The sequence below is a fragment of the Prionailurus bengalensis genome, chromosome A2 (assembly GCF_016509475.1).
Source record: "Prionailurus bengalensis isolate Pbe53 chromosome A2, Fcat_Pben_1.1_paternal_pri, whole genome shotgun sequence".
NCBI lineage: Eukaryota > Metazoa > Chordata > Mammalia > Carnivora > Felidae > Prionailurus > Prionailurus bengalensis.
In genome coordinates, this window is record NC_057348.1 from 10632935 (window position 1) to 10705023 (window position 72089).

Here is a 72089-nt window from a genome sequence, read left to right on the forward strand (position 1 = left end):
AAAAATTTTTAATGATTAGTTATTTTTTGAGACAGAGAGAGAGTGGGGGGTGGGGAGAATAGGGGCAGAGAGAGAGAAGGAGACACAGAATCCGAAGCAGGCTCCAGGCTCTGAGCTGTCAGTCCAGAGCACAATGCAGGGCTTGAACCCATGAATTGCAAGACTACGACCTGAGCCAAAGTCGGATGTTCAACCAATTGAGCCATCCCAGTGCCCCCATTGTATGGATTTTTAAGAACATATATATAACATAGCATGTTATATCATGTGATAGGAGGATATAGTGGAGTAAATGTGAAATGCTTTTTTCTCTGGTTTGAAAGCAGTATCTTTATACTACATACTTATATATATACAGATATATTAGAGTATCTGCTTTTGGAGGAAAATCATTGAACATACAAGAGTTTATAGATGAGTTTCCAGGGTTTTATGCCAATTCACCTCAGCAGGTGATCATATCTATAAGAGCAGAGCCACCGGGAACCCTGTGTGATTAGTTTACAATAATCCACATTCAGTATGCAATCTGTAGTTTCCCCTCACACAGTCCTAATCATAAATTAAGTGTGAAGGTAACAGAAATTGCAGCTCCTGATGTTTCAGGCCTTGATGGTGTCAACCTTGGTGATTTTTCCCAGGGATGCATTATTACTTTTCTTTTAATATTTGGTAGGCGGCAGCACTGTCTTGTGATTTCCCTCAGCAACTCCTACCGTCATAGGCTCTTCACAGATCTCATACACAATATGGCTTTTCTGCCTATTGCCACCTCCATCTTTTCTAATGCGGCATCCCAGAAATTAGCAGTGAGAGCAGGATACAGTTATGGGCGTAACCTGTGCTGTGTGAGACAGAGTGAGACCAATGTCTCCTTATCACCTGACCCCAGAGTCCCCCCCTTGGATTGTAGGTGATAATGGTAATTCCCTATTACCTGATTCACAGTTTTCCAGCTAAAAGTTCACAGGTCTTTTCGAACACTAGTAGGTAAACGTTCATGGAATGATATCTCAAATGCACAGACAAAAAGAAACAGGGAAAGCAAGAAAAAAGGAAGACAATAAAAACAAAGGAATAAAGAAGAGAGCTTACTTGTAGCATTTGCCAATTTCCATGGTACAATTACTCTCATCTTGCCCAATATCAAGCTACCAATTTTGGTTCAGACCACGGTCCTCATGAACCATTATAAGCTAGCCTGTGTTATCACCTCAGAGCCTTTGGGTTGTGTTTGGAGGAAAAGGTAAAGCATTTGTAGCCATTTTACAGCCTTCCCTCAGGTGTAAATGGTTCCATCAATCAAGGATCTGGGTTAGTGAACACACTCAGGACTGATAGTAAGGTAAAGATTATGACGCTTCATTGTGGTGACTCAGGTCAATCTTTTCTTCATGATCATTATAGGTGGGTTTTTTTGTTTTGTTTTTTGTTTTTGCTTATTTGTTTTAGTTACACGAAGTAGATGGCTCCTTAGTAAGCTGCCCATCATTTTTGTTTCTTGGAGACATCATGATTAATTTGTCGTTTACAAAAATCCCTGTGGCTCAACCTACGTTGATGAGAATGGTTAATTCTTACACACAATTCATATCAAACCTTGAAGGGGTTTGGACTGCGGACATGGCCTCGGGCAGTTCAGCAGGGGCTGAATGCAGAACAAAGGCATTTCAATTTCAGCATGTCCATGGTAAGTGTATCATATGGGGGAGAAGCTCTTTAGAGTTTGTCAAGGAAGACATTAGAGCTCTGCCCAAGCTATTTCTCAATGCCCTTATGAATTTTATGTCGTCTGAACCTTTAGTTTGGGTATACTTAGTAGTTGAGGTATTGAATCACACAAGATAAGCCCATCACCATACCCTTGTCTCCTTGTTCTTTGGATTTCTTCCTCTACATTTTATTAGGCTATTATGGCATTGAAATTCTTTTTTTTTAAAGTTCATTTATTTACTTTGAGAGAGCGAGAGAGAGCAAGCTGGGGAGGAGCTGAGAGAGGGATAGAGAGAGAATCCCAAGCAGGCTCCACTCTACCAGTGCAGAGCCCAATGTGGGTCTTGAAGTCACAAATTGTCAGATCATGACCTGAGTCAAAATCTAGTCAGAAGCCTAATTGACTGAGCCACCCAGGCACCCATGAAGTTCTTAGAAAATACGTCACTCTTTTTTCATCCTTGTTTTTCAGGGGAAAATATATATGAAATTTATTATTTAAACACTTTGAAATATACTTATATGTCATTAAGTACTTTCTCACTATTTAGCAACCACCACCTCTGTTCATCTCCAGAACTTTCTCATCGTCTCAAACTGAACTTCTGTCTCCTTGAAATACTAAATTTGTATTGCCCCCCTGCTCAATCCTGTCGCCCACCATCCTACCTTCTCTTCCTAAAACTGATTACCCTAGGTATCTCATATATGTGTAATTGTATATTATTGGTCCTTTTGTGCTGGCATTTTTCAGTTAGCATAATGTTTGTGAGGTTCATCTGAGTTATAGCCTGTGTCAGAATTCCATTTATGTAAAAGGCTGAATGATGTTCTACTTTATGAGTTCACCACACTTTGTTCATCCGTGAGTTTGTTGATGGACATTTGGGTTGTCTCCATATTTTGGTTACTGTGAATAAAGGTGTTTTGAAAATTGGTGTACACAAATCTGTTCTGGTCACTGCTTTAAATTCTACTTGGACAGGGGTGCCTGGGTGGCTCAGTCAGTTGAGCGTCCAACTTCAGCTCAGGTCACGGTCTCACGGTTTGTGGGTTTGAGCCCCGGGTTGGGTTCTGTGCTGACAGCTCAGAGCCTGGAGCCTGCTTCAGATTCTGGGTCTTGCTCTCTCTCCCCCGCTCACATCTGTCTCTCTGTCTCTCTATAAAAAAATAATAAACATTGAAAATTAAAAATAAATAAAAATAAATTCTTTTGGGACATATAAGCAGGTACATAAGCAGGAGTGAAACTACTGAATCAAATGATCATTCTGTGTTCACGTTTTGAGGAGCCAGCACAATCTTTTCTACACTAGCTGTGCCACTTTTCATTCTCATCGGCAAGCACCACAGGGCTGCAATTTCCACTTATCCTCACCAACAATTATTTTCTGTTTAGTTTTAAAAAATAGCCATTCTAGTATGTGTGTTGTGGTATCCACATTATGGGTTTGATTTGCATTTCCCTAATGATTAGTCAAGTTTGCCTCTAAGTATCCATACCTATATCTTCTTTGGAGAAGTGTCTATTTGAGTCTATTGCCTTCTTTTTCTTTTCACCATTAATTTTGTTTTCTAATTTATTTTAAAATGTCAATAGCAGTATGGTTAACATACAGTGTAATACTAGTTTCAGGTGTACAATATGGTGATTCAGCACTTCTGTCCATCACCCGGTGCTCATCAGGACAAGTTTGCTCCCTAATCCCCAACATGTATTTCACCCCCCCACCCCCCCACGTCCGCTCCAGTAACCACCAGTTTGTTCTCTATAGTTAAGAGTCTGTTTCTTGGTTTGCCTCTCTTTTTCCCCCTTTGCTCATTTGGACCGTTTCTTAAAGTCCACATAGGGATGAAATCATATGGTATTTGTCTCTCTCTGAACGACTAATTTCGTTTAGCATAAGACCCTCTAGCTCTATGCACATCATTCCAAAAACAAGAGATCATTTTTTATTGGCTGAACAATATTCCATTGTGTGTCTACATGTCCCACATCTTTATTCATTCATCTATTGGCGGACACTTGGGCTGCTTTCATATTTTGGTTATTGTAAATGATGCTACTATAAACATAGGGATGCATGTATTCCTTTGATTTTTTTTTTTGTATTTTTTTTTGTAATGACCCAGTAGTGCAATTACTGGATTGTAAGGAGGCTTTATTTATGCCTTGAAGGAACCTCTATACTCTTTTCCACGGTGGCGGCTCCAGTTTCTATTTCCACCAACGATACCAGAGGGTTTCATTTTTTCCCAAATCATTGCCCACACTTACTGTTTCTTTTTTTTTAATCTTTTTTTTTTTAAGTTTTTATTATGGCAGCATTGAGTCACTCTATTGGACACCTGCAATGAATATTACACTGTATGTCAGGTAACTGGAATGTAAATAAAAGGGTTGCCTTTTTAAATTGAGTTGTTTGGGGCTTTGCTGTGCAATTTTTGACATTCCTTATATATTTTGTATATTAATCTATTACCAGATGTGTGATTTGCTGATCTTTTCTGCCTTTTGTTGGTTGTCTTTTCACTTGGGAGAGTGCCCTTTGATGCACAAATATTTTTAATTGTGCCCAAACACTTTTTTCGCTCGTTGCCTGTGTCTTTGGTGTTATATACAGGAAACCATAGTCAAATCCAGTGTCATGTAGATGTACCTCTGTATTTTCTTCTAAGTGCTTGCAATTAATTTCTTTATGCTTCAGTCTGTGACCCACTTGGAGTCATGCTTGTAGACGGTGGCTGGAAGGGCCTGCTTCATCTTTTTGGATGTGGATATCCATGTTTTCCACCACCATTTCTTGGACAGGCTGTGCATTTACCATTGAACTGTCCTGACACACTTGTAAAAATCATTCAATTATATATATTTGACTTATTGCAAGGGTCGCTCGTATTCCATTGAGTTATATTTCTGTTTTTGTTTTTGTTGTTGAAAGCAGATCAGTTTGGGGGAGGGACCAGGATGGTGGAACAGCATGGTAGTTTTTTTTTTTTTATCTCTCATCCCTGAAATGCAGCCAGCTGAACACTAAACCATCCTGCACACCTAGAGCACTGATTTGAGGGTTAACACAACAATATGCACAGCCTGAACCACAGGACTGGGCAGGTATGTGGCACAGAGAGGTGAACTGGGGGAGAGAGAAGTGCGGAGTGTAGAGAGCTGTCTTTGCATGCGGAGACGGGACAGACACAGGGGTAGAGTATGGGAAAAGCACCCCCCACCCTGAAAGCAGCTGTAGAGAAAATGGAAGAGTGGAAATAGCCACAAAGTACTGAACAAGAAAGGGAGAATGGAGAAAGGAGAGGGCTTAAATTCAATTAAGACTCTATAAACAGGGGGAGCGCAGAGTCTGAAACTCCATAGCTTGATACCTGGTGGTGCTCTGGTAGGAGGGTTGGATCCCCAGGAGAAGAGAGCAAGGTCCAAGAGGTCCTTGAGCCACACAGGGAGTGGTGGTTCCCCTGCTGGGATGACATTTGGTAGATGCTGTGTGGCCTCCCCAAGGGAAAGGTCCCAGCGGACCCTGGAGAACAACCTCTTTCATTGGTGTTAGAACAGAGGTAAAGAGTGAAGACTGGCACCAGATGTGTGTTGTGATTTACCATAATCCCTGAAATGCTGCTGCTACATGACCGTGCGAACATTTTCTGGGGGTGGGCTGGCACCCAGCCATTGCTCAGCGAAACCCTCCCCCGGAGGGCAGAATGGGTCAAAGCCGCAGTCCCTCAGAAGTGAGGGGTTGGGAAACACAGCCCCAAGTGAGATAAAACTCAGGAGAGAGGTGCCACCTGGCTACCTGACAGCTTGGTCACAGACAGTGTAGAAGCCAGGAGCAGATGGGAGTCAGAGACAAAGGAGGGGTATGTGATTGCCTGTCAGGAAGAGCACAGAGTTCCAATAGTAGAGGCTGGGTAGCTGGGTGACACCATTTTTACCACTCCTGTGCGTGCGCATACATGCCTACACAGGTCACAACAATCCACCCCACTAAGCTAAGCTGTGCCATCTAGTGGAGAATGGAGACTTTACACTAAGCCTGGCTCAACTGGGCCAACTGCACTGTTGACAAACACCACAGTTTTCTTTGACTATTGTTGTAACAAGAGTCTGTGTCTAACATTGTCCCAGGATGAATTTTCCATGAGGAGAGCTTGATCCTGGACATCCCATCAAAAATCTTCCTCGATGATCCACTATTTTTATAAGTATGTGTGAAACCTGTAGCCAAATATAAGCCTCTGCTCCCTGGAGGCTAACTGCTCAGTGTCATGTTTCAATTGTCATACTTGTCCCCTGATTATTGGTCAGCAAGTATGAAGTATTTCCCACAATGGCTGCCTGATACTTCCTCTTAGAGTGCTCTTACCCCCTTCTCCCACATCAAGAGTCAGGACAGGCAGAAGCTTGTTTGTGCAGCCTTCATTCATCTCTTCTGGAAAAGTTAACTAGGGTTGTATTCTCTTCATCAGAAAATTCATTTATTTTTTATTTTAATTTAAATTTTAGATAGTTAACATACAATGCAATACTGGTTTCAGGAGTAGAATTCAGTAATTCATCACTTACATGCAACAGCCAGTGCTCATCACACATGCCCTCCTTAGTACCGAACACTCATCTAACCTGTCTCCCAGTCACCTCCCTCAATCAACCCTCAGTTTGTTCTCTATCTCTAAGAATTTCTTATGATTTGTTTCCCTTTCTCCGCCCCCCTTCTGACATATTTATCTGTTTTGTTTCTAAATTCCACATATGAGAGAATCATATTAAAACACCACGTCTCTGTGGAGAAGAGAGAAAAGAGACTATTTCATTAATGAGACGCATGGGACTTCAATGCCTTCAGCTACAGGAAATGAAAATGTCTCTGCTGCACCTACTGAAGTGGACTCTTGTAATCTCTGGTGATTCTGTATCTTCCAGAACCTTCACAAGTGGGGCCATGTCTCTTCTCTTCCTGGGGATATACCTACCAAACACACCAATCATCCACGGGAGAAAGTGGGTCAGTCACATAACATCTAGGTGAGCCATGGCATCTCCAGAAGTGCTGGAAAAATATGTTATGGTGGGAGGAACCCCGTTACTGGTGATTATTTTGGGGGAATCAAAGGGACAATTAGTTAAGGAGAGTTTAGTGATGCCAGCTTCGCCCGTTAGGCTTTGATTCTGGAGGGCAACTCTGGATACATTAAACCATCTCCCCCTGATCTGTCTCCTCCAGAGTTAGTGCTTCATCAATGGGCCTTCATCTCTCAACAGTCTTTCCTCTGTTTTCGTTTCGGATTCTTGCATTGTTGGGAGTGACTGTTTATCGTTATTGAACCATTTGTTCATTGCAGTCATTCAACAAACATCTTTTTCTGTAATTAATGTATGGTAGACAGTAGCATTTATTCTGTGAACAAATACATGACTAAGGCAGTGTTTCTTCTGTCAAAGTACAAACTGTGGAAACAGGGTGAGAGATGTAAGAATAAATAAATGTGATAATGTGAGGTTGCACTGAAATCTGGGGAAGTAGATCCCCAAGTGTTAACTCTTTATTTTATTTTTAATTGTTTTTTGAAAGGAATACTTTTTCATGGGTGTTAGTGAAGTGTTCGCAGATAAGCCTATAAGTACTGAGGCTTGCCAGTGTTGTTGGTGTCCTTTCAGGGGGACGAGGAGAGTGAGCAGTCCAGGGAGAAACAGCAGCAGAGGAAATTTAAAGATTAAGTAAAGCAGAAGTTGTGTTGCTTGATTTAGAAATACTTCTTACTGTTTCACTATCAATCAGGAACTGGGTATGCAAAATAACCCACAGTAGCCTGGCTGGGTAGGCAACAGTGAGACCAAAGAAATTTACGTTTTGGCTAGAAGGTTGAAATTTAATTCTGAAATTACTGATGAGTAAGTGCAGGTTTTATATTAAGGACAGCTATGAACAGGTCTGCTTTCTGGAAAAGTGACCCAAATGATTGGGAGGAAGAAACTATTGCTGCATTCAGAGTATGAGAGGGATATTGATGGATAGAAACAACACTATGAGCATGAGATGGGAGGCAAGACAGGTCTCTGACTGGGTGGAATTCGTGGATATGACTATATCAAGTTGAAAAAGTTTCCTTCTATCTTAGTTTATTAAATGTTGTTATTATGAAAGAATGCTCAATTTTGTCAACGTTTTTCTGCAGTGGAGATAATCATGTGCTTTTATCCTTTATTCTGTTTGTGGTGTATTACCTGAGGGATTTTCATAAATTAAACCATCCTTGCTTTCCAGGAATAAATCCCACTTGGTCATGATGCATAGTCCTTTTCTACATCATGAACAAAAGTCTGCTATGTCTGGTTTGGTAGTGTTTAGTCAAATATTTCCACATCAATATTCCTTGGCAATATTGTTCTGTACTTTTCTTGCAATGTCTTTATTTGGCGTCAGTATCTGTGCAATGCTGGCCTCATGGAATGAAGTAGGAAGTGTTTTCCTTTATTTTTTTGGAAGATATTGAGAAAGATTGGTGTTAATTCTAATCCAGTGTGGTTTTGGAGATTCTAATCCAAGAGTAGTCCATTGGATGCCTACATAACAAAATGCAATTCTGCTAGGAGAAAGAAGCTTGACTCATGGTGTAGTCTGTTGCCTGTTTTCTAAAGGGTTATGCTTCAGTTACAATGGCACTCAACACTGAAAAAATGGAGAACACTCTCTATGTCTCTCTCCCTACCTGCCCTCTGTGTGTGTGTGTGTGTGTGTGTGTGTGTGTGTGTGTAGGGAATAGAGAAGCTATCAATAAAGTACCCACATGCAAAGCATTTATAGGAAGCTGAAGGTATCTTTTGCAATAAAAAATTGAGAATGGAAACCAACTGGAGACTGAGAATAAAGAGAGAGAAAGAGAGAGAATTACAAAGGAATGAATTATCTTCCATTTGTATACATTACATAAAATTTCTCCAGTTGTAGACAGACATCATATATAACACATATGTATAAAAACGACAATGAACTGAGGTGTCCATTGTCTTAGAATGTTTCCACAGAAGCAGGAGTCTTAAACCTTCTCTGTCTCTCATCTGACATCCAATATCTACTCCTGTTGTGTTCCCTCCTCAGCTTTCTCTGTGATGTTTCCTGATGGTATCCGGTGAGCTCTTCTCTCAAGGTCTTTGCTCAGGCTATTTCTCCACCTTAGCAGGTTTTCTCAAAGTCAGCTGCATGGTTCATACATCCACTGCCCTCAGTTTTCCAGCTGAGAAGCCCCAATCAGAGATGATACAGTGGCAAGTTGTTCCTTCACTTAACTAGCTTGTCCTGAACTATTTTACTTATTAGTTATACCCACCACTTTAAACATCATTCATTTGTTTATTAATATTCTATTGCTTTCTCTGACACACTCACATCATAGACTCAATCTTATTGAGGGCAAACAAACATCACTACTTCTTGCAATGTTTCAACCGTATGTGTCACAAGATAATTGTTCAAATATTTGCTGAGTGAGCAAAAAATGTCTCAGTAAATTCATGGAGGAGAGCATTGCTTTGGATAAATGTTTTGATCAGGACAAGGAATGCAAATCAGTTTCAGCATCATGGAGAACATGGAGTGTTTGAGATAGATTCCCTGTAATTTTCTGCTAAATATTCTAGATTGGTAGGTAATGCGTAAGTATGATGAATGAAACACATTGAAAACAGATCACATCACTTCTTTCTGTCTTTTTTTAAAAAAATTTTAAATGTTTATTCATTTTTGGGAGAGACAGAGACAAGTGTTAAAGCAGGGGCAGAGAGAGAAGGAGACACAGAATTGGAAGCGGGCTCCAAGCTCTGAGCTGTTGGCACAGAGCCCAATGTGGGGTTCACAGCCATGAACAACAAGATCATTACCTGGCCGAAGCCAGATGCTTAACCAACTGAGCCACCCAGGTGCATCTCAAAGATTTTCTTTCAATTCTGTGATCACTGCCTTTAGAACGTTCTTGTCTCTGTTACAGTCATTTTCATCAGTTACATGGAAGGTAGAAATAAATGCATGTTACATAATTTATCCTCCTCGGACTCTCAGATGAGGGGGGGGGGCTGCAGTCACTTCTCTTTTGGCCATTCCTGTCCACGTACCTGGTCACCTTCACTGGGAACCTGCTCATGATCCTGGCCATTATCACAGACTCCCGCCTCCACATGCCCATGTACTTCTTCCTCTCCAACCTGTCCTTTTCAGACATCTGTTTTACCTCCACCACCATCCCAAAGATGCTGCTGAACATCCAGATGCAGAGCAAAGTGATCACCTATGAAAGCTGCCTCAGCCAGATGTACTTTTTCATGCTTTTTGGAGTATTAGACCACTTCCTCTTGACAGTGATGGCCTATGACCGGTTTGTGGCCATCTGTCACCCACTGCACCACATGGTCATCATGAACCCCAAGTTCTGTGGCATCCTGCTCCTGGGATCCTGGATACTGAGTGTTCTTGTCTCTCTGTTACATGACTTGCTGATTTTGCGACTCTCCTTTTGCACAGAGCTGGAAATCCTTCACTTTTTCTGTGAATTTAATCAGGTGATCCAACTTGCTTGCTCTGATACGTTCCTCAGTGACCCGATGATCTATCTCGCAGATGGACCTCTGTGTGTTGTTCCACTCACTGGTATCCTGCTCTCTTTCTCCAAGATTGTAACCTCCATTTTGACAATTTCATCAGCCAGCAGCAATATACAGCATTTTTCCATGTGTGGGTCTCATCTCTCAGTGGTCTCCTTGTTCTGTAATATAGGACTTGGGGTATCTTGGTATTGATGCTTCACAAAACTCCAGCGCAACTGCCATAGCCTCAGGCATGTACACGATCATGACACCCATGCCTAACCCCTTCATCTGTGATCTGAGGAGCAGAGACATCAAGCAAGGCCTGAGAAAGCTCTTTAGCCGAGAGACATTCTGTGCATGCAGAATTCTTTGTTTCAAGATATAGACGAGTAAGAAGGCTCAAAACCTTAGAAGACTTAGATCATGATATTTGTATTAGTTCATAGACTGACAATCTGCAGTCTAACATTCTACAGTGTTCAGGCTCTTTAATTTTTCATTCATAATCAGCAACTATTCCTTCTGCATTTCTTTATAAAATTGTAGACCTCTCATTAAATTCCATTGCATGGATTTTCAGTGATAAATCAATAATTTAGGAAATTGAGTACTTAAAATGTGATAAGAAGAGACAAAGGAATAAATGTAGAATCCTTCTTCTCTGAGATGAAAGCAGCTTCATTAGAGTATTCTGCTTTGGGAGAAAAGCATCGAACATATCAGAGTGTACATAAGCGTTTCCATGGTTTCTGTCATTTCATCTTGGAAAGAGATCACATCTGCAACAGTAGAGGCACAGGAAACCCTGTGATGATGTTTACAATACTCCACATTCACTATGCAATATCTAATTTTACCTTGCACCATCCAAAACATCAATTAAGTGTGTAGGTAATAGAAATGATGACTCCTGATTTTCAGGCATTGATGGTGTCATTCTTGGTGATTATCCCAGGGATGAATTATGAGTTTTCTTTTAATATTTTGGTAGGCAGGAGCACTGCCTTTCACAGATTATAGAAGCAATATGGATATTTTACATATTGTCAGTCAAATTTTTGTATGTAGCATCTCAGAAATCAGGCAGTTATAGCAGGATATAATTACGGACCTAACCTGTGCTTTATGAGACAGAGTAAAGCAAATGTCTCATCATCACCTGACCCTAGAAGCCACCACTTTGGATTGTAAAAGTCCACAGCTCTCTCTGCACACTAGTATTCAGATAAATGTTTAAGGAGCTCTCACTCAAACGTAAAGACTAAAAGAAAGAGGTAAAGCAGAGAGAAGAAAATAAAATCAAATAAAAAAGAGATCTTCATTGCAGCTTTACCAAGTTCCCCTGTGTAATTACTCTCATCTTGCCCAGTTTCAAGCTACCAATTTTAGTTCAGACCACAGTCCTCACAAACCATTATAAGCTAGCCAGCGCCATCATCTCAGAGCCTTTGGGTTGGGTTTGGAGGAAAAGTAAATATTTCTTGTCATTGTCATTCCTCTCAGTGGTAACTGGTTCCATCCATTGAGGATCTGAGACAGTGAAGTGTCTTAGGTCTGAAAGTCAAGAAGAGATTATGACGTTACATTGTAGTGATTCAGGTCAGGCTTTTTTTCCCCCAGAAGAATGAGAGGGTTTTAATTGTTTAAGTTTCTTTTGGTTACTCAAATTGGATGAACTCTTTGTAAGATTCTCATCATTTTTTTTCATGGAGACACCGTGATGAATTTTCCCTTTCGAGAAATCTCTGTGGCTCAACCAATTTGGATGAGAATGATTAACTTTTACATGCACTATGAATACCATACCTTGGATGTTTTTGACTGCTGAGGCCTCTGGAAGTTCAAGATGGGCTGGAGTCAGGACAAGGCATTTCAATTTCAGCATGTCCATGGTAAGTCTGTCCTATGGGGGAGAACTCTGTAGAACTTGTGAAGGACGACATTGTCACCTTCCCCAAGGTAGTTTCGATATCCTTATGAATTTTATGTTCTCTGAATCCTTATATTGAGTACACTTAGTGGTTGAGGTATTGAATCACAGAAGATAAAGCCATCACAACACCCTTGTCTCCTTGTACTTTGGATTCTTTCCTCTACATCTTTTTAACCTATTTACGGCACTGAAATTCTTTCAGAATATGTCACTGTTTTAGATTCTTTGTGTCATGGTAAAATACATATAAAATTTATTATTTTAAACATTTTAAATATACTTATGTGGCACTAAGTACTTTCTCACTGTTGTACAACCACCACCTCCATCCATCTCCAGCATTTCTTTTTTTTTTTTTCAACGTTTATTTATTTTTTTTGGGACAGAGAGAGACAGAGCATGAATGGTGGAGGGGCAGAAAGAGAGGGAGACACAGAATCGGAAACAGGCTCCAGGCTCTGAGCCATCAGCCCAGAGCCTGACGCGGGGCTCGAACTCACGGACCTTGAGATCGTGACCTGGCTGAAGTCGGACGCTTAACCGACTGCGCCACCCAGGCGCCCCATCTCCAGCATTTCTTATGCTCTCAAACTGAACCTTTGCCTCCTTGAAATACTATCTCCCCATTGTCCCTTAGCCCAGCCCCTGTCTCCCATCATCCTACCTTCTCTCACTAAATCTGAGTACTCTAGGTATTTCATATAGATGGCATTGTATAATACTGTGTGTGTGTGTGTGTGTGTGTGTGTGTGTGTGTGTGTGTGTGTGTTTCTGGCTTCTTACACTTAGCATAATCTTTGTAAGGTTCACCCAAGTTGTAGCCTGTTTCAGAATTCCATTCGTTTTAAAAGCTGAATGATGTCCCAGTGTATGTGGTCACCACATTTTGTTCATCTGTGAGTTTGTTGATGGACATTCTGGTGTCTCCACATTTTGGCTACTGTAAATAAAGCCATTATGAATTGGTGTACAAATATCTATTTTGGTCATTGCTTTCGATTCTTTTGGGGCATACAAGTGGGTATACAAGCAGAAGTGAAACTACTGGATGAAGTGATAATTCTATGTTTACGTTTTTGAGGAACTGGTATTGGAGAAATGTCTATTTGAGCCCACTGCCTGTTCTTTATTCCCCCCACCATTAATTTGTTTTATAATTAGAAAAAAATCTAATTCCAGTATGGTTAACATATGTGTAATATTGGTCTCAGTTATACAATGTAGTGATTCAACACTGGCACACAACACCTCGTGCTCATCACGACAAGGACACTCCTTAATCCCCATCACCTATTTCACCCATCCCCCACCCATTTTGCCATTGTAACCATCAGTTTGTTCTCTATCATTTAGAGTCTGTATTTTGGTTTGCCTCTCATTTTTTCCCTTTGCTCATTTGTGTTGTTTCTTAAATTCCCCCCATGAGTGAAACCATGTTGTATTTGTCTTTGTCTGGTTGACTTATTTTGCTTAGAATAAAACCCTCTAGCTCCATGCATGTCATTGCAAATGGGAACATTTCATTCTTTTTTATTGGCTAAATAATATTCCATTGTTTGTGTATGTGCACAACGTCTTCTTTAATCAGTTATCTATTGGTAGACACGTGGGCTGCCTCCATAATTTGGGTATTCTAAATGATGCTGCTAATACATAGGGGTGCGTGTATCCCTTTGAATTAGTGTTTTTGTATTTTGGGGATAATGACCCAGTAGTGCAATTACTGGATTGTAGGGAAGCTCCATTTATACTTTTGAGGGGACACGATACTCTTTCCACAGTGGTGACTGCAGTTTCAATTCCCATTAATGCCTGAGGGTTCCTGTTTTTTCCAGATCGTTACCAACAGTTATTGTTTCTTTCATTTTAAAAATATTGTTTGTTTTAAGCTTTAATTGTGGAAGCATTGAATCACTCTATTGTATACCTGAACCTAATATTACACTGCTGATAAGTAAATGGAATTTAAATAAAAGCACAGCCTTTTAAAAATTGAGATGTTTGGAGTTTTGCTGTGGAATTTTTGAAAATCTTTTTATATTGTGGATATTAATCTATTCCCAGGTATCTGATTTGCCAATCTATTCTCTGTTTTGTGAGCTTTCTTTTTTGACATGGGAAACAGTGCCCTTTGATGCTCAAATCTTGTCCATTTTGCTGAAGTAATTTTTTCCCCAGTTGCCTGTGTTTTTGGTGTTCTCTCCAGGAAATCTTTGTTAAATCCAGTGTCATAAAGATGATGTACCTCTCTATTCTCCTAAGTGCTTAAGTTTTATTTTTTAGCTTTAGTCTGTGATCCATTTGGAGTCATGCGTCTAGATGGTGGATGGAGGGTCGGCTTCATCATGAAGCATGTGGATATCCAGGTTTTCCATCACCGTGTCTTGCAAAGGCTGTCCATTCTGGCACTTTCGTCAAAAATCACTCAATCATAACATATGAGTTTATTTCTGGGTTCCCCCCCCAATTCCATTGAGTTATACTTCTATATTTGTTGTTGTTGAAAACAGATCACTTTGAAATTATAAGGTAGTAACTCTGAAAATCATATTTTCCCCATTCCCTAGGCATTATTTTTATTGAAGTGTAATTTACATACAGTGTTATTTCAGGTGTACAATGTAATGTTTTGCAATTCTTTTTTTCTCCAGGGGTGAATACACTATTTAATTCATTCATTCATTCATTCATTCATTCATTCATTCACACATTCATTTGTCTATCTATCTACACTGAAGCTAGTTAGCATATAGTGTAACATATGTTCTCATCCCAACATGTTTCTTTTGTAATGCCCCTTACCCATTTAGCTCATCCCCCTACCCTTGTTTTTATATTATTTTTGCTTCTCTCTCATTATTTCCATCTGTTTTGTATCTTAAATTTCTCATAATGGTGAAATTATATGATATTTGTGTTTTTCTGACAGACTAATTTCACTTGGCGTAATACCATCTAGTTCCATCCACTTAGTTACAAATGACAGGATTTCATTCTTTTTGATTTCTGAGTAATACTCCATCATACACGTGGGCTCTTTCCATACTTTAGCTATTGTCGATAATGTTGCTATACACATTGGGGTGCATGTGCCACTATGAAATAGCACACATATATCCCTTGGATCAATATTGCTGGGCCGTAGGATAGTTCTATTTTTATTTTTTTTGAGGAACCTCCATACAGTTTTCCAGAGTGGCTGCACCAGTTTGCATTCCCACCAACAATGCAAAAGATATCCTCTTTCTCCGCATCCTCACCAACGTCTGTTGTTGCCTGAGTTGTTAATGTTAGCCATTCTGACAGGTGAGTGGTGGTATCTCGTTGTTTTGATTTGTATTTCCCTGATGATGAGTGATGTGGAGCATTTTTTCATCTGTCTGTTAGCCATCTGGATGTCTTCTTTGGAGAAGTGTGTATACATGTACTTTGCCCATTTCTTCACTGGATTTTTTGTTTTTTGTTTGTGTTGAATTTGATAAGTTCTTTATATACTTTGAATACTAACCTTTTATCTGATATGTCGTTTGCAAATATCTTCCCCCATTCTGTTGGTTGCTTTTTAGTTTTGCTGATTGTTTCCTGCGCTGTGCAGAAGCTTTTTATTTTGATGAGGTCCCAGTAGTTCATTTTTGCTTTTTTTTCCCTTGCCTCCAGAGACGTGTTCAGTAAGAACTTGCTGCGGCCAAGATCAAAGAGGTTTTTGCCTGCTTTCTCCTTGAGGATTTGGCTTCCTGTCTTCCATTTAGGTCTTTCATCCATTGTGAGTTTATTTTTGTGTATCGTGTAAGAAAGTGATCCAGGTTCATTTTTCTCCCTGTGGCTGTCCAGTTTTCCCAGCACCACTTGCTGAAGAGACTGTCTTTTTTCCATTGGATATTCTTTCCTGCTTTGTCAAAGATTAGTTGACCATACGTTTGTGGGTCCATTTCTGGGTTCTCTATTCTGTTTCATTGATTTGAATGTCTGTTCTTATGCCAGTACCATATGCCAATCCCATACATGGGATTGTGATGCCTCCTGCTTTGGTTTCCTTTTCAAGATCGCTTTGGCTATTCAGGGTCTTTTCTAGTTTCATACAAACTTTAGGATTGTTTGTTCTAGCTCTGTGAAGAATGCTGATGTTACTTTGATAGGGATTGCATTGAATATGTAGATTGCTTTGGGTAGTATCAACATCATTTTATATTTAAATTTGTATTTGAGGTAGTTAGCATACAGCAAAATATTGATTTTGGGAGGAGAATTCAGTAATTCATCTCTTACATACAACACCCAGTGCTCATCACAAGTGCCCTCCTTAACACCCAACACTCATCTAGCCCATCTCCCTCCCACCTTTCTCCATCTGTCTATTGTTAAGAGTCTCTTGTGGTTTCTTTCCCTCTCTCCTCTTTCACCCTTCATATATGTTCATTTGTTTTGTTAATTCACTTCCAATATGAGTGAAATCATATGGTATTTGTCCTTCTCTGATTGACTTAATCTCAGTTAGCATGATACATTCTAGCTCCATCCATGTCATTGCAAATGGCAAGATTTCATTTATTTTATACCTCTTGCCCTGTTGAGACTGTGAGAAAAGGTACCATTTCTTACACTTTTCTTCCTTCCCACCACATTGCTTAGTGCCTACTATATCACAAATGCTAATGAGGGGTTTACAGGATGCCCAAAGAAGCAAATGGTTGAGTGATGTTAAATAGATATTGCCCACATTGAAGGAGGATGAGAATCAGGAAAAAAGGAGAATCACTGTGGGGGCTGGAGGCTGCAGGATGGTGAGCCAAAAGAACAGGTATGGATGGGAGAAAGAAGATTAAGGGACACAGAATTCTCCAAAACCAGAATTGAATAGTTACTATGGGAAACTCTGACTTATTAGTGAGAACCTGTAAAGACAGGGGAACTTCTTCTGGGATAAGAGAGTAAATGTGATAAGAGACAATCCGGGAATGCCAAGTCTGTGTCCCAATACCAACAGCGGGACAAGTTTGCTTTCTATTTTTCTCTCCTAGCTCTAGAGACCCAAGTCTCCTAAAGGGAAGAGAGACAACAGAATATTTCATTAATGAGACTCATGGGAATTCATTCCCTATGGCGACAGAAATTAAAATGCCTTTCTGCACCAATGAAGTCGGCTCTTGTAATCTCAGGTGATATGAGCACATAGCTGTGCTTTAGAGCCTTCCTGGGTGGGGTCATGTCTCTTCCCTTCCTGGCGACATAACTTCCAGCTGCATCAGTCAACCATGGGAGAGACTGGGTTATTGATTTCACGCTGTTCTGTGCTAACATCTGGGTGAGCCGTGACATCTTCAGAAGTGCTGGGGAAATATATTATGGTAGGAAGGAACCCTTGTGTCGGTAGTTATTTTGGGGGCACCAACAGGGATAATAAGTTAAGGAGAGTTTAGTGATGTCAAGCCCTTAAGGCTTTGATTGTGGAGGGAAACCCTGTATACACTAAATCACTTCTCCCTGATCTGTCTCCTCCAAGGTGAGTGCTTCATCAATGGGCCTTCATATCTCAACAGCCTTTCCTCCATTTTCTTTGCCAGTCCTTCCATTGTTGGGAATGACTATCTATCATTTTTGAACCATTTGTTAATTGCAGTCATTCAACAAACATTGTTTTCAGCATTTTATGAATAAATAAATGACCAAGACAGTGTTTGTTCTGTCAAGGTACTCACTGTATCAAGAGAATGAAAGAGGTAAAAATACATAAATAAACGTATTAATGTGAGGTGGCATTGAAATCTGGTGAAGTAGACCCTCCAAAATTGGCCCTTTATTTTATTTGTTCTTGAAAAGAGGACTCTTTGATGGGAGTTAGTGAAGGCTTCCCAGAGCAGCTTCTCGGGGCTGAGACATGGAGGCGGTGTAGGGGTCTTCCCATGAGGACAAGGGGTGTGCAGTCCAGGAAGAGCCAGCAGAGGAGGAAAATTTAGAGATTCAGTGGAGCAGAAGTTGTGCTGCTGGGACTGGAAATACTTCTTACTGTCTCACCAGCCATCAGAAGCAGGGGCTGCGGGTTCTGCAAAACGAAGCCACAGTGGCCTGGCTGGGTAGGCAACCGTCAGCTTACTAAAGAAAGTGACACTTTGGCCTGAGGGTTGAAGCTTCCTTCTGTGGTTAGTGAAGAGTAAGTTCAGGCTCTATGTCAGGGGCGGTAGGAACAGGACCGGCCCGTGGAAAAGTGACCCAGGTTATTGTGAGGAAAAAACGATTGCTGAGTTCAGAGTGTGAGTGAGGTAAGGGATAGAGCTAGTACTGTGGGAGTGAGAGGGGCCAGGTCTCTGGTCTGGAGGACTCATATTACTTCTTCCATTCTAAGTTTAATGCCTTTTATTTCCTTCTTCTTTTTCCTTTTCTTTTTTATTTTTTCGGCCAGTTGCTCCGTCTGGAAGCTGCAAAGCTATGTTGCATGAGAGGTATGAAAGCAGACATGCTTGTCTTGCATCATCTTAGGGGGTGTTCTCAGTGTTTCTCTCTGGCGAATGATTTTAGAGGTGGGTTCTCATATATGACCTCTTTCGTGTTGTGGAAGTTTCCTTCTGTTCTTAGTTTTTTGAGTGTTGTTACTATCAGGGAACGCTCCATTTTGTCATGTTTTATGTGCCATCTGTTGAGATACTCATGTGCTTTTATCCTTCATTCTGTTAATGTGGTGAATTATACTGAGGGGGTTTTATTAGTTAAACCGTTCTTGCTTTCCTGGAATAAATGCCATTTGATCATGATGCACAACCCTTTTCTACACCATGATCAAAAGGCCGCAATGCTGGCATTGGTAACACTTAGTCAAAAATTTTCGCGTCAACATTCCTTGGGAATATTGTTCTGTACTTTTCTTTTCTTGCAATGCCTTTTCGTGGTTTTGGAATCAGTGCAAAGCTGGCCTGATGGAATAAAGTAAGAAGTGTTTCCCCTTTGAAATTTTTGGGAAGAGACTGAGAAAGACTGATGTTAATTCTTCTAATTCTGTGTGGTTCTTGTGATCCTTAGCCATGACTACTCCGCTGGAAAGCCTAGTATCATAAACTGCAATTCTGCTAGGAGAAAGACTCTGTTTGACTTATGGCGTAGCCTGTCCCCTGCTTTCTAAAAGATGTTTCTTCAGCTACAAGAGTACACAGTACCACAGCAATGGAGAACTCTCTCTCTGTCTCCGTGTGTGTGTGTGTGTGTGTGTGTGTGTGTGTGTGTGCACGTGTACAGGACAGAGAATTTATCAGTGAAGTACACACCCATAAACCTTAAATAGCAAGATGAACCTGTCTTATGCAATAGAAAATGCAGCATTTAGACCAACTGTAGACATAAAGATAGAGAGAAAGACAGAGAATTATGTGGGAATGATTTATGTTCCATTTTTATATATTACATAAGATGTATCCTGTTGTGGACAGACACCATATATAACATATAAATGTAAAAAAGACACTGAACTGTAGTGTCCATTGGCTGAATTTTATTTTATTTTATTTTTAATATACATGCAAGTTAGTTAGCATATAATGCTATAATGATTTTAGTAGATTCTAGTGATTCATCCCCTATGTATAACACCCAGTGCTCATCCCAACAAGTGTCTTCCCTAATGCCCCCTACCCATTTAGCCTATCCCCCCACCCACAACCCCTCCAGCCACCCTCAGTTTATTCTTTGTATTTAAGAGTCTCTTATGGGGCATCTGGGTGGCTCAGTCAGTTAAGCGTCCGACTTCAGCTCAGGTCATGATCTCACAGTTTGTGAGTTCAAGCCCCACATCGGGCTCTGTGCTGACAGCTCAGAGCCTGGAGCCTGCTTCAGATTCTGTGTCTTTCTCTCTCTTTGCCCATACCCTACTCATGCTCTGTCTCTCTCTCCTTCAAAAATAAGTAAAAACATTAAAAAAAATTTAAAAAGAGTCTCTTATGTTTTGTCCCCTCCATGCTTTTATATTATTTTTGCTTCCCTTCCCTTATGTTAATCTTGTTTGTATCTTAAATTCCTCATATGAGTGAAGTTGTATGATATTTGTCTTTCTCTGACTGGCTAATTTCACTTAGCATAATACCCTCTCATTCCATCCATGTAGTTGCAAATGGCAAGATTTCAGTTTTCCTGTTGTCAAGTAGTACTCCATTGTATATATATATACCACACCTTCTTTATCCATTCGTCCATTGATGGACATTTGGTCTCTTTCCATACTTTGGTTATTGTCGATAGTGCTGCTATAAAAATTGGGGTGCATGTGCCCCTTTGAAACAGCTCAGCTGTATCCCTTGGATCAATACCTAGTAGTGCAATTTCTGGCTTATAGGGTAGTTCTATTTTTAATTTTTTGAGGAATTCCCATATTGTTTTCCAGAGTGGCTGCACCAGTTCACATTCCCACCAGCAATGCAAAAGAAACTTTCTTTCATTGCATTCTCACCAACATGTGTTGTTGCCTGAGTTGTAAATGTAGCCATTCTGCCTGGTGTGAGGTGGTATCTCACTGTGGTTTTGATGTGTATTTCTCTGATGATGAGTGATGTGGAGCATTTTTTATGTGTCTGATAGCCATCTGGACGTCTTCTTTGGAGAAGCGTCTATTTGTGTCTTTTGCCCATTTCTTCACTGGATTATTTGTTTTTCAGGTGTTGAGTGTGATAAGTTCTTTATAGATTTTGGATACTAACCTTTATCTGATATGTCCTTTGCAAATATTTTCTCCCATTCCATTGTTTGACTTTTAGTTTTGCTGATTGTTTCCTTTGCTGTGCAGAAGCTTTTGATTTTGATGAGGTCCCAATAGTTCATGTTTGCTTTTGTTTGCTCTGCTTCCGGAGACGTGTTGAATAAGAAGTTGCTGTGGCTGAGGTCAAAGAGGTTTTTGCCTGCTTTCTCCTCCAGGATTTTGATGGCTTCCTGTTTTACATTTAGGTCTTTCATCAATTTTGAGTTTTTTTTGTGTCTGGTGTAAGAAAGTGGTCAAGGTTCATTTTTTCTGCCTGTGGCTGTCCAGTTTTCCTAGCACCATTTGCTGAAGAGACTGTGCTTATTCCTTTGGATATTCTTTCCTGTTTTGTCAAAGATTAGTTGACCATACATTTGTGGGTCCATTTGTAGGTTCTCTATTCTGTTCCTTTTTCTGAGTGTTGGTTTTTGTGCCAGTACCATACTGTCTTGATGATTACAGCTTAGTAATACATCTTGAAGTCTGGGATTGTGATGCCTACAGCTTTGGTTTTCTTTTTCAGGATTGCTTTGGCTATTCAGAGTTTTTTTGGGCCCATACAAATTTTAGGATTGTTGTTTCTAGGTCTGAAGAATTCTGGTGTTATTTTTATAGGGACTGCAGTGAATATGGAGATTGCCTTGGGTAGTATTGACATTTTAACAATATTTGTTCTTCCTATGCAGGAGCATGGAATATTTTTCCATTTCTTTGTGTCTTCTTCAATTTCATTCATAAGCTTTATGTAGGTTTCAGTGTATAGATTTTTCACCTCTTTGGTTAGGCTTATTCCTAGGTATTTCATGTTTTTTGGTGCAACTGTAAAGGGGATCGATTCATTGTTTTCTCTGTCTTGTTGCTTCATTATTGGTGTATAACCGATTTCTGTGCATTGATTTTATATCCTGCGACTTTGCTGAATTCACAGATCAGTTCTAGTGGCATTTTGGTGGAATCTTTTGGGTTTTCCATATAGACTATCACGTCATCTGTGAAGAGTAAAACTTTGAACTCCACCTTGCCAGTTTGGATGCTTTTATTCCTTTATGTTGTCTGATTACTGGGGCTAGGACTTCCAACACTATGTTAAATAGCAGTGGCGAGCGTGGACTTCCCTGTTACGTTCCTGACATTAGGGGGAAATCTCTCAGCTTTTACCCATTGATTATATTAGCAATGGGTCTTTCATATGGCTTTTGATCTTGAGGTATGATCCTTCTATCCCTACTTTCTTGACGGTTTTTATCAAGAAAGGGTGCTGTATTTTGTCAAATGCTTGTTGAGGATTTATGTGTCCCTGTTCATTAGGGAAATTGGTCTATAGTTCTGTTTAGTGGGGTTTTTGTCTGGTGTTGGAATCAAAGTAATGCTAGCTTCATAGAATGAGTTTGGAAGTTTTCCTTCCATTTCTGTTTTTTGGAACAGCTTTGAAAGAATAGCTCTTACCTCTTCTTTAAATGTTTTTTAGAATTCCCCTGGACAGCCATCTGGCCCTGGCTCTTGTTGTTTGGGAGAATTTTGATTACTAATTCAATTTCTTCAATGGTTATGGGTCTGTTTAAATTTTCCATTTCTTCTAGTTTCAGTTTTGGTAGTTTATATGTTTCTAGGAATTTGTCCATTTCTTCCACATTGCCCAATATGTGGACCTATACTTGCTTATAATATTCTCTTATTTTTGTTTGTATTTCTGCAGTGCTGGTTTTAATCTCTGATCTTTCATTCTTGATTTTATTTATTTGGGTCCTTTCCTTTTTGTTTTTGATAAAACTGGCTAGGGGCTTATCAATGTTGTTAATCTTTCAAAGAACCAGTTCCTGGTTCCTTTGATCTGTCCTACTATTTTTGTTTGTTTGTTTTTGTTTCAGTAGCATTGATTTATCCTTTAATCTTATTAATTACCCATCTCTCATTTGCTGTTTTTTTTCCATCCCTTTATGGTGTAAGGTTAGGTTGTGTATCTGAGACCTTTCTTCCTTCTATAGATGGCCTGGAATGCTATATACTTCCCTTTTATGACTGTCTTTCCTGTGTCCCAGAAGTTTTGGGCTGTGATGTTATCATTTTCATTGGCTTCCATGTCCTTTTTAATTTCCTCTTTCACCTCCTTGTTAGCCCATTCATTCTTTAGTAGGTTACTCTTTAGTCTCCAAGTATTTGTTGCCTTTCCAAATTTTTTCTTGTGGTTGATTTCAAGTTTCATAACGTTGTGATGTGAAAATATGCATGTTATGGTCTCGATCTTGTAATTGTTGAGAGCTGATTTGTGTCCCAGTATATGATCTATTCTGGAGAATGTTCTCTTGAGAAGAATGTGTATTTTGGTGCTTTAGGATGAAATGTTCTGCATATATCTGTTGAGTCCATGCAGCCCAGTGTGTCAATCAAAGCCACTGTTTCCTTGCTGATTTTGTGTTTAGATGATCTGTCCACCGTTGTAAGTGGGGGGTTGAAGTCCTCTACTATTATGGTATTATTATCAATGAGTTTCTTTATATTTGTGATTAATTGATTTATATATTTGGGTGTTTCCACGGTTGAGGCATACATGTTTATAGTTGTTAGATCTGCTTCATGGATAACCCCTTAATTATGATATAATGTCCTTCTTCATCTCTTGCTACAGTCTTTCTTTTAAAATCTAGGTTGTCTGGTATAAGTATGGCTACTCTAGTGTTCGTTTGGAGATCATTAGCATGATAGATGGTTCTTCATCCACTTACTTTCAATCTGAAGGTTTCTTTAGGTCTACAATGGGTCTCTTGTAAACAGCGTATAGATGGATCTTATTTTCTTATCCATTCTGTTATCCTATGTCCTTTGATTGGAGTGTTTAGTCCATTGACATTTAGAGTGAGTACTGAAAGGTATGAATTTGTTTCAACATGTTGCCTGCAGAGTTGGAGTTTCTGTTGGTGTTGTCTGGTCATTTCTAGTCTTTGTTGCCTTTTTTTTTCTTTTTTTGCTTTTCTCTCCTCAGAGAATCTCCCAAACATTTCTTGCTGAGCTGGTTTAGTGGTCATTAACTCCTTTAGCTTTTGTTTCTCTGGGGAACATTTTTTTTTATTCTCACCTCTTATTTTGAATGACAGCCTTGCTGGATAATTCTTGGTAGCATATTTTTGGATTCAGCACATTGAATATACCATTCTGCTCTTTTCTTGGCTGCCAAGTTTCCGTGGATAGGTCTGCTTTTAACCAAACTGTCTTCCCTTGTAGGTTAAGGCCTTTCTTCCCCCTTGGTGCTTTCATGATTCTTTCCTTGTCTGAGAATTTTGTGAACTTGACTCTGATAATCTTGATGGCCAGTTTTTGTTGAATCTAATGGGAGTTCTCTGTGATTCCTGGATTTTGATGTCTGTGTCTTTTCCAAGATAAGAAAATTTTCCACTATGATTTGCTCACATCAACCTTCTACCCCTTTTCCTCTCTCTTTATCTTCTGAGACCCCTATGATTTGGATGTTATTCCTTTTTAATGAGTCATTGAGTTCTCTAATATTATATCCTACTCTTTTGCCTCAGTTTCCTTCTTTTTTTCTGCTTCCTTATTCTCCATAAATTTGTCTTCTCTGTAACTGATTCGCTGCTCTGCTTCATCCAACCTCACCACCATGGCTTCCATTCGAGATTCCATCTCTGGTACAGCACTTTATTTCATCCTGGATAGCTTGTACTTCTTTTGTCTTCACAGAAAGAGATTCTACGCTTTTTCAACCCCAGCTAGTGTTCTTATTATCATGATTCTAAATTCTGTTCAGACTTCCTGTTGTATCTGTGCTGATTACGTCCCTCGCTGTCATTTTTTTCCTGTTTATTTTGTGGTGAATTCCTTCGTTTCATCATTGTGGAGTAAGAAAAGGGATTAATAAAGTAAATAAAAGTAAAAATTAAAAAAACTAAAATAACATAAAAAATAAAATAAAGGATGCTAACTCCTAGGTTTGTTTTGGTCAGGTTGTTGTAAGAAGCTTGATAGAATAGAGATAGAAGGGAAAGAAAAGAAAAGAAAAAAAATGGAAAAAAAGAAAAACGTTTGGAATTAAAAAAATGAATACAACAAAAGAATAAAATGAAATGACGAAAGTCAAATAGAATTTAAAAATTACAAAAATGTAAAAAATATAATAGGAAAATTTAAAGAAAATATTTTTTATAAAAACGGAAAAAAATCAAATTTTTTCCTTTTCTGTATTCAGAAGGAATAAAAGAAAAGGAAAAGAAAAATATTGAATAGATGGACCAGCAAACAGAATGAAATATGATTGAAAATGCATCCAGTTTCCACTAAAGTCAAACTATGAAGCACTTTTTAGTCTGTAAACTACGTAGGCAGAGAGACTGGTGATGTTCCTCTAGATTGTGGTTGGCCCAGTTGGGCGGTGGTTGGTGTAGTGACTCTGTTCTGCACTAGATGACGCTGCTTAGTTTAATGCGGTTGATCGATCGCTGTGGTGCATGAAAGTGCTTATGTGCATATGCAGGAGGGGTGAAAATGGAGTCCTACAGTCCCCCAGTCTCTAGTATCAGAAGTCTATCCTCTCATTGATTGGCAACCAAGCACCCTTCCTTTGTCTTTGGCTTCTGTCCACTCCCCATTTCTCCACTGTCTGTGACCAAGCTGTCAGCTTGCCAGAGGACACCTCCCTCCCAAATTTTATCTCAGATAGGGCAATGTTTACAAACTGCTCATTTCTGAGGGCCAAGCAGCTTTGACCCTCTCAGACCCTCAGGGGAGGGTCCACCAAGCAATGCCATGGTGCCCGCCCACCCTTGGTACGTTTGTGTGACCGTGCTGCTGCAGATGCCCAGAGATTGTGGCCAGGTGCCCCAGAAAATGTTGGTGTGATTATGTAGTAGCAGCATTTCAGGGATTATGGTAAATAACAGCACCCATCTGGCACCAGGCTTCACCCTTACCATCCTAGTTCCAACAGCAGCAATGTGGCTGTTCTCCAGGGTCTGCTGGGACCTTTGCCTGTGGCGAGGCTGCACGGCCTCTACCAAATGTCCTCCCAGCAGAGAAATTGCCTCTCCCCGTGTGGCCTGAGGACCCCTCGGACCTTGCTGTCTGTTTCTGGGGATATGCCCTCCCCACCAGAGCTCTCCCAGGTATCGAGCTGTGGAGTTTCAGACTCTATGCTCCCCTGTTTATAGCCTCTTCATGAAATTGAAACCCTTCCTTTCTCTCTTCTCCCTGTTTTTGTTCAGTCCCCTCCTTCTCTTTTTCTCCAGCTGCTTTTTTGTTGGGCAGTGCTTCTCCTATACTCTCCCCCATCTCCATCTTCTCTCCACAAGCAAAAACAGCTCCCTGCCCTCCATAGCTTCTCTCTTCCCCAGTTCACCTCTCCACGCTGTGTACCTGCCAAACTCTGTGGTTCAAGTTGTGCAGATTGTTGTGTTATTCCTCAGATCAGCTTTCTAGATATGCAAGACGGTTTGGTGTTGATTTAGTTGCATTTCAGTGAGGAGAGAGGCAAAAAACCTTCCATGCTCCTCTGCCATCTTGGCCTCTCCCCAACATTGCCTTAGAATGTATCCACTGATACAGGAGGCTTTGAGCTCCTCTCTCTCTTATTTACATCCCACTCCTACACCCGTTGTGTTACCTGCTCTGCTCACAACTTTGTCTTTTATATTGCCTGATGGTTTTGGGTGAGCTCTTGACTCAAGGTCTTTGCACATGCGATTTCTCTGCCTTAACTGGTTTTCTCAAAGTTATCCACATGGTTCATGCATCCCTGAGTTTTCCAGCTCAGAAGCCCCTGATCAGTCATGACACAAAGGCAGGTTTTCCTTCCACTTAGGACTACTGTGTCCCGAACTTTTTTCCTTATTAGTTGTAACCACCACCTGAAACACCATTTATTCCTTTATTAATATTCTGTTCCTCCCTCTGACACACACACAAAGATGAGACTGTCTTGTTAAAGTGAAACACACATTCCTACTGCATTTGTGCAATGCTGTTAAAAATACTTGTCACAAGATAATGTGTTAGATTTTCTCGGGTGGAAAAAAAAAGGTCACAGGAAATTTATGGAGGAGAACATTGCTTTGGACAATTGTTTTGATTCAGAACAAGAATTGTGAACAATTTAAGACTCATGGAAAACATGGACATTTGAGAGTCCCTGAAATTTTCTGGTGTATATTCTAGATTGGTAGGGAGTGTGTAAGAATTAATGGATGAAGCATTTTGAAAAGACAGCATTTCTTGTAATTCTGTGATCATGCTGCTGCCTTTCCAATGTTCTTGTCTCTGTTCCAGCCATTTTCATCAATTACATGGAAGGAAGAAATCAAACTCATGTTACGGAATTTATCCTCTTGGGACTCTCAGACCAGGGGGCGCTGCAGTCACTGCTCTTTTGGCTGTTCCTGTCCTTGTACTTGGTCACCTTCACTGGGAACCTGCTCATGATCCTGGCCATTATCACAGACTCCCGCCTCCACACGCCCATGTACTTCTTCCTCTCCAACCTGTCCTTTTCAGACATCTGTTTCACCTCCACCACCGTCCCAAAGATGCTGCTGAACATCCAGACGCAGAGCAGAGGGATCTCCTACAAAGGTTGCCTCAGCCAGATGTACTTTTTCATGCTTTTTGCAGGAATCGACAACCTCCTCTTGACAGTGATGGCCTATGACAGGTTCGTGGCCATCTGTCACCCATTGCACTACATGGTCATCATGAACCCCAAGTTCTGTGGCATCCTGCTTCTGGGATCCCTGTTATTGAGTGTTCTTGTCTCTCTGTTACATGACTTGCTGATTTTGCGACTCTCTTTTTGCACAGATCTGGAAATCTTTCACTTTTTCTGTGAACTTAAGCAGGTGATCTAACTTGCTTGCTCTGATACCTTCCTCAATGACCTGGCGATGTATTTGGCAAGTGGACTTCTGGGTGTTGTTCCACTCACTGGCATCCTCTCCTCTTACTCTAGAATTGTAGCCTCCATTTTGAGAATTTCATCAGTGAGGGGCAAGTATAAAGCATTTTCCACGTGTGGGTCTCATCTCTCAGTTGTGTTCTTGTTCTATGGTACAAGCCTTGGTGTGTATTTTAATTCTGCTGCTTCACAAACCTCCAGCACAGGTGCCATAGCCTCAGTCATGTACACGTGATGATGCCCATGCTGAACCCCTTCATCTATGGTCTCAGGAACAGAGACATCAAGCAAGCCCTGAGAAAGCTCTTTAGCCGAGAAACATTGTCTGCATGTAGGATTCTTTGTTTCAGGATAAAGACTTGAGTAACAGGGCTTAAAACCCTAGAAGACCTAGATCATGATATTTGTATCAGTTCATAGGCTGGCAATGCGCATTTTTTCTCCTTATTAGTTAGCTGTAAGTTTTCATACATCACAAGCAACTATTTTGTCTGTAGCTTTTTAAAGTTCATTTATTTATTTTGAGCAGGATAGCAAGAATGAGTAGGGAGAGCCAGAGGGAGATTGATGGAATATCCCAAGATATGTCCATGCTGTCAGCGCAGAGCATGAAGTGGGACTCAATATCACAAACGGTGAAGTTTTGATCTGAACCATAATCAAGAGTTGGACTCTTATCTGGCTGAGCTACCCAGGAACCCCTCTACTGAATTTCTTTAAAACTGTTTAGTCATCGTATTAAATTCCATTGCACGGATTTTTAGAGGAAAATTTTAATGTGTATTCATTTTTTGAGAAAGAGATAGAGAGAGAGAGAATAAATCAGAAGTAGGCTCCAGACTCTGAGCTATCAGCACAGAGGGTGATGCAGGGCTTGAAACCATGAATTGTGAGATCATGACATGAACCCAAGTCAGACGCTCAAAAAATTCAGCTACCCAGGTGTCCCCATTGCATGGATATTTAAGAACATATACATAATATAGCAAATTGAGTACTTATAATGTGATAGGAGGAGCCAATGGAGTAAATGTGAAATGCTTTTTCTCTGGGTTGAAAGCAGGTGTCAGAGTATCTGCTTTTCGAGGAAAATCATTGTACCTATCACAGGTTATATACAAGTTTCGAGAGTTTTAAGTCAATCCACCTTGGAAGGAGATCACATCTGCAAGAGCCTAGGCACCTGGAACCTTCTGTGATTAGTTTACAATAATCCACCTTCACTATGCAGTCTCCAGTTTCCCCTCACACAGTCCAAAACATAAATGAAGTGTGAAGGTAATAGAAATTGCAACTCCTGATTTTTCAGGCCTTGATGGTGGCATTCTTGGTGATTTTCCCAGGGATGCATTATTACTTTTCTTTTAATATTTGGTAGACAGCAGCACTGTCCTGTGATTTCCCTCAGCACCTCCTACCATAATAGACTCTTCACAGATCTCACACACAATATGGCTACTCTGTCTATTGCCACCTCCATCTTTTCTAATTCTGCATCCCAGAAATTAGGCAGTGAGAACAGGATGCAATTATGGACTTGACCTGTGGCTTGTGGGACAGAATAAGATGAATGTCTCTTTCTCACCTACCCTAGAGGCCCTCATCTGGATTGTAAGCCATAATGGTAATTTTCTATTCCCTTATTCACAGTTTTCCAGGTAAATATCCACAGGTCCTTTCAAACACTAGTATTAGTATGCAGATAAATGTTCATGGAACTATCTCTCAAAAAGAAACAGGGAAAGCAAGAAGAAAGGAAGTAATTAAGAACAAAAGAATAAAGAAGAGAGCTCATTTGTAACACTTGCCAGTTTCCATGGTATAATTACTCTCATCTTTTCCAATATCAAGGTACCAATTTTAGTTCAGACCACAGTCCTCATGAACCATTATAAGCTAGCCAGCCCCATCACCTCAGAGCCTTTGGGTTGGGTTTGGAGGAAAATGTAAAGTAATTGTTGCCATTTTACAGCCTTCTGTCAGGTGTAAATAGTCACATCAGTTGAGTATTTGGGGCAGTGAACAATCTCAGGACTGATAGGTAGAGATTATGACCCTTCATTGTAGTGACTCAGGTCTATCTTTTCTTCATGATTATTAGAGTTGATTGTGTTTTTGTTTTTGTTTTGTTTTGCTTATATTTTTATTTACACAAATTAGATAGGCTATTATTACTAAGCTGCCCATCTACTTTTGTTTCTTGGAGACACCAGGATGAATTTGCCATTTGCAAAAATCCATGTGGATCAACCAGTGTTGATGAGAATGATTAATTCTTATGCACTATGAATAACATGCCTCAAATGGTTTGGGACTGCTGTCATGGCCTCTGGCAGTTCAGGAGGGGCTGAACTTTTGACAAAGGCATTTCAATTTTAGCAGGTCCATGGTAAGTCTGTCCTATGGGGGAGAAGCTCTGTAGAGTCTGTCAAGGAAAACATTATAGCCCTCCCAAGCTATTTCTCAATGATCTTATGAATTTTATGTTGTCTGAAACTTTAGTTTGGGTATATTTGGGGTTGATGTATTGAATCACACAAGATAAACCCATCACAATGCCCTAGTCTCCTTGTACTTTGGATTCCTTCCTCTACATCATATTAAGGTATTTATGGCATTGAAATTCTTTTTTTCCTTAAAGTTCATTTATTTCCTTTGAGAGAGAAGAGAACAAGCTGGGGAGGAGCAATGAGAGGGATAAAGAGAAAATCCCAAGCAGGCTCCACACTTCCAGACCAGAGCTCAATATGGGTCTTGAACTGACATATTTTTAGTTCATGACCTGAGACAAAATCTAGAGTAGGACGCCTAACTGACTGAGCCACCCAGGACAGATGAAATTCTTGTGGAGAATGTCACTCTTTTTTCATCATTTTTCAGGGTAAAAGATATATGTAATTTATTATTTTAAACATTTTGAAATATGCTTATGCATCATTAAGTACTTTCTCACTGTTTAGCAACCACCACCTCTCTCTGTCCCCAGAACTTTCTCATCATCTCAAATTTAACTTCCGTTTCCTTGTAATAGTAAATTCATATGGCAGAATCCCTCTTCCCCACCCCTGTCTCCCACCATCCTACCTTCTCTCTCTCAAACTGATAACCTTGGTTATCTCATATATGTGTATTTGTATAATATTGGTCCTTTAGTGCTGGCTTCTTTCAGTTAGCATAATGTTCATGAGGTTCCTCTGAATTATAGCCTGTGTCAGAATTCCATCCACTGAAAAAGCTGAATGATGTTCCACTGTATGTGTTCACCACACTTTGTTCAGATTATCGACGGACATTCACATTGTATCTACACTTTCGTTAGTGTGAATAAATCTGTTATGAAAATTGGTGTAGAAATATGTGTTTTGCTCACCACTTTACATTCTTTTTGCTCACCACTTTACATTCTGGGCATATAAGTGGGTAAATAAACAGCTGTGAAACTATTCCACCAAACAATAATTCTGGGTTTACATTATTGAGTCACTGGCACACTGTTTGCTTCAGCAGCTGTGTCCCTTTTTATTCTCATCAGCAAAGCACCACAGGGTTCCAATTTGTCCACATCCTCTCCAACACTCATCTTCGGTTTTAGTTTTCAAATAGCCATCCTAGTGTGTGTGGTGTGGTATCACGCTATGGTTTTTACTTGCATTTCTGTAGTGATTAGTCATGTTGTGCATCTTTCATGTGCTAAATACCCATTGCTCTATATTCTTGAGTCCATTGTCTTTTATTTTTTTTCAAAACCAGTTTCATGTATTTTTTCATGAATTTATTTTTTATTGTTTTACATTTATTGATTCTGAGAGAGAGAGAGAGAGAGAGAGAGAGAGAGAGAGAGAGAGAGATCACGAGCATGAGGAGGGGAGCGGCAGAGAGAGAGGGAGAGAGAGAATCCCAAGCAGGCTCCACGTAGTCAGTGCAGAGCCAGATGTGGGGATCAAACTCACAAACTGTGAAATCGTAGCCTGAGCTGAAACCAAGATCCAGACACTTAACCAACTGAAGCAACCGGGATCCCCATTGGTTCTACTTTTTAAAATTTATTTAGAAGTTTTAATTCCTGTATAGTTCACATACAGTGTACTGTCAGTTTCAGGTGTATAATATGGTGCTTCACCACCTCCGTAAAACACCCAGTGCTCATCACAACAAGTGCCCTCCTTAATCCCCATCACCCATTTCTCCCATCTTCTTCCTTCCCCTCTGGTAACCATTAGCTGCTCTCTTTTTTTCTTGTGCTCGTTTGTTTTGTTTCTTAAATTCCACATATGAGTGAGATCATGTGGTATTTTTCTTTCTCTAACTGACTTATTTTGCTCAACCTTATGCTCACTAGCTCCATCCAAGTCTTTTCAAATGGGAGGATTTCATTCAGTTTTATGGGTGAGTAGTATTCCATTGTATGTCTATACCAGATCCTTATCCATTCATCTATCAATGGACACTTAGGCTGTTTCCATTATTTGGCTACTGTAAGTGATAGTGCTAAAAACATAAAGGTGCATTTATCCCTTTGAATGAGTGTTTTTGTATTTTGGGGGTAATGACTCAGCAGTGTGATTACTGGATTGTAACACTGTTTTCTGTCTTCTAAGATTTTATTTCAGTTCAAGTTAGTTACCATATAGTGTACTATTGGTTTCAGGAGTAGAATTTAGTGATTTTTTGCCTGCATAGAATATGCAGTGCTCATCACAAGTGCCTCCCTTAATGCCCATCACCCATCCAGTCCATTCCTCATTCAACTCTCCTCCAGCAACTCCCACTTTGTTAACTATGGTTAAGAGTCTTTTATGGTTTGGCTCCGTCCCTGTTCTTATCTGATGTTATTTTTCGTTCCCTTCCCCTATGTTTGTCTGTTCTGTTTCTTAAATTCCACATATAAGTGAAATCATATGATATTTGTCTTTCTCTGACTGACTTATTTTATTTGGTTAGCATAGTACACTCTAGTTCCATCTACATCATTTCAAATGGCAAAGCAACAAGAGTTATTCTATTTTTAATGTTTTGAGGAATTTTCATACTGTTTTCTACAGTGGCTATACCAGTTTTTATTCCTTCCAATAATGAAAGAGGGTTCCCCTCTCTCCACATCCTCATCAACGTTTTTTAAAATATATTTTAAAAAGTTTTATTATGGAAGTATGGATTCATTGTATGGCACACCTGAAACTAATATGACACTATATGTTAACTAGCTGGAATTTAAATAAAAGTTTTGCCTTTTTCTCTTTAATATTAGAGAGAGAGAGAGAGAGAGTGTGTGCAAGTGAGAGAGGGGGGTGAGGGAGAGAGGGAGAGTATCAAGTAGGTTCCATGCTCAGTAGAGAGCCCAACATGGGGCTTGATCCAACAACTCTGGGATCATGACCCAAGCCGAAATCAAGTGTCAGACACTTAACTGACTGAGACACCAAGTTGCCCCAGCACTATTTTTAAAATTGAATTGTTTGTTGTTTTCCAAGAATTCTTGAAATTCTGTACATAGTTTGAATATTAATCTATTATCAGGTGTGTGATTCGTCAATAGCTTCTCCATTTCGTGGGTTGCCTTTTCATTTGGAAATAGTGCCCTTCAGTGCACCAATACTTCTGATTTTGCTGATGTAATTTTTTCTCTAGTTGCCTGTGTCTTTGGTGTTACATCCAAGGAATCTTTGTCAAATTCAGAGTCATAAAGATGTACCTTTATGTGTTCTTCATGTGTTTATTTACAGTTCTACTTCCTACGTTTAGATCTGTGATACATTCGGAGTCATGTTTGTTGATGGTGGACAGAAGGGTCATTTTCATGTTTGTGCATGTGTATATCCAGGTTTCCATTACCATTTCTTGGAAAGGCTGTCTACTTACCATTGAAATGTCCTGGAAGTCTTGTCAAAAATCATTCACTTGTAGGTATGAATTTCTAAGCTCCCTCCTGTTGCATTGACTTGTATCTTTGTTTTTATTGTTGTTGTGAGAGCTGGTCATTTAAAAATTAAAGTGTGGTAACTCTGAGTATTGCATTTTCCTCTTTCTCCAGTCGTTATTTTTATGAAGTATACTTTACAGAGTTGTATTAATTTCAGGTGTAAAATGTAATGCGTCAACAATTCTATGCACTATTAAGTGCTCATGGAGGTAAGGGTACTCTTAATTCACTTCATCTATCTCATCCAGCCACAGCCACCTTTGTCTCTGGCAACCACCAGTTTGTTCTCTGCATTAAAAATCTGGTTTTGTTTGTTTGTTTTTTTTCCCATGTTTGTTCGTTTGTTTTGTTTCTTAAATTCCACATGGGAGTGAAATCAGTGTTTGTCTTTCTCTGATGGATTCATTTACCTGAGCACTGTACCCTCTAGGTCCTTCCAAATTGCCAACTTACATAACTTTTATTATTATTTTTTTTGCTCTTCAAAGGGGTCCATTGATTCCCTATTTTTCCGTCTACAGTTTTCTTAGACTATTGTAGTAGCAACAGTCTGTGTCTACCATTGTCCAAGGATGAATTTTCCACAGGGAGAGCTTGATCCTGGACATCCTGTCATGAGATCTGCACTGACATTCAGATATTTTCATCAATTTGTGTCAAGCCAATAGTCAAAATATCAGCATATCTACTCTCTGCGTGCTGTCTAACTGCTCAGGGTCATGTTTGAGTTGTCATACTTGCCTCCCGATCATTGGTAGCAAGTATGAAGTATTTCCTACATTGGCTGCCCAGATACTTCCTGTTGGAGTGCTCTTACCCCTTCACCCACATCGAGACTTGGGACAAGTATTCGCTTGTTTGTGTAGACTTCACTCATCTCTTTTGGAAAAGTTGTCTATGTTTGTATTCTCTTCATCAGGTGCCACTGCCTCTTCAGGTTAGCACATTCATTTACTTTTTTTTTTTCTCTTGCTCTGTTGAGAAGGGACCATTTTTTATACCTTTCTTCCTTCCTGTGATGTGGTTTAGTGTCTACTGTTAAACAACTGCTAATGAAGTTGTTAGTAAGATGCTTAAAGAAGCAAATGGTTGAGTGATATCAAACAGACATTGCCTACATTGAAGGAGAAAGGAGAAGCAGGAGAAAAGAAGAAACACTGTGGAGGCTGGGAGTTCCATGATTGTGAGCTAACAGATGAGTACAGATGGGAGCAATAAGAGAGTTAGGGGACACAGAATCCTGCAAATCCACAATTCGATATTTACGATGGAGTGCTCTGACTTATCAGTGAGAAGCTCTAATGACAGGGAGCCTCCTTCTGGGATAAGAGAGTTTAAAAGGATAAGAGACAATCAGGGAATGCCAAGGCTATGTCCCAACACTTGGATAAGTTAGCATGCTATTTTTGTCTCCTAGCTCCAGAGACCCAAGTCTCTTACATGCAAGAGAGACAAAAGAATATTTCATTAATGAGACTCATGGGGATTAATTCCCTACAATTACAGAAATCGAAAATGCTTTTGCTGCACCCAGGAAGCCGACTCCTATAATCTCAGGTGATATGAGCACATAACTGTTTTCTAGAGACTTCCCAAGTGGGGCCATGTCTCTTCCCTTCCTAAGGATATAACTTCCAACCACATCACTCATCCATGGGAGAGACTGGGTCATTGATCTCACGCTGTTCTGTGCTAACATCTGGGTGAGCCACGGCCTCTTCAGAAGTGCTGGGGAAATGAGTTATGGTGGGAGGGTCCCCTTGTATCGGTAGTTATTTTGGGGCCTCAACAGGGACAATAAGTTGAGGAGAGTTTAGTGATGTCAAGCCCTGCCCATAAGGCTTTGATTGTGTAGGGAAAATCTGGATGCACTAAACCATCTCTCCCTGATCTGTCTCCTCCGGAGTTAGTGCTTCATCAATGGGCCTTCATCTCCCAACAGTCTTTCCTCTGTTTTCATTGCTGCTTTTCCCATTGTTGGGAGTGACTATTTACTGTTATTGAACCATTTGTTAATTGTAGTCATTCAACAAACATTTTTCCCCCAGCAATTATTGTGTGGTAGACACTACTATTTCTGTGAATAGCTAAATGACTAAGACAGTGTTTCTTCTGTCAAGATCCTCACTGTGTAAACAGAGTGAGAGATGTAAAAAGGAATAAACATGATAATGAGAGGTTGCATTGAAATCTGGGGAAGTAGATCCACTAACGTTGTCTCTTTGTTTTATTTGTAATTGTTTTCAAAAAAGAGGACTCTTTTGCAGGAGTCAGTGAGGCTTCACAGAGAAGCCTATAGGTGCTGAGCCTTGAGAGGGGTGTTGGGGTCTTTCCATGGAGACGAAGGGTGTGAGCAGTCCAGAAACAGCAGAGGGGGAAATTTAGGGATTAAGTAGAGTGGGAGTTGTGCTGCTGAAATTAGAAATACCCTTACTGTCTGACCAACAGTCAGGAGCAGGGTCTGCAAAATGAACCCAAATGAACCTGACTCGGTAGGCAATAGTCAGGTTAAGAAACAATCTTACACTTTGGCTAAAAGGTTGAAATTGAAATCTGAAATTGTGAAGTGTAAGTGCTGTTTTTATGTCAGGGGACAGCTACGACAAGGTTTTGTCTATGGAAAAATGACCCAGGTTATATTGAGGAAGAAACTATTGCTGCATTCAGAGTGGGAGAGGGTTGTCAAGGGATAGAAACAGCACCAGGCACAGAATGGGTCTCGGAGGGGTGGAAATCGTGAATCCAGAAATTCAGATGAATTTTTTCATTCATTCTTAAATGTTTACTAGAAACAATGCAGATACCGTATAGTCATTATTTCATTGAAAAATTTCAAAAACTGTACGTGGTATGATTATTTAATGTTACTGATGGGAAGAGTTACTGACAGCAGCGACACTGGTCATACAGGGCACCTACCAGACTCTTTGGGACAATCTCAGAACACGGTGTTTCCAAAGATTTTTTTTAATTCAATAATAATTTTAACTTTAATTGGCTTTCATATTTGAACAGTGGTACATTTACAAAACAAACTTGCTGTGATTTTTCAGACAGTTCTCATAAGCTCCTTTCCAGTTTCTCCTATTATGAACACATCCTCTCTCTTACACATATTACTTTTAATCGTCCTATCTGTTGACCTTCCACATGCAGTAACTTTTTCCTCAGTCTTCCTTTGTTCTTGAAGCAATTGATAGTGCTAAGAGTACTGGTCAGGAGTGCTGTGAAAAAAAATCTTCTTTTGGGCTTGCCTTCTTCTTGTTCTTGTTCTTGTTCTTGTTCTTGTTCTTGTTCTTGTTCTTGTTCTTGTTCTTCTTCTTCTTCTTGTTCTTCTTCTTCTTCTTCTTCTTGTTCTTCTTCTTAATGAGAAGACTGGGACATGGATGTTGGACAAGGAGACTGGAGAGGGAAAAGAGGCATGTTCATTTCCTGACATCAAGGGTACACATTATCAACATGACTATTTCTCATTGGTGTTGATATCAATGTCCTGGCTGACATAGGATTTGTCAGATTTGTCTTTCCCCTTTCTTTCCATCTTGTCCTCCTGTAGGAAGTTTCTATGCACAACCCCATCTTTAAGTAGTGGTAGTTATCTCACACCTCCTTAAGTGTAGAATATTTCTGTAAATCATTAGTTTTCTTCTACACTGGAGATTGTGTCTTCCATATTTTTTTCAATTATTTACATTAAATACTCTGTGTTATAACCCAGTACTACTTTATTTTGTTGCTCACATTGTTTCAGCTTTGTTAAAGGAGAGCTCCTTCAGTTACTGATATGTCACTATGGCATGTCCCAACATTCTTGGCTCTTTGGAGGTATCATTTCATTACTGTCTTACAGGAGAAGATGCTTCAGCTTCACCTTCAGCTTATTGTATGTTCCTCTGGAGTTCTACAATGAGTCATTTCTGCAAGGAGCCCTGTTTTATTTTATTGGATCATGGGATAAGATTCAAGATCTTGGTACCTGCTGTGCTTTTTGCTACCAGATTCTCTATATCCCATCAACTGACCTGGCAAAGACACATATAAGTGTTTACTACTCTGTGTATATGGAGACATCCATACATGTATCTGTATGTAACCCTCCATATTTTTATATAAGCTGAAGCAAGTTCATACTGATGGCTCTAAAACTAATTTATTACCAAGGGATCATAAGAGCTACTCCACCTTGCTTACATGTGAAGTCCCACGCCAAATGTGATCACCTCTTTCCCACCATTTACTATTCATTTCCTTATGTGTTCAATTTCAGTTCACATGTGCAGGAGTATCAGCATTGTTAACAGTATCCTCTGGGACACATTTTGTCAAGAATGGTGCAGTGCTTCTGTGCAGTTTCTTTCATGTCCAGTTTTACAGACTCTTCTCCTTTCCCAGGTCTTGTTTTTCTGCACTTTTTTTGCCCACCTGTTTCACTGAGATTGTGTCCTACAGTTGTAATATAGTTAGATTGTTTTTTTTCATATGTACATTCCAGTGTAAGATTCCATCTGTCACCTGGGTTTGATGTTTGCATTGATTTCAATTCTGCATTATGCAGATTTATATTGATTTATTATATTTTATTATATTTACATATATAATATATATAATATAATAATATTGTAATACATTTATTATATTTATAATATAATATTATATTGATTTACTATATTATTATATTGATTTATATTCACATAATGTTTGCATTAATTTATACTCTGAATTTATTACTCTAAGAGTTTTTCCTGTTTTTAATGCTTTCTTACTTTCATTTTTATTTATTGAAAAATTTTAAAAATATTTATTTATGTTTGAGAGAGGGACAGAGCATGAGTGGGGAGGGGTAGAGAGAGATGGAGACACAGAATCCAAAGCAGACTCTAGGCTCTGAGTTTTAGCACAGAGACTGACGTGAGGCTCGAACCCATGAACCATGAGATCATGACCTGAGCTGAAGTTGGATGCCCAACTGACTGAGCCACTCAGGCGCCCCTTAATGTTTTTTTTTAAATATGAAATTTATTGTCAAATTGGTTTCGATACAACACCCAGGGCTCATCCCAACAGGTGCCCTCTTCAATGCCCATCACCCACTTTCCCCTCCCTCCAACCCCCCATCAACCCTCACTTTGTTCTCAGTTTTTAAGTGTCTCTTAAGGTTTGCCTCCCTCCCTAACTTTTTTCTTCTCCTCCCCCATGGTCTTCTGTTAACTTTCTCAGGATCCACATAAGAGTGAAAGCATAAGGTATTTGTCTTTCTCTGTGTGACTTATTTCACTTACCATCACACTCTCCGTTCCATCCACATTGCTACAAAAGGCCAGATTTCATTCTTTCTCATTGCCAAGTAGTATTCCATTGTGTATATAAACCACAATTTCTTTATCCATTCATCATTTGATGGACATTTAGGCTCTTTACACAATTTGGCTATTGTTGAGAGTGTTGCTATAGACATTGGGGTACAAGTGCCCCTATGCATCAGTACTCCTGTATCCCTTGGGTAAATTCCTAGCAGTGCTACTGCTGGGTCATAGGGTAGGTCTATTTTTAATTTTTTGAGGAACCTCCACACTGTTTTCCAGAGTGGCTGCACCAGTTTGCATTCCCACCAACAGTGCAAGAGGGATCCCGTTTCTCCACATCCTTGCCAGCATCTATAGTCTCCTGATTTGTTCATTTTGGCCACCCTGACTGGCATGAGGTGGTATCTGAGTGTGGTTTTGATTTGTATTTCCCTGATAAGGAGCGACGTTGAGCATCTTTTCATGTGCCTGTTGGCCATCTGGATGTCTTCTTTAGAGAAGTGTCTATTCATGTTTTCTTCCCCTTTCTTCACTGGCTTATTTGTTTTTCGGGTGTGGAGTTTGGTGAGTTCTTTATAGATTTTGGATACTAGCCCTTTGCCTGAAATGTCATTTGCAAATATCTTTTCCAATTCCATTCGTTGCCTTTTAGTTTTGTTGATTGTTTCCTTTGCAGTGCAGAAGCTTTTTATCTTCTTGAGGTTACAATAGTTAAATTTTGTTTTTAATTCCCTTGACTTTGGAGATGTGTCAAGTAATAAATTGCTGTGGCTGAGGTCAGGGAGGTGTTTTCCTGCTTTCTCCTCTAGGGTTTTGATGGTTTCCTGTCTCACATTCAGGTCCTTCATCCATTTTGAGTTTATTTTTGTGAATGGTGTAACAAAGTGGTCTAGTTTCTTCTGCACGTTGCTGTCCAGTTCTCCCAGCACCATTTGTTAAAGAGACTGCCTTTTTTCCATTGGATATTCTTTCCTGCGTTATCAAAGATTAGTTGGCCATACTTCTCTGGGTCCAATTCTGGAGTCTCTATTCTACTCCATTGGTCTATGTGTCTGTTTTTGTTCAATACCATACTGTCTGATGAGTATGAGGCTAAAGTCTTGGATTGTGATGCCTCCCACTTTGGTCTTCTTCTTCAATATTACTTTGGCTATATGGGGTCTTTTGTGGTTCCATACAAATTTTAGGATTGCTTGTTCTAGCTTCGAGAAGAATGTTAGTGCAATTTTGATTGGGATTTTATTGAATGTGTAGATAGCTTTGGGTAGTATTGACATTTTAACAATATTTATTCTTCCAATCCATGAGCATGGAATGTTTTTCCATTTCTTTACATCTTCTTCAATTCCCTTCATAAGATTTCTATAGTTTTCAGCTTACAGATGTTTTACCTCTTTGGTTAGGTTTATTCCTAGGTATTTTATGCTTCTTGGTGCAATTGTGAATGGTATCAATTTCTTTGTTTGTCTTTCTGTTGCTTCATTATTAGTGTATAAGAATGCAACTGATTTCTATACATTAATTTTGTATCCTGCGACTTTGCCAAATTCATGTATCAGTTCTAGCAGACTTTTGGTGGAGTCTATTGGATTTTCCATGTATCATATCATATCATTTTCAAAAAGTGAAAGCTTGACTTCATCTTTGCCAATTTTGATGACTTTGATTTCCTTTGTTGTCTGATTGCTGATGCTAGCACTTCCAGCACTATGTTAAACAACAGCGGCGAGTTGGACATCCCTGTCGTGTTCCTGATCTCAGGGGAAAGCTCTCAGCTTTTTCCCATTGAGGATGATATTAGCTGTGAATTTTTCATAAGTGGCTTTTATGATGTTTAAGTATGTTCCTCATATCCTGAATTTCTCTAGGGTTTTTATTAAGCAAGGATGCTGAATTTTGTCAAATGCTTTTTCTGCATTGATTGACAGTATCATACGGTTCTTTTCTTTTCTTTTCTTTTTGTGATGTATCACGTTGATTGATTTGTGAATGTTGAACCAACCCTTCATCCCAGGAATGAATCCCACTTGATCATGGTGAATCATTCTTTTTATATGCTGTTGAATTTGATTTGTTAGTATCTTATTGAGAATTTTTGCATCCATATTCATCAGGGATATTGGCCTGTAGTTCTCTTTTTACTGGGTCTCTCTCTGGTTTAGGGATCAAAGTAATGCTGGCCTCATAGAATGAGGCTGGAAGTTTTCCTTTCCTTTCTATTTTTTGGAACAGCTTGAGAAGGAAAGGTATTATCTCTGCTTTAAATGTCTGGTAGAATTCCCCAGGGAAGCCATCTGGTCCTGGACTCTTATTTGTTGGGAGATTTTTGATAAGTGATTAAATTTCTTCACTGGTTATGGGTCTGTTCGAGTTTTCTATTTCTTCCTGTTTGAGTTTTGGAAGCGTGTGGGTGCTTAGGAATTTGTCCATTTCTTCTAGTTTGTCCAGTTTGTTGGCATATAATTTTTCATAGTATTCCCTGATAATTGCTTGCATTTCTGAGGAATTGGTTGTAATAATTCCATTTTCATTCATGATTTTATCTATTTGGGTCATCTCCCCCCCCCCCCCATTTTTTTTGAGAAGCCTGGCTAGAGGTTTATCAATTTTGTTTATTTTTTCAAAAACCAACTCTTGGTTTCATTGATCTGCTCTATGGTTTTTTTAAATTATATATTGTTTATTTCTGCTCTGCTCTTTATTATTTCTCTTCTTCTGCTGGGTTTGGGGTGTCTTTGCTGTTCTGCTTCTATTTCCTTTAGGTGTGCTGTTAGATTTTGTATTTGGGATTTTTCTTGTGTCTTGAGATAGGCCTGGATTGCAATGTATTTTCCTCTCAGAACTGCCTTTGCTGCATTCCAAAGCATTTGGATTACTGTATTTTCTTTTTTTTTATTAAAAAATTTTTTTTAATGTTTATTTATTTTTGAGACAGAGAGAGACAGAGCATGAACGGGGGAGGGTCAGAGAGAGAGGGAGACACAGAATCTGAAACAGGCTCCAGGCTCTGAGCCATCAGCACAGAGCCTGATGCAGGGCTTGAACTCACGAACTGCGAGATCATGACCTGAGCCGAAGTCAGACACTTAACTGACTGAGCCACCCAGGTGTCCCTGGATTATTGTATTTTCATTTTCATTTGTTTCCATATATTTTTAAATTTCTTCTCTAATTGCCTGGTTGACCCATTCATTCTTTAGTAGGGTGTTCTTTAACCTCCTTCAAGTTTCATAGCATTGTGGTCCTAAAGTGTGCATGGTATGATCTCAATTCTTGTATACTTATGAAGGGCTGTTTTGTGACCCAGTATGTGATCTATCTTGGAGAATGTTCCATGTGCACTCGAGAGAAAGTAAATTGTGTTGCTTTGGGATGCAGACTTCTAAATATATCTATCAAGTCCATCTGATCCAATGTATCATTCAGGGCCTTTGTTTCTTTATTGATCCTGTGTCTAGATGATCTATCCATCGTTGTAAGTGGGGTATTAAAGTCCCTTGCAATCACCACATTCTTATCAATAAGGTTGTTTATGTTTGTGATTAATTGTTTTATATATTAGGAGGCTCCTGAATTCAGCACATAGACGTTTATAACTGTTAGCTCTTCCTGATGGATAGACCCTGTGATTATTATATAATGCCCTTCTTCATCTCTTGTTACAGCCTTTAATTTAAAGTCTAGTTTGTCTGATATAAGTATGGCTACTCCAGCTTTCTTTTGACTTCCAGTAGCATGATAGATAGTTCTCCATCCCCTCACTTTCAATCTGAAGGTGTCCTCAGGCCTAAAACAAGTCTCTTGTAGACAGCCAGTAGATGGGTCTTGTTTTTTTGTCCATTCTGATACCTTATGTCTTTTGGTTGGAGCATTGAGCCCATTTAAATTTAGTGTTATTATTGAAAGATATGGGTTTAGAGTCCTTGTAATGTCTGTAGGTTTCATGCTTGCAGTGATGTCTCTGGTACTTTGTGGTCCTTGCAACATTTCACTCACAGAATCCCCCTTAGGATCTCTTGTAGGGCTGGTTTAGTCGTGATGAATTCCTTCAGTTTTTGTTTGTTTGGGAAAACCTTTATCTCTCCTTCTATTCTGAATGACAGACTTGCTGGATAAAGGATTCTTGGCTGCATATTTTTTCTGTTCGTCACATTGAAGATTTCCTGCCATTCCTTTCTGGCCTGCCAAGTTTTAGTAGATAGGTCTGCAACTACTCTTATGCCTTTGTAAGTTAGAGCCTGTTTATCCCTAGCTGCTTTCAGAATTTTCTCTTTATCCTTGTATTTTGCCAGTTTCACTATGATATGTCTTGTGGAAGATCAATTCAAGTTACGTCTGAAGGGAGTTCTCTGTGCCTCTTGGATTTCAATGCCTTTTTCCTTCTCCAGAGCAGGGAAGTTCTCAGCTATGATTTGTTCAAGTACACCTTCAGCCCGTTTCTCTCTCTCTTTTCCTCTTCTGGAATTCCTATGATACAGATATTGTTGGTTTGATTACATCACTTAGTTCTCTAATTCTCCCCTCATATTCCTGGATTTTTTTCTCTCTTTTTCTCAGCTTCCTCTTTTTCCATAATTTTATCTTCTAATTCACCTGTTCTTTCCTTTGCCTCTTCAATCCGTGCTATGGCCACCTCCATGTTATTTTGCACCTCATTTATAGCATTTTTTGGCTCCTCATGACTATTTCTTAGTCCCTTGATCTCTGTAGCAATAGATTCTCTGCTGTCCTCTGTACTTTTTTCTAGCCCAACGATTGATTTTATGACTATTGTTCTAAATTCTTGTCCATTATTGGTTGTTTTTGATCAATTCGTTAGCTGTCGCTACTTCCTGGAGTTTCTTTTGAGGAGAATTTTTCCATTTTCTCATTTTGGGTAGTCCCTGGGATGGCCCAGAACTGCAGGGCTCTTCCTCTGTGTTGTCCGGAGTAACTTGTGTTGGTGGGTGGGGCCACAGTCAGACCCGATGTCTGCCCCCAGCCCACCACTGGGGTCATGGTCAAGCTGGTGTGTACCTTATCTTCCCCCCTCCCAGGGGCAGGACTCACTGTGGAGTGGTGTGGCCCTGTCTGGGCTACTTGCACACTGCCAGGCTTGTGGTGCTGCTTCGATGGGATCTGGTGTATTAGCTGGGGTGGATCCGCAAGGTGCACAGAGACAGGAGGGGCAGGCTTAGCTTGCTTTGCTGTCAGTAGTCCCCTGTGGGAGGTGTCCCGCAGCACCGGGAGGGAGGCCGACCCATCAGAGGGATGGATCCACAGAAGCACAGTGTTGGGCATTTGTTGGGGAAGCAAGTTCGGTGATGGGAACAGGTTCCCTTTGGAATTTCGGGTGGGGAATGGGAGAGGGAGATGGCACTGGCCAGCGCCTTTGTACCCTGCTGAGCTGAGCTCTGTCTTCTGGGGCTCCACAACTCTCCCTCCCAATGTCCTCTCGCCCTCCCTGCTCTCAGAGAGCAGAGCTGTTGACTTTTAACATTCCAGATGTTAAGTCCCGCTGGCTGCCAGAACTCATGGAGTCTGGCCCCTCTGCTTCTGCAAGTCAGACTCAGGGGCTCTGCCTTGCCCGGCGGGCTGCCCCTCCACCACCCCGGCTCCCTCCCGCCAGTCCATGTAGCATGCACCTCCTCTCTGCCCTTCCTACCTTCTTGTCTACACTTGGCTCTGGAGAGTCTGTTCTGTTAGTCTTCTGGCAGTTTTCTGGGTTATTTAGGCAGGTGTGGGTGGAATCTAAGCGATCAGCAGGACGAGGTGAGCCCAGCGTCCTCCTATGCTGCCATCTTCCCCTCTGAGTCCCCCAATTTTTTTTTAAATAAAATCAATTTCTTTTAAAGAGAAATCATATTACTCCTTCCATTCTAATTTTGATCCTTTTCTTTCTTTCTTTTTCTTTCCTTTTTTTGGTGAGTTGCTCTGTCTGGAACCTGCATTATACCACGTTGTATATAAAGGTATGAAAACAAACATGCTTATCCTGCCTTATCTTAGGGGTCACTCTCAGTGTTTCACTTTTCAGAACTATTTTACAGGTGGGTTTACATATATGACTTTTTTCGTGTTGTGGAAGTTTCCTTCTATTCTTAGTTACTTGAATGCTGTCAGTCTAAGGAATGCTCCATTTTGCCACATTTTATTTACCATCTGTGGACATACTTATGTTACCCTTTTTCTGTTAATATGGTGTATTACACTGAGGGAGTTTTATTGCCTTACTGGAATAAATGCCATTTGGTCATGATGCATAATCCTTTTCTACACCATGATCAAAAGGCTGCATTGCTGGAATATGTTCACACGTATATTCCTTGGGAATATTGTTGTGTACTTTTCTTTTCTTGCAATGTCTTTTCATGGCTTTGGTATCAGTGCAATGCTGGCCTGATGGAATAAAGTAAGAAGTGTCTCCCATTTGATTTTTTTTGGAAGACACTGACAAAGATTGATGTTAATTCTTCTAATTCTGTGTGGTTCTTGTGTACTGTAACCATGACTACTCCACTGGAAAGCCTACTTTCACAGTGGAAAGCCTACAATCACAAACTGTAATTCTGCTAGGAGAAAGAATCTCTTTGACTTATGGTGTAGCCTGTCCTCTGCTTTCTAAAAAGTGTGCTTCAGCTACAAGAATACACAGTAGTACAATAATGGAGAACCCTCTCTGTCTCTTTCCCTACCCACATGTGTGTGTATGTGTGTGTCTAGATCAAAGAGAACTTATCAATGAAGTACACACCTGTTAAGTATTTACAGCAACCTGAAGCTGTCTTATGCAATAGAAAATGCAGAATTTAGACCAACTGGAGACCTAGACTAAGGGAATAGAGAAAGACAGAGAATTATGGAGAAATGAATTGTGTTCCATTTGTTTACATTACATAAAATATATCCTGTTGTAGACAGACATCATATATAACATATATAACTGTAGTGTCCAGTGCCTTAGAATGTTTCCACAGATACAGGAGTTTTTGAGTTCTTCTCTTATTTACATACAACTCCTACTCCTGTTGTGTTACCTGCTCTGCTCACAATGTTCTCTTTGATGTTGCCTGATGATTTGGGGTGAGCTCTTGACTCAAGGTCTTTGCCTATGCGATTTGTCTGCCTTAACTGGTTTTCTCAAAGTTATACACATGGGTCACATATCCCTTAGTTTTCCAGCTCAGAAGCCCCTTATTAGACATGATACAATGACAGGTTTCCCTTCTACTTAGAACTCCTTTGTCCTGAATTATTTTCCTTATTAGTTGTAACCACCATTTGAAACATCATTGATTCATTTATTTATATTATATTCCTCCCTCTGACACACACACACACACACACACACACACACACACACACCTAATACTAAGTCTTGTTAAGTTCAAACACACATCACTACTTTTTGCAATGCTTTCAACCAAACTTGTCACAAGGTATTTTGTTAAATTTTGTTGGGTGAATAAAAAAGTCTCAGGAAATTTATGGAGGAGAACATTGTTTTGAATTATGTTTTTTTATTTGGATCAAGAACTGCTAACAGTTTCAGCCTCACAGAAAACATGGAGCATTTGAGAGTCCCTGAAATTTTCTGGTATGTATTCTAGGTTGGTAGAGAATGTGCAAGAATTAATGAGTGCGTCATGTTGAAAACACAGCATTGCTCTTAATTCTATGATCACAGCTGGTGTCTTTACAATGCTCTTATCTCTGTTCCAGCTGTTTTCATCAGTTACATGGAAGGAAGAAATCAAACTCATGTTACAGAATTTATCCTCCTGGGACTCTCAGACCAGGGGGAACAGCAGTCTCTGCTCTTTTGGCCGTTCCTGTCCATGTACCTGGTCACCTTCACTGGGAACCTGCTCATGGTTCTGGCCATTATCACGGACTCCTGCCTCCACACGCCCATGTACTTCTTCCTCTCCAACCTGTCCTTTTCAGACATCTGTTTCACCTCCACCACTGTCCCAAAGATGCTGCTGAACATTCAGACGCAGAGCAGAGCGATCTCCTACTAAGGGTGCCTCAGTCAGATGTACTTTTTCATGCTTTTTGGAGGATTAGACCACTTCCTCTTGACAGTGATGGCCTATGACCGGTTTGTGGCCATCTGTCACCCACTGCACTACATGGTCATCATGAACCCCAAGTTCTGTGGCATCCTGCTCCTGGGATCTTGGATACTGAGTGTTCTTGACTCTCTATTACATGACTTACTGATTTTGCGACTCTCTTTTTGCACAGAGCTGGAAATCCTTCACTTTTTCTGTGAACTTAAGCAGGTGATCCAACTTGCTTGCTCTGATAGGTTCCTCAATGACCTGGCAGTGTATTTGGTAAGTGGACTTCTGGGTGTTGTTCCACTCACTGGCATCCTGTTCTCTTACTCTAGAATTGTCACTTCCATTTTGAGAATTTCATCAGTGAGGGGCAAGTATAAAGCATTTTCCACGTGTGGGTCTCACCTCTCAGTGGTCTCTTTGTTCTATGCTACAGGCCTTGGGGTGTATCTGAGTTCTCCTGCTGCACAAAACTCCAGGGCAAGTGCCATAGCCTCAGTCATGTACACGGTGGTGACGCCCATGCTGAACCCCTTCATCTATGGTCTGAGGAACAGAGACATCAAGCAAGCCCTGGGAAAACTCTTTAGCAGAGGGGCGTTCTCTGCATATAGGATTCTTTGTTTTAAGATAAAGTTATGAATAACAGGGCTTAAAACCCTAGAAGACCTAGATCATGTTATTTAACTCAATTCAGAGACTGACGATCTGCAGTTTATCTTTCTACAGTATTCAGTTGCTAAAAGTTTTTCATACACTATAAGCAACATTTCTTCTGAAAGTTTTAAAAGTTTATTTATTTATTTTGAGAGAGAGGGAGCAAGAGCGTGTGGGAGGAGCAGATACAGATTGAAGATATATCCTATACTGTGTCCATATTGTCGGTGCAGAACCTGAAGTGGGGCTCAATCTCAGAAAGCATGAGATCTTGAGGTAAAGTGAAATCAAGCATTGGATGCTCAACTGACTGAGCCACCCAGGCACCTGTCTTCTGCATTTTAAAAAGTTTTTACACCTCCCATTAAATTCCATTGCATGGGTTTAAAAATATTTTTTATTGTTTATTCATATTCTGTGTGTGGATTTGTGTGTGTGTTTGTGTGTGTGAGAGAGAGAGAGAGAGAGACAGAGAGAGAGACAGAGAGAGAGAGACAGCGTAGTGGGGGAGGGGCAGAGAGAGAGGGAGGCACAGAATCAGAAGCAGGCTCCAGGCTCTGAGCTGTCAGCACAGAGCAAGATGCAGGATTTTAAACCATGAATTGTGAGATCATGAGCTGAGCCAAAGTCAGACACTCAACCAACTGCGCTACCACGTGTCCCCATTGCATGGATATTTAAGAACATAGACATAATACAGCAAATTGAATACTTACAATGTGATAGGAAAAGCAGTGGAGCAAATGTGAAATGCTTCTTCTTTGGGTTGAAAGCAGGTATTTGTTAGCATCTCTGCTTTTGGAAGAAAATCTTTGAACATATCAGAGGTTGTATACAAGTTTCCAGGGTTTTATGTCAATCTAGCTTGGAAGGCAATCACATCTACAAGAGCAGAGGCACCTGGAACCCTCTGTGATTAGTTTACAATAATCCACCTTCAGGATGCAATCGTTAGTTTTCCCTCACACAGTCCAAAACATAAATGAAGTGTGAAGGTAATAGAATTGCAACTCCTAATTTTTCCAGCCTTGATGGTGTCATTCTTGGTGGTTTCCAGGGATGCATTATTATTTTTCCTTTAATGTTTTGGTAGGCAGCAATGCTGTCCTATAATTTCCCTCAGCACCTCCTACCATAATAGACTCTTCACAGATCTCACACACAATATGGCTACTCTGCCTACTGCCACCGCCATCTTTTCTAATGCTACATCCCAGAAATTAGGCAGTGCGAGCAGGATACACTCATGGACCTAACCTGTGTTGTGTGAGACAGAGTAAGACGAATGTCTCCTTATCAACTGACCCCGGAAGCCACCACTTGGATTGTCAGCCATAACGGTAATCTCCTATTACCTGGTTCACAGTTTTCCAGCGAAACGTCCATAGGTCCCTCCAAACACTAGTATGCAGATAAATGTTCATGGAACTGTCTCTCAGAAGCAAAGACGAAAAGAAACAGGGAAAGCAGGAAGAAAGGAAGAAAATGAGAATAAAGGATTAAGAAGACAGCTTACTCTTCTTAACATTTGCCAGTTTCTATGGGATAATTGCTCTCATCTTGCCCAATATCAAGGTGTCAATTTAGTTGACACCACAGTCCTCATGAACCATTATGAGCTAGCCAGTGCCATCATCTCAGAGCCTTTGGGTTGGGTTTGGAGGAAATGTAAAGCATTTGTTGCCATTTTACAGCCTTCCATCAGGTGTAAATGGTTCCATCAATCGAAGATCTGGGCAGTGAACATACTCAGGACTGATAGTCCAGTAGAGATTATGACCCTTCATTGTGGTGACTCAGGTCAATCTTTTCTTCATGATCATTGGAGATGGTGATTTTTATTTTTATTTCTTGGTTTTGGTTAGCTTATATTTTTAGTTACACAAATCGGATGTGCCCTTAGTAAGCTGCCCATTATATTTTTGCGTGGAAATGCTGAACTCTGCTAGTGCAGAGCCTGATAGGGGGTTCAAACTCACAAATTGTTAGATCATGACCTGAGCCAAAATCAAGAGTTGAATGCCTAACAGACTGAGCCACCCAGGCACCCCTGAAATTCTTTTAAAGTATGTCTCTCTTTTTTTCATCTTTTTTTTTTTTTGGTCAGGGTGAAATATACATAAAATTTTTATTTTAAACATTTTGAAATATACTTATGGGGCCTTAAGTACTTTCCCACAGTTGAGCAACCTCTATCCACCTCCAGAACTCTCTCATATTCTCAAAATGAACCTCTGTCTACTTGAAATACTAAGTTTGTATTGCCCCTCTGCCCAGCCCCTCTCTCCCACCACCCTACCCTCTGTCACTAAAACTGTTCACTCCAGGCATCTCATATATGTGTAATTGTATAATATTGGTCCTTTTGTGCCGGCTTTCTTTCAGTTAGCATAATGTTTGTGAGGTTCATCCAAGTTGTAGCCTGTGCCAGAATTCCACCCATTGTAAAGGCTGAATGATGTTCCACTCTATGTGTTCACCACACTTTGTTCATCCGTGAGTTTGTTGATGGACATTCAGGCTGTCTCCACATTTTGGTGACTGTGAACAAAGGTGATCATTCTATGTTTACACTTTAAGGAACTGGCACAATCTTTTCTACAGTAGCTGTGCCACATTTCATTGGCATCAGCAAGTGCCATCAGGTTGCAATTTCTCCTTATCCTCACCAACAGTTATTTTTTGTTTTGGGTTTTAACAATAGACATTCTAGTACACATTATACCATACTATACATTCTAGTATGCATTCTAGTAGGCATTCTAGTACCCATTATGCTATACTATAATCACATTGTAGGTTTGATTTGCATTCCCTAATGATTAGTCATGTTGTGCGTCTAAGTAGCCATGCCTCGATCTTCTTTGGGGAAGTGTCTATTTGAGTCCATAGTCCATGTTCTTATTCTTTCACCATTACTTTTGTTTTTAAATTTATTTAAAAATTTTAATTCCAGTACAGTTAACATACAGTGTAATACTAGTTTCAGGTGTACAATATAGTGATTCAGCATTTCCGTACAACACCCGGCGCTCATCATGACAAGGACACTCTTTAATCCCCATCACCTATTTCACCCATCCCCCACGTGTCACCCTCTGGTAACTATCAGTTGGTTCTCTATATAGTTAAGAGTCTGTTTCTTGGTTTGCCTTTTTTCCCTTTGCTCGTTTGTATTGTTTTTTAAATTCCACATGTGCGTGAATTCCTACGGTATTTGTCTTTCTCTGAATTGCTGATTTCATTTAGTAATACTCTCTAGGTCCGTGGACCTGATGCCAAAGGCAAGATGTCATTTTTGTTTTCACTGGCTGAAAAACATTCCATCGTGTGTCTACATGTACCGTATCTTCTTTATTCATTCACATATTGGTTGACACTTGGGCTGCTGCCACCCTTTGGTTATCGCAAATGATACTACTATAAATATAGAGGTGCAAGTGTCCCTTTGAATTTTTTTTTTGGTATGTTTTGGGTAATGACCCAGTAGTGCAATTACTGGATTGTGGGGAAGCTTTATTGATGCCTTGAAGGAACCTCTATACTCTTTTCCAGAGTAGCGGCTCCAGTTTTGATTCCCACCAACAATACCAGAGGGTTCCCTTTTTTTCCCAAACCATTACTCACACTGGTTGTTTCTATTTTTTTTCAACGTTTTTTATTTATTTTTGGGACAGAGAGAGACAGAGCATGAATGGGGGAGGGGCAGAGAGAGAGGGAGACACAGAATCGGAAGCAGGCTCCAGGCTCTGAGCCATCAGCCCAGAGCCCGACGCGTGGCTAGAACTCACGGACCGCAAGATCATGACCTGGCTGAAGTCGGATGCTTAACAGACTGCGCCACCCAGGCGCCCCTGGTTGTTTCTATTTTTAAAAACGTTTAACGTTTTTTTATTATGGAAGCATTGAATCCCTGTATAGTACACCAGAAACTAATATTACAGTGTATGTTAAGTAACTGGGATTTAAATAAAAGGATTTCGTTAAAATTTTTTTTAATGTTTATTTCTTTTTGAGAGGAAGAGAGAGAGAGAGAGAGAGAGAGAGAGAGAGAGAGAGAGAGAGAGTGAGAGAGAGATAATGAGCGGGGAAGGGACAGAGAGGAAGACCCAGAATCTGAAGTGGGCTCCAGGCTCCAAGCTGACAGCACAGAGCCTGACGCGGGGCTCAAACTCACAAACCATGAGCCAAAGTCGGACACTTAACCGACTGAGCCCCTCAGGCACCCCAAAAGGATTGGCTTTTTAAAATTGAATTGTTAGGGGTTTTTTGCTGTGAAATTTTTGAAAATTTTTACATATTTTGGATATTAATCTGTTACCAGGTATGTGCTTTGTCAATCTTTTTTCCGTTTTGTTGGTTGCCTTTTTACTGTGTGCCCTTTCATGCACAAAAATTTTAATTCTGCCAAAATAATTGCTTCTCTAACTGCCTGTGTGTTTGGTGTTCTAAGCAGGAAATCTTTGTCCAATCTAGTGTCATAAAGATGTACCTCTGTATTTTCTTTTAAGTGCCTATAGGTATATTTCTTATGCTTCAGTCTGTGATCCATTTCGAGTCATGTTGGTAGATGGTGGACAGAAGGGTTAGCTTCATCTTTTTGCATGGGGGTACCCAGGTTTTCCATCACCATGACTTGAAAAGGCTGTCTATTTATTACTGAACTGTCCTGGCACTCTTGGCAAAAATCATTCAATCATCATATTTGAGTTTATTTCAGGGGCCCCTCGTTTTCCATTGAGTTATATTTCTGTTTTTGTCGCTGTTGTTGAAAACAGACCAGTTTGAAATTATAATGTGGTAAATCTGAAAACCATATTTTCTCCCTTCCCTGGGCATTATTTATATTGAGGTATAATTTACAAGTGTTGTATTAATTTGACGTGTACAATGTAATGCTTAACAATTCTATACACTGTTCAGTGCTCATGGACATCAGTGTATTCTTAATACCTTTATCTATCTCACCCATCCCCACCCACATTCCCTCTTGCAACCACCTGTTTGTTTTCTGTGTTAAAGAGTCTGTGTTTATGTCTGTCTTTTCTTGTTTGGTCCTTTCTTTTAATTCTTATAGTCCACATATGAGTGACATCAAATGGTATTTGTCTTTCTCTGGCTGGCTCATTTCACTCGGCACTCTGCCCTCTAGGTCCATCCAATTGCATTCTTACATAATATTTTATTATATCTTTTCACCTTTTAAAAGTGTCCATTCCTTCCCTATTTTTCCATCTACAGTTTTTTTTTACTATTGTCATATCAAGAGTCTGTGTCTAACCTGATTGTATGGTGAGTTTTCCACAGGGAGAACTTGATCCTCGACATCTCATCATGAAATCTGCACTGAAACTCCACTATTTTCATAAGTATGTGTCAAACCTGTAGCAAAAATACAAGCATCTCTGCTCTCTGCAGGCTAACTGCTCAGGGTCATGTTTGAATTGTCATACTTGCCCCCTGATTATTGGCCAGCAAGTATGAAGTATTTCCCACATTGGCTGCCCAGATACTTCCTCTTGGAGTGCCTTATCCCCTTCTCCCTCATCAAGAGTTGGAACAAAGAGAAGCTTGTTTGTGCGGCCTTCACTCAACTCTTCTGGAAAAGTTGACTAGGGTTGTATTCTTTTTCTCATGTGTCAGTGCCCCTTCAGTGTAGTTCATTCATGTATGTTTTATTTTATTTTCAAATTTATATTTTAGGTGGTTAACATAGAGTGCAATACTGGTTTCAGGAGGAGAATTCAGTAATTCATCACTTCCATACAGCACTGGGTGCTCATCAAAAGTGCTCTCCTTAACTCAACACTCATCTAGCCCATCTCCCTCCCACCTTCCTCCATCTGACTATTGTTGTCTCTTGTGGTCTCTTTCCCTTTCTCCTCTTTCCCCCTTCACACACATTCATTTGTTTTGTTAATTCAATTCCAATATGAGCGAAATCATGTGGTAGTTGTCTTTCTCGGATTCTTATCTCTGTTCGCATAATACATTCTACCTCCATCCACGTCACTGCAAATGGCAAATTTGCATTTATTTTTATGTTTCTTGTCCTGTTGAGACTGTGAGCTCCTCAATAGAAGGGACCCTTCTTACACTTGTCTTCCTCCTACCACTTTGCTTAGTGCCTACTGCCCCACAGCTGCTAATGTGTGGTTTAGAGGATGCCCAAAAGCAAATGGTCAAGTGATGTTAAAAAGATATTGCCCACATTGAAGGAGAATGAGAAACAGGAAGAAAAGAGAAGCACTGCGGGGCCTGGGGGTTCCATGATTGTGAGCTAACAGAAGGGGTACAGATGGGAGAAAGAAGAGATTTAGGATACACAGAATTCTTCAAAACCAAAATTGGATAGTTACTACAGTGGCTATGGCTTATTAATGAGAACCTCTAAAGACAGGGCACCTCCTTCTGGGATAAGAGAGTTAAAATGGGATAAGAGACAAGCTGGGAATGCCAAGTCTGTGTTCCCATACCAACAATGGGATAAGTTTGCATTCTTCTTTTCTCTCCTAGCGCTAGAGACCCAAGTCTTGTAAAGGGAAGAGAGACAAAAGAATATCTCATTAATGAGACTCATGGGAATTCATTCCCTACAGCTACAGAAATTAAAATGCCTTTGTTGCACCCATGAAGTCGACTCTTGTAACCTCAGGTGATATGAACACATAGCTGTGTCCTCCAGAACCTTCATGAGTGGGGCCATGTCTTTTCCCTTCCTAAGGATATAACTTCCAACCACATCTCTCATCCATGGGAGAGACTGGGTCATTGATCTCCTGCTGTTCTGTGTTAACATCTGGGTGAGCCTTGGCCTCTTCAGAAGTCCTGGGGAAATGAGTTATGATGGGAGGGTCCCCTTGTATCAGTAGTTATTTTGGGTAGTTATATTGTCCCTCAACAGGGACAATAAATTAAGGAGAGTTTAGTAATATCAAGCCCTGCCCATGAGGCTTTGATTCTGGAGGGAAACTCTGGATACACTAAACCATTTCTCCCTGATCCGTCTCCTCCAAGGTTAGTGCTTTATCAATGGGCCTTCATCTCTCAACAGTCTTTCCTCTGTTTTTATTGCTGCTTCTTCCATTGTTGGGAGTGACTGTTTATTGTTATTGAAACAGTAGTTAATAGCAGTCATTCAAGAAACATTTTTTCAGAAACTTCTGTATGGTAGACAGTACCATGTATTCTGGGACTAACTAAATGACTACAACAGTATTTCTTTCTCAAGGTACTCACTGTAGAAACAGAATGAAAGATGTAAAAATAAATTAATGTTATAATGTGAAATTGCATTGAAATCTGGGGAAGCAGATCCCCCAAAGTTGACTGTTTATTTTATTCTTAATTGTTTTCAAAAAGAGGACTCTTTCATGGGAGTCAGTGAACACTTCATAGACAAGCTTATAGGTACTTAGCCTTGACGTTAGTGTCCTTCCAAGGGATAAGGGAGGTGAGAAGTCCAGGGAGAAACAGCAGAGGGGGAAAATTAGAGATGAAGTAAAGCGGAAGTTGTGCTGCTGTTATTAGAAATACTCCTTACTGTCTCACCAACAATCGGGAGCAGGGTCTACAATCTGCAAAATGAACCCATAGAAGCCTGGCTGGGTAGGCATCAGTCAGATGACCAAAGAAATGTATGTTTTGGCTGGAGGGTTGAAATTTAACTCTGAAATTAGTAAAGAGTATGTGCAGGCTTTATGTCAGGGGATTAACTATGAACAGGTACTCTCCATGTAAAAATGACCCAGTACTGTGAGGAAAAAATTATTGCTGCATTCAGGGTGTGAGAAGCATATTTAGGGATACAAATGGCACCACGAGTGTGAGAGGGGAGGCAAGACAGGTCTCTGAGGGGGTGGCAATCGTGGATACAAAACCTCAGATGGATTTTTTTATTCATTCTTAAATGTTTACTAGAAACAATGCCAGATATCTATAGTCATCAAGTTACTGAAATGTTTCCCAAACTATTTCTGTGGTATCATTATTTTATTTTATTGATGGAAAGCAACAGCAGTGATACTGCTTATACACAGAAAATAATGGAGCCTGGAGCTCTTCACGCTCAGAGCTCAGTGCTTCCAAAGCTTTGCATTTCATTAATATCTCTCATTTTTCATCCCCTTTAATATTTGAACAGTTGTACATTTACAGAAACAATTTGCTGTGATAGATCAGGGAGTTATCATAAGCTCCCTCCCCAGTTTCTGCTGTTTTGATCACAGCCTATCTCTTCCACATGTTAATTTCAATTCTCATATCTCCTGAGCCTCCACACATAGTGACTGCATCTCAGGCTTGCTTTATGATTGAAGCGATTGATAGTTCTGAGGACTACTGGTCAGGTGTTCTGTAAAATAATCTCCTCTTGGACACACCTTATTATTCTCTTTTTCCTGACTATACTGGGACTGTGGAATTTGGACTGGAAGACCAGAGAGGGAAACTGCTATGTTCATCTCGTGACATCAAGGGTGCACACCGTCAACATGACTATTTCTCATTGGGGTTGCTATTGATGCCGGCTGTGACAGGGTTTGTCAGATTTCTCTTTCTCCTTTCTTGCCATCCTGTCCTCCTGTAGCGACTTTCTATGCAGCCCCATCTTAAAGTAGGGTGAGTTATCTCACACCTCCTTAAGAGTAGAATATTTCTGTAAATCATTGGTTTTCTTCTGCGCTTGATATTGTGTCTTCCATATTTATTTTTCAAGTATTTACATTATATGCCCTGGGTTATAACCCAATACTACTTTATTTTGGTGCTCTAATTGGTCTTACTTTGCACTGGGGAGCTTCTTCAGTTAGCTGACAATGTCCCTATCATTCTTGACTATTGGGGGTATCAGTCTTACAGGAAAAGATGCTTCAACTTGAGCTTACTGTATTTTCCTCTGAGCCCTACAAGCAGTCATTTCTGCGAGGAGCCCTGTTTTATTTTATTGGATCATGGGATGAGATTCAAGATCTTGGTGTCTGGTGGCTTATTGCTACCAGGGTCTCTATATGTCCTCGATTGACCTGGCAAGGACACGGGAGTGCTTACTACTCTGTGTATATGCAGACATCCATACATGAGTCTATATGTAACCCTCTGTATTTTTATATAAGCTAAAGCAAGTTCATACTGATGGCACCAACTCTAATCACCAAAGGATTATAAAAGCTATGCCACCTTGCTTACATGTAAAATACCACATCACATGTGATACCTCATTGCCACCATTTACTCTCCATTTCCTTACATGCTCAACTTCAGTTAACATGTGCAGAAGTATCAGCATCGTTAACAATACCCCACGGGATGCATTTTATCAAGTGTAGAGCAGTGCTTCTGTGCAATTTGTTTTATGTCCGGTTTTACGGTCTTTTCTTTTTCCCAGATCTTGTTTTTCTGCACTTCTTTTTGCCCTCCTGTTTCACTGAGATTGTCTCATACAATTGTAATAGAGTTAGATTGTTTATTTTCCACATGATCCACTCCATTCTAGGATTCCATCAGCCACCTGAGTTTTATGTTTGCTTTGATTTACACTCTGCAAAAGTGCTGAATTCGTTTATTACTCCAACAGTTTTTCTTGTTTTGAATGCTATCTTTTTTTAAAAAAATAAGATCACCTTCTTTGTGAAGAGAAATCATATTACATCTTCCATTCTAATTTTGATGCCTTTTGTTTCCTTTTACTTTTCTTTCTTTTTTTTGCTTAGTTGCTCTGTCTGGAACATGCAATGCCATGTTGCATAAAAGGTATGAAACAAACATGCTTCTCTTGCCTTATCTTAGCGGTTGCTCTCAGTGTTTCACTGTTGAGAAGGATTTTAGAGGTGGGTTTTCATATATGACCTATTTCGTGTTGTGGAACTATCCTTCTGTTCATAGTTTCCGGACTGTTATTAAGGTATGCATCATTTTGTCGCGTTTTATTTACCATATGTTGAGATAATCATATGCTTTTATCCTTCTTTTTGTCAACCTGTCGTATTACACCAAGGGAGATTTATTAGTTAAACCATCCTTGCCTTCCAGGAATAAATCCCACTTGGTCAGGATGCATAATCTTTTTCTACATCATGATCAAAGGCTGCTATGCTTGAATTAATACTATTTAGTCGAAGATTTTCACATAAATATTCTTTGGGAATATCATTTTGTACTTTTCTTTTCTTGCAGTGCCTCTTCTTGGCTTTGGTACAGTGCAATGGTGGCCTGAACGATTAAAGTAGGAAGTGCTTCCCATTTGAATTTTTTGGAAGCAGTTGAGAAAGATTAATGGTAATTCTTCTAATTCTGGGTGGTTCTCGTGATTCGTAGCCATGACTACTCTACTGGAATGGCTACAACAAAATGCAATTCTCATCAGAGAAAGAAACTCTTTGACTAATGGCGTAGCCTGTCCCATGATTTCTAAAAAGTTGTGCTTCAGCTGCAAGAGTACACGGTACCACAATAATGGAGAACTCTCTCTCTGTTGCTTTCCCTACCCACGTGTGTGTGTGTGTGTGTGTAGGACAAAGAGAATTTATTAGTGAAGTACACACATATTAAGCATTTGTAGCAAGCTGAAGCTGTCTTATGAGGTAAAAACTACAGAAATTACACCAACTGGAGACCTAGAGTAAAGGTAGAGAGAAAGAGAATTTTGGAGGAATGAATTATGTTCCATTAGTATACATTACATAAAATGTACGTGTTGTAGACAGACATCATATATAACATATAAATATAAAAATGACACTGAACTGTAGTGTCCACTGCCTTAGAATGTTTCTAAAGATGCAGGAGGCTTTGAGCTCTTCTCTCTTGTTTGCATCCAACACGTACTCTCATTGTGTTACCTGCTCTGCTCACAACTTTTTCTTTGATGTTGCCTGATGGTTTCAGGTGAGCTCTTGAATGAAGGCCTTTGCATATGCGATTTCTGTGGCTTAACTGGTTTTCTCAAAGTAATTGGGAAGGTTCACATATCCCTTAGTTTTCTAGGTCAGAAGCCCCTGATGGACTTGACACATTGGCAAGTTTCCCTTCTACTTAGACTAATTTTTCTTGAATTATTTTATTTATTAGTTGTAACCACCACTTAAAACATCATTTATTCATTTATTAATATTCTATTCCTCCCTCTTCACACACATAAACATCTAAGACTCAGTGTTGTTAAGGGCAAACACCCATCACTACTTTTTGTAATGCTTTCAACATTACTTGTTACAAGATTTTTTTGTTAAATTTTGTTGGGTGAAAAAAAAGATCTCAGGAAATTTATGGAGAACATTGCTCTGAAATTGTTTTGATTCAGAACAAGAATTGTGAACAGTTTCAGACTCATGGAAAACATGGAGCATTTGAGAGTCCCTGAAATTTTCTGGTACATATTCTAGATTGGTAGGGAATGTGTAAGAATTAATGAGTGAAGTGTGTTGAAAGCGAAGCATTTCTTTCAATACTGTGATCACTGCTGGTGTCTTTACAATGTTCTTGTCTCTGTTCCAGCTGTTTTCATCAGTTACATGGAAGAAAGAAATCAAACCTGTGTCACACAATTTATCCTCCTGGGACTCTCAGACCAGGGGGAACAGCAGTCTCTGCTCTTTTGGGTGTTCCTGTCCATGTACCTGGTCACCTTCACTGGGAACGTACTCATGATCCTGGCCATTATCACGGACCCCCGCCTCCACACGCCCATGTACTTCTTCCTCTCCAACCTGTCCTTTTCAGACATCTGTTTCACCTCCACCACTGTCCCAAAGATGCTGCTGAACATCCAGACGCAGAGCAAAGTGATCACCTATGAAGGCTGTCTCAGCCAGATGTACTTTTTCATGCTTTTTGGAGTATTAGATAACATACTCTTGACAGTGATGGCCTATGACCGGTTTGTGGCCATCTGTCAGCCACTGCACTACATGGTCATCATGAACCCCAAGTTCTGTGGCATCCTGCTCCTGGTATGCTGGTTATTGGGTGTTTTTTACTCTCTATTACTTGACTTACTGATTTTGCGACTCTCTTTTTGCACAGATCTGGAAATCCTTCACTTTTTCTGTGAACTTAAGCAGGTGATCCAACTTGCTTGCTCTGATAGGTTCCTCAATGACCTGGCAGTGTATTTGGTAAGTGGACTTCTGGGTGTTGTTCCACTCACTGGCATCCTGTTCTCTTACTCTAGAATTGTCACTTCCATTTTGAGAATTTCATCAGTGAGGGGCAAGTATAAAGCATTTTCCACGTGTGGGTCTCACCTCTCAGTGGTCTCTTTGTTCTATGGCACATGCCTTGGGGTGTATCTGAGTTCTGCTGCTGCACAAAACTCCAGGGCAAGTGCCATAGCCTCAGTCATGTACACGGTGGTGACACCCATGTTGAACCCCTTCATCTATGGTCTCAGGAACAGAGACATCAAGCAAGCCCTGAGAAATCTGTTTAGCCGAGAGACATTGTCTGCATGTAGGATTCTTTGTTTCAAGATAAAGACTTGAGTAACAGGGCTTAAAACCCTAGAAGACCTAGATCATGATATTTGTATCAGTTCAGAGGCTGACAGTCTGCAGTTTATCTTTCTACAGTATTCGGTTGCTAGAAATTTTTCATACTTTATGCACAAGTATTTCTTCCGTAATTTTTAAGGCATTTATTTTGAGAGAGAGTAAGAGCAAGTGGTGAGAGTCAGAGAGATTGAGGGAATATCACAAGCCATGTCCATGCTATCAGCACAGAGCCTGAAGTGGGGCTCAATGTCAGAAATTTCGAGATCATGACTTGGATCAAAATCAAGAGTGGGGCGCCTATTGGTTCAGTCACCGAGACACCCCTCTTCTGTATTTCTCTAAAACTGTTTAGGCCTCTCATTAAACTTCATCCCATGGATTCTTAATTTTTTTAATGTTTATTTATTTTTTGAGGGATGGGGGAGTAGGGGCAGAGAGAGAGAGGAAGACACAGAATCAGAAGCAGTCTCCAGGCTCTGAGCTGTCAGCACAGAGCACAATGCAGGCTCAAACCCATGAATTACAAGATCATGACCTGAGGCAAAGTTGGATGGTCAACCAACTGAGCCATCCTAGTTTGCGATATTTAAGATTGCGATATTTAAGAACATATACCTAATATAGCAAATTGAGTACTTTTAATGTGATAGGAGGAGCTACTGAAGTCAATGTGAAATGCTTTTGCTATGGGTTTAAAGCAATATCTTTATAGTATATATTTATATATATACAGATATATTAGATTATCTCCTTTTGGAGGAAAACCATTGAACATATCAGAATTGATAGATGAGTTTCCAGGGCTTCATGTCAATCCACCTTGGAAGGAGATCACATCTGCAAGAGCAGAGGCCCCTGGAACCCTCTGTGATTAGTTTGCAATAATCCATCTTTGCTATGCAATCTTCAGTTTCCCCTCACACCGTCCTAAACATAAATGAAGTGTGAAGGTAATAGAAATTGCAACTCCTGATGTTTCAGGCCTTGATGGTGGCATTCTTGGTGATTTTCCCAGGGATGCATTATCATTTTTCTTTTAATATTTTGTTAAGCAGCAATGCTGTCCTGTGATTTCCCTCAGCACCTCCTACCTTAATAGGCTCTTCACAGATCTCACACACAATATGGCTACTCTGCCTATTGCCACCTCCATCTTTTCTAGTGCTGCATCCCAGAAATTTAGGCAGTGTGAGCAGGATACACTCAAAGACCTAACCTGTGTTGTGTGAGACAGACTAAGACGAATGTCTCCTTATCACCTGACCCCAGAAGCCCCCACTGGGATTGTCAGCCATAATGGTAATCTCCTATTACCTGAATCACAGTTTTCCAGCTAAATGTCCACAGGTCCCTTCAAACACTAGTATGCAGATAAATGTTCATGGACCTATCTCTCAGAAGCAAAGACAAAAAGAAACGGAAAGCAAGAAGAAAGGTGGAAAATAAGAACAAAAGATTAAGAAGAGAGCTTACTTGTAGCATTTACCAGTTTCTACGGTATCATTACTCTCATTTTGCCCAATAGCAAGGCGCCAATTTTAGTTTAGACCACAGTCCTCATGAATGATTATAAGCTAGCCTGTGCTATCACCTCAGAGCCTTTGGGTTGGGTTTGGAGGAAAATGTAAAGCAATTGTTGCCATTTTACAGCCTTCCACCAGGTGTAAATGGTTACACCAATTGAGGATCTGGGTCAGTGGACAGTCTCAGGAGCGATAGTCAGGTAGAGATTATGACCCTTTATTGTGGTGACTCTGGTCAATCTTTTCCTCATGATCATTGGAGGTGGGTTTTTTATTTTTTTGTTTTGTTTTTGTTTTATTTATTTTTCTACTTACACAAATCGATGGGCCCTTAGTAAACTGCTCATCATTTTTGTTTCTTGGAGACACCATGATGAATCTTCCTTTTGCAAAAATCCATGTGGTTCCCCCAATGTTGATGAGAGTGGTTAATTATTTACACACTATGAATAACAAACCTAGAATCATTTTGGACTGCTGACATGGCCTCTGGCAATTCAGGAGGGGCTGAACTCAGGACAAAGGCATTTCAATTTCAGCATGTCCATGGTAAGTCTATCACATGAGGGAGAAACTCTGTAGAGCTTGTCAAGGAAGACATTATAGCCCTCCCCAAGCTATTTCTCAATGACCTTATGAATTTTATGTCCTCTGATTCCTTAGTTTGAGTGTACTTTGTGGTTGAGGTATTGAATCACACAAGATAAACCCATCACCATGCCCTTGTCTCCTTGTAATTTGGATTTCTTTCTCTTTATCACATTAAGCCTTTATGGAACTGAAATTCTTTTTTTTTAAAGTTCATTTATTTACTTAGAGAGAGAGAGAGAGAGAGAGAGAGAGAGAGAGAGAGAGAGAGGAGAAAGCTTGGGAGGTGCGGAGAGAGGGATAGACAGAAAATCCCAAGCAGCCTCCACTCTGCCAGCACAGAGCCCAGTGTGGGTCTCGAAGTCACAAATTGTTACATCATGACCTGAGTCAAAATCTAGAGTTGGATGCCTAACTGACTGAGCCACCCAGACCCCCATGAAGTTCTTGTCAAATATGTCACTCTTTTTTTCATCCTTGTTTTCTCAGGGGAAAATACATATAAATATTAAACATTAAAAGTTAAACATTTTGAAATATACTTCTGTGTCATTAAGTGCTTTCTCACTGTTGAGCAACCACCACCTCTATCAATCTCCAGAACGTCCTCGTTGTCTCAAACTGAACTTCTGTCTCCTTGAAATACTAAATTCGTATTGCCCCTCTGCCCAACCCCTGTGTCCCACCATCTTACCTTCTCTTTAGGTTTACCTAAAGAGATTACCCTAGGTATCTCATATACATGTAATTGTATAATATTGGTCTGTTTGTGCCGGCTTCTTTCAGGTAGCATAATATTTGTGAGATTCACCCAAGTTATAGCTTGTGTCAGAATCCCATTCATGTTAAAGGCTGAATGATGTTCTACTGTATGAGTTCACCACACTTTGTTCATCCGTGAGTTTTTTGATGGACATTTGGGTTGTCTCCACATTTTGGATACTGTGAATAAAGGTGTTTTGAAAATTGGTGTACAAAAATCTGTTCTAGTCACTGCTCTAAATTCTATTGGGACAGAGGACCCTGGGTGGCTCAGTTGGTTGAGCCTTCAGCTCAGGCCATGATCTCATGGTTTGTGGGTTTGAGCCTTGGGTCGGGTTCTGTGCTGACAGCTCAGAGCCTGGAGCCTGTTTCAGATTCTGGGTCTCGCTCTCTCCCCTGCTCATGTCTGTCTCTCTAAAAAAAATTAAAAAATTAAAAATAAATAAAAATAAATTATTTTGGGACATATAAGTAGGTATATAAGCAGGAGTAAAACTCCAAATGATAATTCTATGTTTACATTTTAAGGAACTGGCACAATCTTTTCTACACTAGCTGTGCCACTTTTTATTCTCAACGGCAAGCACCACAGGGCTGCAATTTCCCCTTATCCTCACCAACAATTATTTTCTGTTTAGTTTAAAAAAAATAGCCATTCTAGTATGTGTGTTGTGGTATCACATTATGGGTTTGATTTGCATTTCCCTAATGATTAGTCATGTTTGCCTCTAAATATCCATACCTATATCTTCTTTGGAGAAGTGTCTATTTGAGTCTATTGCTTTCTTTTTCTTTTCACAATTTTTTTCAAATTTATTTAAAAATTTTAATTCAAGTACAGTTAACATACAGTGTAATATTAGTTTCAGGTGTACAATATAGTGATTCAGCACTTCTGTACAACACCCGGTGCTCATCATGACAAGGACAGTCCTTAATCCCCATCACCTATTTCACCCATCTCCCCCCTCCCCCTTCACCCTCTGGTAACCATCAGTTTGTTCTCTATAGTTAAGAGTCTGTTTCTCGTTTTCTCTGTCCTTTCTTCCCCTTGCTCATTTGTACTGTTTCTTAAATTGCACATATGAATGAAAGCATATGGTATTTGTTTTTCTCCGAATGACTAATTTCATTTAGCATAAGACCCTCTAGCTTATGCTAAGGTTGAAAAGGAAGATTTCAGTTTGGCTGAAAAATATTCCATTGTATGTGTGTGTGTGTATGTGTGTGTGTGTGTGTGTGTGTGTGTGTGTGTACGTACCACATCTTCTTTATTCATTCATCTGTTGGTGGACACATGAGCTGCTTCCACAATTTGGATATTGTAAATGATGCTGCTGTAAGCATAGAGGTGCAAGTATCCCTTTGAATTTTTTAAAAATATTTTTGGGGTAATGACCCCGTAGTGCAATTACTGGATTGCAGAGAGGCTTTATTTATGCCTTGAAGGAACCTCTATACTCTTTTCCGCAGTGGCAACTCCAGTTTCTATTTCCACCAACAATATCAGAGGGTTCTCTTTTCTCCAAATCATTGCCCACACTTACTGTTTTTTCTTTTTAATCTTTTTAAAAAGTTTTTATTATGGAGGTATTGAGTCAGTCGATTGTACACCTGAAATGAATATTATACTGTATGTTAAGTAACTGGAATTAAAATTTTAAAATTGCCTTTTTAAAATTGAGTTGTTTGTGTTTTTTTGGTTGGTGGAATTTTTGAAATTCTTTATATATTTTGGATATTAATCCATTACCAGCTATGCGATTTGCCAGTCTTTTCTGCATTTTGTTGGTTGTCTTTTCACTTGGGAAATAGTGCCCTCTAATGTACAAATATTTTTAATTTCGCCAAAATGCTTTTTTCTCTAATCGCCTGTGTTTTTTGGTGTTACATCTGGGAAATTATAGTCAAATCCAGGGTCATATAAATGTACTTCTGTATTTTCTTCTAAGTGCTTGCAGTTATATTTCTTATGCTTCAGTCCGTGACCCACTTGGAGTCATGCTGGTAGATGGTGGCTGGAAGGGTCGACTTCATCTTTTTGCACATGGATATCCATGTTTCCCACCACCATTTCTTGGACAGGCTGTGCATATATCATTGAAATTTCCTGACACACGTGTAAAAACCATTCAGTTGTATATATTTGAATTTACTTCTGCACTCCCTTGTATTCCATTGGGTTGTATTTCTGTTTTTGTTGTTGTGGTTGAAAAACAGATCAGCTTGGGGGAGGGGCCAAGATGGCGGAACAGCATGGTAGTTTTTTTTTTTTTTTCATCTCTTGTCCCTGAAATGCAGCCAGATCAACACGAAACCATCTTGCACACCTAGAAAAGTGATTTGAGGATTAACACAACAATCTCCACCACCTGAACACAGAACTGGGCAGTTATGTGGTGCAGAGTGGTGAACTGGGGAAGAGAGAAGCCGCAGAGGGCAGGGAGCTGTTTTTGCTTGTGAAGAGAGGACAGAGACAAGGGAGAGCACATGGGAGACATGGGAAAAGCACAACACCCTCCAAAGCAGCTGGAGATAGAAAGGAAGAGTGGAAATAGCCCCAAAGGAATGGACAAAAAAGGGAGAAAGGAGGGGGTTTAAATTCCATTAAGACTCTATAAACAGGGAGTGCAGAGTTCTGAAACTCCACAGCTCAATACCTGGTGGTGTTCTGGTGGGAAGGGCGAATCCCCAGGAGTAGAGAGCAAGGTCTGAGGGGTTCTTGGGTCAAAAGGGGAGTGGTGGTTCCCTTGCTGGTAGGACATTCAGTAGAGGCTGTGCAGCCTCCCCACAGGTGAAGATCCCAGCAGACCCTGGAGAACGACCTCTTTCTTTGGTGTTGAAACAAGGATGTTAAAGGTGAAGCTTGGCACCAGATGTGTGTTGTGATTTTCCATAATCCCTGAAACGCTGCTGCTACATGATCACACAAACTTTTTCTGGTGCGGGCTTGCAGCCAGACGCAGTCTCTGGATATGTGCATCAGCATGGTCTCATGAATGTTTCTAGGTGCAGGCCGGCACCCGGCCATTGCTCCATGAGACTCTCCCCAGAGGGTCTGAGCAGGTCAAACCTGCAGTCCCTCAGAAGTGCTGTGTTGGGAGCACTGAGATAAATCCCAGGAGGGAGGTGCCGCCTGGCAAGCTGACAGCTTGGTCATGGACAGTATAGAAGCAGGGAGTGGAGGAAAGCCAGAGACAAAGGAGAGGTGCTTGATTGCCCATCAGGGAGAGCACAGAGTTTTGATACTAGACACTGGGTAGAGGGGTGATGCCATTTTTACCCCTCCCGCACATGTGCCTACACGCCTACATGTACCACAACAATCTACCTCAGTAAGCTAAGCTGTTCTATCTAGTGGACAATGAAGTCGTTACACTAAGCCTGGCCAAACTGGGCCAACTGTGTTGTTGAGGAACACCAGAAGTCTCTCTGCCTGCTTAGTTTACAGTCTATAAATTGCTTCATAGTTTGACTTCTAGGAAAAAAAACCGGATATAATTTCAAACGTATTTCATTCTGTTTGCTTGTCCATCTATTCAATTTTTTCCCTTTTCTTTTCTTATTCTTGCATACAGATAGGGAAAAATTTATTTTTGTTTTCCATTTTTATTAAAAAGATTTTTCCTCAATTTTTTCAATTATATTTTTTAATTTTTTGTAAAATTTTCAAATTCTATTTTACTCCCATTATTTAATTTATTGTATGTTATTATATTCATTTTTTTAAATTTTCAAACCTTTTCTTTTTTTTCCTTTTTTGTCTTCTCTTATCCTTCCCTGTTTTCTCTAATCTATCAAGCTCCCTTTAACAACCAGACCAAAACACACCTAGGATCTAGCCTCCTTTATTTCATTTTTGTGTGTTGTTTTCAATTTTTATTTTTTTACTTTATTAATTCCTTTTCTTCCTTCAAAATGATGAAATGAAGGAGTTGACCCCAAAAGAGAGAAAAGGAATAAATGACAGCCAGGGACTTAATCAATACAGATACAAGTAAGATGTCTGAAATATAATTTAGAATCACGATAATAAGAGTAGCTGGGGTTTAAAATGATTAGAATTGCTTTCTGCAGAGATGAAAGAAGTAAAAGCCAGTCAGGATGAAAAACAATGATATAACTGAGCTACATTCTTGAATGGATGCCACCGTGACAAGGATGGATGAAACAGAGCAGTGAATCAACGATATAGAGGACAAACTTAATGAGCATAATGAAAGCAGAAAAAAAGAGGGAAACTAAGGCAAAAGAGCACAATATAAGAATTAGAGAATTCAGTGACTCATTAAAAAGGAATAACATCCCAATCGTAGGGGGTCTTAGAAGATGAAGAGAGATAAAAAGGGATGGAAGTTTTATGTAAGGAAGTCATAGTAGAAAACTTTCCTAACCTGGAGAAAGACACAGACATAAAAATTCAGGAAACACCTCCCATTAGATTCAACAAAAACTGAGCATCAACAAGGCATATCATAGTCAAATTCACAAAATACTCAGGCAAGGAAAGAATCATGAAAGCAGCAAGGGAAAAAAGTCCTTAACCTACAAGGGAAGACAGATTGGGTTCACAGCAGACCTATCCACAGAAAGTTAGCAGGCCAAAAAGGAGTGGCAGGATATATTGAATGTGCTGAATAGGAAAAATGTGCAGCCAAGTATTCTTTATCCAGCAAGGCTGTCATTCAAAATAGAAGGAGAGATAAAAAATTTCCCAGACACACAAAAATTGAAAGATTTCATGACCACTTAACCATCCCTGCAAAAAATTTTAAGGGGGCTCTCTGAGGGGAGAAAGGACAAAAAGAAAAAGAAAAAAAAAAAAAAAAGAAAAAAAGACCAAAAAGCAACAATGATTAGAAAGGACCAGAGAATAACACCAGAAACTCCAACTCTCCAGGCAACATAATGGCAATAAATTCATATCTTTCAGTACTCATCCTAAATGTCAATGGAATAAATGCTTCAATCAAAAGACATAGGATAACAGAATGGATAGGAAAACAAGATCCATCTATATGTTGTTTACAAGAGACCCATTGTAGACCTAAAGAAACCTTTAGATTGAAAGTAGGGGATGGAGAGCCATCTTTCATGCTAATGGTCACTATAAGAAAGCCAGAGTAGCCATACATACATCAGACAAGCTAGATTTTAAAATAAAGACCATAACAAGAGATGAATTGTTCTATCCACCAAGATATAACAATTGTAAACACTTATGCTCCAAATGTGAAAGCACCCAAATATATAAATCTATTAATCACAAACATAAAGAAACTCATTGTTAATAATACCATAGTAGTAAGGGACTTCAACATGCCACTTACAACAATGGACAGATCATTTAATCAGAAATCAACAATGAAACAATGGCTTTGAATGACACACTGGACCAGATGGACTTAACAGATATATTCAGAACATTTCATCCGAAAGCAGCACAATACACATTCTTCTCAACTGCACATGAAACATTCTCCAGAATAGATCACATACTGGGACACAAATCATCCCTCAATAAGTACAAAAAGATCGAGGTCATACATGCATATTTTCAGACCACAATGCTATGAAACTCGAAACCAACCACAAGAAAAATTTGGAAAGATTACACTTGGACACTAAGGAACATCCTACCAATGAATGAATGGGCTAACCAAGAAGTTAAAGAGGAAATTAAAAGTACATGGAAGCCAATGAAAATGATAACACCTCAGCCCAAAACCTCTGGGACGCAGGAAAGGTAGTCATAAGCAGGAAGTATATAGCAATCCAGGCTTTCCTAAAGAAGGAAGAAAGGTCTCAGATACACAACCTAACCTTATACCTTAAAAAGCTGGATAAAGAACAGCAAATAAAACCCAAAACCAGCATAAGACAGGAAATAGTAAAGATTAGAGCAGAAATCAATGCTATTGAAACCAAAAAACAGAACAGAACAATGAAACCAGGAGATGGTTCTTTGAAAGAATTAACAAAATTGATAAAGACCTAGCCAGTTTGGTCAAAAAGAAAAAGGAAAGGACCCACATAAGTAAAATCAAGAATGAAAGGGGAGAGATCACAACCAACACTGCAAAAATACAAAACAATAATAAGAGAATATTATGATTAATTACATGCTAAAAAATGCGCAATCTGGAAGAAATGGACAAATTCCTAGAAGCATATAAACTACCAGAACTGAAACAGGAAGAAATAGAAAATTTGAACAGTTCCATAACCAGTAAAGAAATCGAATTAGTAATCAAAAAATTTCCCAAAAACAAGAGTCAGGGCCAGGTGGCTTCCAGTGGGATTCTACCAAACAGTTAAAGATGCATTAACACCTATTCTTTTGAAGCTGTTCCAAAAAATAGAAATATAAGGAAAACTTCCAAACTCTTTCTACGAAGCCAGAATTACCTTGACTCCAAATCCAGAAAGACCCCAACAAAAAGTAGAGCTACAGACGAATTTTCCTGATGAACATGGATGGAAAAATCCTCAACAAGATACTCCTCAACTGGATCCATCAATACATGAAAAGAATTATTCATCATGGCCAACTGAGATGCAGGCTGGTTTGATATCTGCAAAACAATCAATGTGATACATCACACCAATAAAAGAAAGGACAAGAACCACATGATCTCTCAACAGATGCAGAGAAAGCATTTGACAAAATACAGCATCCTTTCTTGGTAAAAACCATCAGGAAAGTAGGGATAGAAGGATAATACCTCAAGATTATGAAAGCCATATATGAAAGACCTACCACTAATATCATCCTCAATGGGGAAGTCCTGAGAGCTCTCCCTCTAAGGTCAGGAACAAGACAGGGATGTCCACTCTCACCACTGCTATTTAGTGTAGTATTGGAAGTCCTAGCCTCAGCTATCGGACAACACAAAGGAATAAAAGGAATCCCAATCAGGCAGGAGGAGGTCAAACTTCCACTCTTTGCAGATGACATGGTACTCTCTATGGGAAACCCAAAAGATTCCACCAAAAAACTTCTAGAACTGATCTATGAATTCAGCAAAGTTGCAGAATATAAAATCAATGCACAGGAATTGGTTGCATTCCTATAGACCAATAATGAAGCAACAGAAAGAGAAATCAAGGTATTTATCCTATTTACAATTGCACCAAAAACCGTACAATACCTAGTAATAAACCTAACCAAAGTGGTGAAAAATCTATACATTGAAAAGTATTGAAAGCTTATGAATGAAATTGAAGAAGACACAAAAAAATGAAAAAATATTCCATATCTCTAGATAGGAAGAAAAAATATTGTTATAATGTCGATACTACCCAAAGCAATCTACATATTCAATGCAATTCCTATCAAAATATCACCAATACTCTTCACAGACCTAGTACAAACAATCCTAAAATTAGTATGGAGCCACAAAAGACCCCTAATACCCAAACTAATCTTGAAAAAGAGAACCGAAGCTGGAGGCATCACAATCCCAGACTTCAAGACGTGTTACAATGCTGTAGTCATCAAGACAGTATGACACTGGCAAAAAACAGACACTCAGATCAATGGAACAGAATAGAGAACCCAGAAATGGACCCACAAATGTATGGCCAACTAACCTTTGAAAATGCAGGATAGAATACCCAATGGAATAAAGACAGTCTCTTCAGCAAATGGTGCTGGGAAAACTGGACAATGGCATGCAGAAAAATGAACCTGGACCACTTTCTTACACCATACACAAAAATAAACTGAAAATGGATGAAAGACCTAAATGTAAGACAGGAAGCCATCAAAATCCTCGAAGAGAAATCAGAAAAAAACCTCTCCGATCTCGGCTGCAGAAACTTCATACTCAACACGTCTCCGGAGGCAAGGAAACAAAAGTAAAAATGAACTATTGGGACCTCATCAAAGTCAAAAGCTTCAGCACAGCAAAGGAAACAATCAGTAAAACTAAAAGGAAACCAACAGAATGGGAGAAGATATTTGCAAATGACATATCAGATAAAGGGTTAGTATCCAAAATCTATAAAGAACGTATCAAACTCCACCCAAAAACCAAATAATCCAGTGAAGAAATGGGCAAAAGACATGAATAGACACTTCTCCAAAGAAGACATCTAGATGGCTAACAGACACATGAAAAAATGTTCAACATCACTCATCACCAGGGAAATACATATCAAAACTGCAATGAGATACCACCTCACACCTGTAAGAGTGGCTAACATTAACGACTCAGGCAACAACAGATGTTGGCGAGGATGCAGAAAAACAGGATCTCTTTTGCACTGCTAGCGGGAATGCAAACTGGTACAACTGCTTTGGAAAACAGTATGGAGGTTCCTCAAAAAATTAAAAATAGAACTACCCTATGGCCCAGAACTGCACTACTAGGTATTTAACCAAGGGATACAGGTAAGCTGTTTTGAAAGGGCACATGCACCCCAGTGTTTATAGCAGCACTATCAACAGTAGCCAAAGTATGGAAAGAGCTCAAATGTCCGTCAACAGATGAATGGATAAAGAAGATGTGGTATATATATAAAATGGAGTATCACTCAGCAATCAAAAATAATGAAATCTTGCCTTTTGCAAATACGTGGATGGAACTGGAGGGTGTTATGCTAAGAGAAATTAGAGAAAGACAAATATCATATGACTTCACTCATATGAGGACTTTAAGATAAAAAACAGATGAACATAAGGGGAAAAACAGATGAACATAAGGGACGGGAAGAAAAAATAATATAAAAACAGGGAGGGAGCAATACATAGAGACTCTTAAATATAGAGAAGAATCAGAGGGTTGCTGGAGAGGTTGTGGGAGGGGTGGTGGGCTAAATGGGTAAGGGGAATTAAGGAATCTACTCTTGAATCATTGTTGCACTATATGATAACAAACTTGGAAGTAAATTTAAAAAATTAATTAAAATAATTAATTAAAAAAGGATTTAAAAAAAGGAAAGCAGATCACTTTCAATT

General features: G+C 39.8%; 4 pseudogenes; all 4 read left to right on the top strand.

Annotated features, from left to right (window-relative positions):
- The first annotated feature begins 9742 nt into the window (after positions 1 to 9742).
- On the top strand, positions 9743 to 27141 carry LOC122486560 (annotated as a pseudogene).
- Positions 27142 to 27236: 95 nt separating this feature from the next.
- LOC122486561 lies at positions 27237 to 28204 on the top strand (annotated as a pseudogene).
- An 18578-nt stretch (positions 28205 to 46782) lies between these two features.
- LOC122486364 lies at positions 46783 to 47743 on the top strand (annotated as a pseudogene).
- An 11521-nt stretch (positions 47744 to 59264) lies between these two features.
- LOC122486365 lies at positions 59265 to 60237 on the top strand (annotated as a pseudogene).
- The last annotated feature ends 11852 nt before the right edge of the window (positions 60238 to 72089 follow it).